This window comes from Phlebotomus argentipes, unplaced genomic scaffold (assembly GCF_947086385.1).
Source record: "Phlebotomus argentipes unplaced genomic scaffold, Phlebotomus argentipes genome assembly scaffold_18, whole genome shotgun sequence".
In the NCBI taxonomy this organism is placed as follows: Eukaryota; Metazoa; Arthropoda; class Insecta; order Diptera; family Psychodidae; genus Phlebotomus; species Phlebotomus argentipes.
Window position 1 is genome coordinate 9872556 of NW_026776177.1, and position 71810 is coordinate 9944365.

At 41.3% G+C, this 71810-nt stretch overlaps 5 protein-coding genes across 8 annotated transcripts in view; 4 read left to right on the forward strand and 1 right to left on the reverse strand.

Annotated features, from left to right (window-relative positions):
• Positions 1-16154: 16154 nt before the first annotated feature.
• LOC132260079 (uncharacterized) lies at positions 16155-46115 on the forward strand. 3 transcript variants are annotated; one of them, XM_059757998.1, is made up of 12 exons: positions 16155-16575; positions 17508-17720; positions 29021-29179; positions 30250-30357; positions 32058-32136; positions 35440-35457; positions 39713-39818; positions 39879-40041; positions 40839-40985; positions 41051-41280; positions 44624-44788; positions 44877-46115. In XM_059757998.1, exons 3-12 carry the CDS (start codon positions 29035-29037, stop codon positions 44946-44948), a joined length of 1233 nt encoding a protein of 410 aa, XP_059613981.1. In that variant the 5' UTR covers positions 16155-16575; positions 17508-17720; positions 29021-29034; the 3' UTR covers positions 44949-46115. The 3 variants fall into 3 exon arrangements, with proteins under 3 accessions (XP_059613981.1, XP_059613980.1, XP_059613982.1); XM_059757997.1 differs by having other exon boundaries at positions 39713-40041; XM_059757999.1 differs by lacking the exons at positions 16155-16575; positions 17508-17720 and having other exon boundaries at positions 29063-29342; positions 39713-40041.
• A 13482-nt stretch (positions 46116-59597) lies between these two features.
• On the reverse strand, positions 59598-60400 carry LOC132260014 (15-hydroxyprostaglandin dehydrogenase [NAD(+)]-like). Of its 2 annotated transcripts, XM_059757913.1 has the most exons (2): positions 59835-60400; positions 59598-59762 (listed from the first exon to the last, which is right to left on the reverse strand). In XM_059757913.1, exons 1-2 carry the CDS (start codon positions 60398-60400, stop codon positions 59630-59632), a joined length of 699 nt encoding a protein of 232 aa, XP_059613896.1. In that variant the 3' UTR covers positions 59598-59629. The 2 variants fall into 2 exon arrangements, with proteins under 2 accessions (XP_059613896.1, XP_059613895.1); XM_059757912.1 differs by having other exon boundaries at positions 59598-60400.
• A 642-nt stretch (positions 60401-61042) lies between these two features.
• On the forward strand, positions 61043-63063 carry LOC132259448 (alcohol dehydrogenase 1-like). The gene is made up of 2 exons (XM_059757086.1): positions 61043-61717; positions 61777-63063. The coding sequence occupies exons 1-2, from the start codon at positions 61074-61076 to the stop codon at positions 61892-61894; spliced, it is 762 nt and encodes a 253-aa protein (XP_059613069.1). The 5' UTR covers positions 61043-61073; the 3' UTR covers positions 61895-63063.
• A 4968-nt stretch (positions 63064-68031) lies between these two features.
• Positions 68032-69288, forward strand: LOC132259799 (uncharacterized). The gene is made up of 3 exons (XM_059757567.1): positions 68032-68172; positions 68235-68507; positions 68566-69288. Exons 1-3 carry the CDS (start codon positions 68042-68044, stop codon positions 69257-69259), a joined length of 1098 nt encoding a protein of 365 aa, XP_059613550.1. The 5' UTR covers positions 68032-68041; the 3' UTR covers positions 69260-69288.
• Positions 69289-71792: 2504 nt separating this feature from the next.
• LOC132259135 (lipase 3-like) overlaps positions 71793-71810 on the forward strand; it is a 1270-nt gene continuing 1252 nt past the window's right edge. The window contains exon 1 of the mRNA XM_059756686.1: positions 71793-71810. This exon is cut by the window's right edge and continues 553 nt beyond it. Within this exon, the coding sequence (XP_059612669.1) occupies positions 71793-71810 (18 nt within the window).

A 71810-nucleotide genomic window follows, 5' to 3' on the forward strand; every position in this document is an offset into this window, starting at 1 on the left:
CTTTCAGGCTGTTGTGCTTTTGATATAATCAAAGCATGCTTTATGACAAATGTGTTTTGAACAGCGTTGCTTCACACATGTTTCTCCTATTTTGTCAAATATTTTGTAAAAATGTATAGAACGTCACAATGGCGAAATTTCCAGGGAGGAGACAATATGCCTTAAATCTGTACACCACTTAATAATACTTCTAAATATGCCTGACACTTGCAGTACTTGAAATTTTTAGACTGTTTGCACAATTAGTAACAATTTACAATACATTTCTTAAGTTTCCATTCAATGTTTCTATAATAATTCATGTAAAACAGGCCATAACCTCAAAATGTCAATAAGATATATTTAAAGACTCCGTTTAGAAGCTTTCTAGACCACAAAATCTTCTGTTATGACTTGCTTATGAACTCAGAATTGTCCAGAAAGTTTTCTAAATAAACATTTTCCAAATCCAAATAAATATTTTTGAGGTTATGTTAGATCTTAGCACAACTTGCCCAGTGTTTCTTGGCATCAAAGGTTCAGAATAGTAGCATTTATTGCATGCAAACGCTTAATTCTTTTAATGACTAGCAATCTTTTGGACTTGAGAATGAGAATTAATGTGCTAGAATGCGAGCTTTTTTCGTTAAATCTGTCCTTGATTCGTTACTTAACCTAGAAAAGCATTATTACGATTGTTTCTGTGTAAAAATCAAAAGAAACCCCAAAGATTGTGTTAATTTTGTCAAGCTTTTGAACACTTCCACTTCTCAAGTACTTCTTCTGAGCTGTACACCACTTCTGATTTCATTATCTTCCTCTTGTAAACCTCCTCGAAACGTGGAGAAAAGGACTCATTGTAAATATTGATACACATATCAGCAAACAGCTCTGCACGAATGAAAATTCTCATCTTCAAGGATGACATGCCAGACATCCTGTGACATTCGGAATCTCCTGGGAGAAGCGCTTGCAAATGTATGGCAAATTTCCCAAATTCAAACACGCACTGCGAAATTCCCCAACGATTTTCGCCCCGATATTAATTGCTTCACATGTCCCACAGACAAGTCACTGATATCCACAAATTGGCAGCTATTGGAAGCTGATAGTGCTTCCATAATCGCATTACCCAAGCATATACATTGAGTGATCTTCCGAAGAATTACCCTCTCTCTTTCCTCCATTTGAAGATGGGACACTTAATCAGATACAAATAACGTGTAATTGACAGTGTTGTATGCGAATGGCTGCGAGTATCAATTCCTCATCCATTCTCCTCATTCCGGATGTGTGACTTGTGCGCCACGGTGCGGTTGTCGCAAGGCGCTCTCTCGCTGTGTTTCATATTTGATCTAATGATGGTGGCCGATGGGATGGGCGAAAAGACATTTGAGGGACATTATGCGGCAATAATGGATGTCCTCAATTCCACCCCCGGACAGGCGAACACATGAATAGACAGATGACACATTCTTGTACAAGTGGCGTTTGCGAAAGGCTTCCCTTCCCGTCTCCGGGTTATTATTTGCCAAAATCAAAATTAAGTGGATAATAATTGATTCCATTACCAGCCAGTGTGCGCCAGAGTGTAAATTGATGTATGTAACATGATAAGAGGATGTGGCGACCGTTGTCAATGAATTTTTATAGGCGCACAGACAACGATCTACGGGATAAGGGTTGTTTTCCTCACCACTCAATCTCACTCATTCTCCTGTCACATTCATCAATGTGTTGTCCAAGAAATAATTCACTCTAAGTGGCTTTGAATGTTCGCAATTCTCCTTCAAATTGCGGAAATGGAATTGAATTTCAATATCAAATTGATGAGAAAATCCGCTCTTCTTGCCACGAGAAGCGCCATAATGAACATCACCGCACACTCTGAAATGGATTTTATTGAAGCCAAATACAATGAGATACATTTTTAAATTCATCCCAACACTTCCTCATTTCCTCAAGATGCCCAAATTTGCAACATAAGTGTTCCCAGTAATGGCTTTTAGCCAAAAGTGGGTTGATAAAGCATCTACAACCATTTTGTCAATCTTCATCGCGCGTTGTCTTCACCAGTAGTTGAACATCTGTGCTTTTGATGTTCAAGAGAATGGCTTTCGCGTAGTGAAAGATGCTCAGTGCAAAGTGGTGCAGAATCGTGATAAAAGAGCCCGACAAAAAATAGACTTTCATGCATTTTCACCACTGCAAGGCATCAAATTCTGCGACTGTGTGGAGATGGGAAGAAAGGAAATGGCAATGATATGAATTTGCACCAAACAGCAGAGAAAGCGATCTTGGTCGCGCAGAGGGGGTGGCTTTTGGGGGGTGAGGGGTGAAAATTGCAGTGAGGCGGTGGCATTTTTGGGGTGCACACGATGAGGAAAAAAAGGGGAGCAAAGAAGGAAAACAAGGATAATGCCATTTATGCAACAGCGCTGATTATATGCAAATTTCCAGCGCTCTATAATTTCTTGGTTGCGCAACTGCAACCCAAGGATGAAGGCAGAGAACACACACACACGGCGAGGGTCTCGCGGATTTCATCGCGCCAAGGATTTAACCGGTGAATAACAGAGATATTCCTTGTGATGCATTCTGCATTATATTAGTGTCACACTTGTACCAAATTTCGCGCGTTCATTTTGCAATTTATGCCACCCACACATCAGTCGTCTTGTGTGATTGTAATCATATTTAACCGTGGAATTCACTTGTCTGTTACAAATTGAGAGACACGGAGATAATCCTTCAAGACGAGGCACGATGATGTCTCCTCTTCCAATGTTATCTGGATGCTCTGGATAATGGGGAGAAATTGCAGATATGCGAGTTCATGGGATGAAAAATACTTCGCACATCAATAGAAGCACTCATAAGAAAATCACACTGTAATTCTGGACAATTTTCCCCCTCAATTCATATTTCCACGTGCATAAGTTTTGCCATGAAATCATAAAAATCAATTTACCACCAACTTTTCTCACTTTTACAGGAATTTCCCCAAAGATTTGCCCTCTTCCACGACTTTTGGTAATGTACTTTGCAGTTTTCCAGCAACATGGAGGCCAAAGTGAGAAAACCAGGAGTGACAAAGAAACTTCCTTGCACATGCAGAAGAGAAAGACTCGCCATTTGGGGCAAAATGCTCCACTCTTTGCATGTAATTTCTCTTTATTTATGAACATGCAGAGTCATAAGAAAATTTGGTTTATTCAAAATGCAAAATAAGCTCAAAAGCTGTGTCTCAAAGCAATAGAATATTTTAGGATGATTATGTATGCTATTTTCTTAGTTATATACCTTCGAAAGGAGTTCGCAGATATTTATTAAGAGCCAAAATTAACGGCTCAAGCGGCGTTCTTTCAAACATAATATTGCTAAGTTATCTAAAGCACCCTGTGTGCTACATTTTGATTAAATCTGCGATTCTTAAAGCATGTGAAAAATGCAGAAACAAATACATGTCTTTATTCTGTTGCCACGAGAGAGTGAGAAAAAATGTGTAGATGAAAAATTGTGGCAAAATTTAACAAAATACAGATTTGTTCAATATTCGCACGCGATAGTAGCAAAATAAATTGTGCATGTTGATACAAATATGACGCTCTTTTGCCATGGTTCCACGCAAAATGCGGCGGAGTGTGTCATGAAATATTCGGGGTGTGGGAATTGCAGGGCGAAAAAAGCACCCCGTATTGGGTGGGCGGCGGGGTGGCTAAATGCCTGACATGGGGTGTTGTGTGTCAAATGATGGCTGATGGCATTCTGGGTGAAAATAATGTTTGTATCATCATGAGCGGATATGATGCCACGAATGCATTAAATTACAATTTTAGCAGCTGTTGCGCCCGATGGGGTTTTTTCGCGCATTTGCTCCGCAGTACTTGTGCTCTTTGGCTCGTCGCTCTTGTGTGGCAAAAAATCACCATGCGAAATCGACCTGTTGTCATATGCAAACGGTCCGTCATGGCCTGTTCTCATGCTCATCCATCCGATGTGGTGACAAATTATTAAAATTTTATCACCCCCACCCACGCTCGTGTGCCTTATTTTGCAATTTCACGCACAATGCCTCGCGTGGAACAAGAGGTGTCGCGGCCAAAATGCGTGGGAAAAAATGGGACGTGCAGAAGGAATGCATCAATGGCGCCCAGTGATAATTTTATTATTTATTCCCATCGCAATTCGGTTCGGGTGAGAGCGTACACACCTCTTTTTTGCCACGCCATCATGCAAGAGTTGTTTTGTGAATGGAGCAAATTTGAATATTTAGATTATGTGGCGGTTTTGTGTTTGAGCAGAGAAAGAGAGAAGAGCGGAGCAAAAGGTGCAAAGAAAGTGAGAACTTGTCCCTCAACACTTCATTAAATATAATAAATTTTTCCCACGCCATTTCATAGCCACGAAACCTCTTTTCCCACCCCCAAAAAACTCTCATTACCATCGCATCCCCCGGAGCACATTTCAGCTCCTTTCCACAGGATTTCACACTGTTTCTCACTCCTTCCGACTCGAAGAATTCTTTGGCGCGATGCTCCCAGTATTTGCTCAAAATACAAGAATTCAACCCCCGCGCGTCGTGGTAATAATTTTTAATTCAGCCCCAGCGAGGCAAAATAAAATAATAATATTTTCTGTGCCTCAGCCAGTGAAGAAAAGTTCGCTTCGCATGACCGAGAAAAAGAAAGCCGCGAGTGGCGAGTAAAATATCCTTCTTCTCCCCGAAGTGTGTTTAATTTCACTTTTATATGGTGAAACTTCACTCAGACATTCACGTCTAACATCAATTTTCACCCACTGAGGGCAATTATTGCCATTATATTTTCATTATCCCATTGAACTACCGCGCGTAGTGCATTTTTTGCCCCTGGTTTTTCCGGCTCCTGATGGAGAATAGAATCTGTCGCCCGGGGAAACTTATCAGCATGTGAGCTCATCATAATTCATTCAATTAGCCTAAATTTTAATTAATTGCCTCCACTTTGCCGTGAATAAAATGCCCAAGAGTTTGCCACAGAATATTCTTTAGACTCTCACACACCTCTGAGCATATTTTGTAATACATTAAATTGAGAAAATTGCGCGAGAAATGCCCTTTTTTCTTCACGCCCCAGAAGCCAAAAAGTGGAGAAGATGGTTTTTGCCATAACAGAAACGCAACTCATGCTCTTCACCCTTGATGGCAGGGCTGTGAACTTTTTGAGAATGTGCCCGCAGATATTTTTGCTTTTTAATGCTCGCCGAGTGGTCTCAACTAATTACAAAAAGTGTTCTGGCATCGTCATAACAATTTCCCTTGAGAGGTCGGTGAAGCAATTTCACCATCGCCAAGACACTCCTTCATTACATTAGCATCCTCTGCAGAATGTTCCACAAACTGTCGATATAATATTGCGCCCTTACAGCCCACGAATAGCCTGTAATTCTCACATTTCGCCCCGCTGCGCAGGAAACTCGAGATGAATGATCATTTTCTGAATAATTAGAAAACATCACCACAAATAGTAATTATGTGAAATTGAGGTGAAGTGGAGTGGGGATATGAAAACAGACTTTTTTCACTGCTATGTAAATTTTTTTTCCGTCATATTTTCACCCGACTTTGTCTTCAAATCACGCAATTTTCGCATAAAACAGACAAAAATGTGAGGATGTTCTGCGTTGGAGGACAAGCAGCTGAAAATTCAATCAAATAGGATGGTATTTTATTAGAAGTTGATTGCCAATTAGCCATAAGGGTGGTTGGGTGGCATTTCAGCGCTGAGACGAGACAGTAAATTGCCAGTTCAGATAGCGAACGGTGTGTGTGTGCGCGCGTCATCAAAAGGAATCCCAAGACATGGTTTCATCGCCATAAATCTCTCGCATTTTAATGATATAGCACAAGACTGTCAATTAGTTATTTACTCTAATTAATTTTCCGTCCTCACAACAATTGCGAGAACATCGAAATTCATCCCCAAAGTGGAGACAATTCCACAATGTGACTGAAAAATCCTCAGAACTACCTAGGACTTCAGAATTAATGGGTTGTTTATGATAAGACTAACTAATCAACTCAGAACTGAAATATAACTAAAAACTAACCGAAATCTAACTCAATTCTAACTAAATTCTGACTCAAATTTAATTGACAGTCTTATAACTCTGATTTTCCGATTTTCTCCTTCTAATTGCATTTATCCATAACGTATTCATAATTAGAAACTTTCTAGTCTAAAATTTAAGGTTATGTTCAATTAAAATCCTCTAAACTTTCAAAATCGCGATTTGCAATGAGTGAAAATGCGCAATTCTACTAATATTCTGTTTTTTACTGCAAAAATGTGTATTTTAAACTTATTCAACGTCTTTAAAAAGTCACATAACCTAGAAAATATGTGTCTAAATGAAGAACTGGATAAGAATTGATTCACAATGCGTATGAAAAATCCTTCACAGTTCTCAAAACTTTTCGAAGAATGTTAAAAGAGGTCAAAATCTGTAATGCTATGTTTAAATTTTTAGTATTTTTATACTGAAAATTAACCAAAATCTAACTGAAAACTATAAATATATAATTTTCTTCTGATAAAATTGTATTTTTGCAATAGAATATCAAAGTTATGAACCAAATATTCTGCAAAATGGAAGCATTCCCACTTCCAGAAACTTCAACTGATCTGTACACCACTTCTGACCATACTATCTCCCCCTTGTACACCCCCAATCTGTGTGCGAACACATGAACGCAGAGGGAAACTTGAGAAATCCACCGGATTGATTTTTTCTCGCGACTAATTCACTTCTTGCACTGGCTCTGCTGGGCGAAATGAGGTGAAGCCGAGTGACTAATGTAAGATATTTTCACGCAATCCAATTAATTGTAAAAGGTACATGTTGGGGCGAAACGTGGCTTTCCCGCGCAACCTGCAGAAGACAATTCGTGCCAGAGCCGTATAAATCACGGACAGAGCTTCTAAACTACTCGCTCAGCGAAGCCATACTCCGCATTTTCTTCACCCTCCCCAGCCCAGCGCCACCCCCAGGCCGCAACATTAACATTTCCTAGTGAGATAACACATTTTGATTGGCGTATTAAATTCACTTTGGCCGAGCGCAGAGTAAGTTGGAAAATCCACCGTATTTTTATCATTCATTAAATAGGATTTACAGCCGGAAGTCCATGTTAAACAGAAAATATCATTGGGAATATGCAAATGTATCCTCAAGCGCCAGATTGTTCCGCCAACTTCGCCAGCCGCGCGCTAAAGTGCTGCACGCTGTGCGAGGAGTTATATATTTTTTAGCCATCGGACATGCACAATTAGAAAGTTGGCACGCCCTCGGGGTTTGGCGCGAAAGGGGTTGGCGCTCAATCAATAAATCTCACACTTTAGCGCCACCATCATCGGCCAAATGGAAGAATATTGTCACGAAAATACCTTCCGGGCATTTTCTTAAATTACCCTTTACATACATACTCCTGTCAAGTGGAGAAGTGTGTTCATATCCTCACGCAGATTGTCCCTCAACTGTCCTAGGGTGGCTGTAAATCCCATCCGGGAGTCCTTTAAGAGTCGCACTTCATGATGTGTGCGAATGAAATGCAAATAAACGGCATAAATAAGTGAAACTATAGCGAATAAATTGCCGACAGTTAAACAGTTTTATTGAAAACAAATTTATTTGCATCATTGGATTATGGCCAGGCCATTCGCAACTTTGGGGCCGTTGGGAGTGTATTAAAACGGAGTGCAGAGCAACATTTACGGCGTAATAATAAAATGATATTCCCGCGATGATATCGCCAGCAGTCAGAAAATCAAATTTCGACTGTTTCACATGCCCACAATTCAATTAGCCTCTGTAGTCCACTATGAATGCAGAATGTTGGCCATGGACTGTGTGTGTTCTTCGTGCAATATTTTTATCATCGCGCATTCGCCGTTTAGCGCCGCTATTTGGCTTCCTCAAATCCATCGTAAATGATCTGCCTGTTAATGCATGTAAAGGATTACCACGAACAGTATTTACCTGCAGTCGTGATAGAATAATACAAGGGATTATCGTCCTTTAGTTCCGCAATTGTATGTTGGCAAATATTCAAGAAAATTTGTACAAAATACTCTGCGAAAGTAGCATAACGAGGAGAATATTATTTCCTCATGTCTAGAGTCTCTGAAACACTTCTTCACTTATTCATTTTCCATGGAAAGAAGGAAAAAAATTGACTGTAGAGAGGAAAAAAGAGATGCTTTTTATAGACATGTTCTCACTTCCAATAAAAGTGTAGCATTTCCTCCCATGACTTTACACATGAATATTGCAGAAAATGTGTCATTTTGGAGTGAAGGGTCTAACAGGGCGAAGATGGCAGGAAATACCTGAGATGATATCACAAATGTAATTTTCCTGAGCGTCTCCACGTGTGAAAGTCTCACACATTTTCCATTCAATTGCCACGACGCCCCGGAAAAATCAAGTTGCAAAGCATTTTTAATGTCTCAAGAGTGTTCACGCGCGCGCGATTCTCTCACGTGTGATCTGTGAAGGGGTGCAAAATCGCACATTTCAATATTCCCACATGATGGAATGCAATACTGTAAATAATTCGTCCAACCAACATGATTGATAACACTCGAGTGCGCTCAGAAGAAATGTGACTTGACGGCGCAGAGTCAGAGGAATGCGGAGGACCTGAAGAATTTCCACGAACCTCTTGCCACCTTCTTTCAACCGACTGAAAATTCGCTCTCCAGCACTTTTGCACGGAGGTACACGAGCAATTTCTTCGAGATTTTCCACTTAGGAATATATTTTATTGCATATATGCACACCCTCACATTCCACTGGCTTCTCAAGATGCAATTCATGCCACTCTTGTGAGGCCAAAAGTGACTCATTTTCACAGCCATAGACACACACTTTCAGGTGCTAAGGGAATGCGGTTGGCCCTTTTAATAACATCCATCGCACAAGAATGGGGCGAAGAAGCTCAATTCATTCGATGGCAAGTCATCAAGTGCGTCCCTTCTCTGCACATTCACTCGCACATTGGCTAACGCAATTAATTTTCGATGAGATAAAGTTGACGTTGCCACAATAAATCATCATATTATGGTGCAGAATGGAAATTGATTTGATATTTAATTACATCAAGCACTTTCCAGTGCGGGCAGAGCGCCAAAAAGCCGCCGATGGGAGCGTCAAAGTGGGTGAGAATATGTGTGATATTAATTACGGCCCTATTTGCCGTCAATCCTAATCACAGCCGTAACTGCTGTCCCGATGATTGCCGCCTATGATCCAGAATCCGATGGATTTGTCATTCTTTTTGGCCCGCGAAAATGCCACATTTCGAGGGTGATTTCGCCACAAGGGGTAGATATTGTTGCCAGAAGTGTTGTACGACTCAGCAGAAGTACTCAAGAAGTGGAAGTGATTCAATATTTGCAATATTTGATACATTTTTTAAAAGGAAGTGTTAATAATTAAAAAGAATATCTACAAAAAACATTAATAACAATTCCAATTTTGATTTCGGATAATGAAAAAGACTCAAATTGTAAAACATAACCTAAAAAATGTGGTTCGGGCTTGTATAATTTTAATTTTAAGAATCTTCTCACCAAATTTTGAGTTAAAATCTTCAATTGCGATTTAGAGTAGTTTTTCACAAAAATATCGCTTCAGATCTATTAAAATTTCTTTTTCTAAGTTCTTCTAAGACCATCAATATTTTTTTTTATTCCAGAAGGGATTAAGAAGTGTTGAAAGTGTCAAGAAGTGGTGTAAAGCTTTAAACCACATTATCCCCGCCTTGTTTCGCCATATAATGAAAAATGTGTAGAATATTTAATTCACCAGATCCTGGTAGTCAAAGTACTCTTTTCATCACCCGTGCGAAATATTTATTTCTCAAGATCATCTGCCATGTCTCAATTCTCAGCGAACATACTTGCGAGCACGTGTCCAATGAGAATTTCTCTAAATCACTCGATAAATGCCCATTCATGTTGAAACTGTTCGCGCGGCCCAGAGAAGCGTGAAAACAAATACAACGCGGAAAGGCGCGCAGTTGAGATACACTTTGTTTATGGCTTTTCACGTAATCCATAAAGCATATAGTGAGGGAATCACAAGGAAAGTGGCTCGCGAGTTTTTATAAGTCAAAATTATCCCAAAATATTTATTACTTATCTTCCCCCGGCGCGCCTCTCGACTCTATCCCAATTTATAATCGCCACTGGGAAAGCGAGCGTGGCGCGAGGATTGGACATAGTTTGTGTGTTTGGTGGGTATTTTTGGAGGCGGATTTATTTATTCAAATTTTCTTGAGAACATTGTGCGGTGTTTCAGAATGAATTTACCTGAAGGAATTGTTGGCACTGTGCCTAGAAATCGGATTCGCGTTGGCTTGCGAAGATGAGTAAGTCACTCTCTGTGTGAGTCTCTGAGACTGTGCGATTCTTTCACGCTATTTTATGCTATTTATACAGTTTCAATCATAATATATCTTTCTCAGGGATTTCACATGCCAGTCTTTTGGGAACAATGGGGCGAAAAGGTGGATGCTCAATTGAATCAATCTTATGCCAGAGGCAAATCGAATAAATTCAATTAAATGTTTAGAATTAAGCCCAGAGAGCAAAGCAATGGTCTCTCAGAGGGAAACGAACGCCGCAACGATGTAAATAAACAGATTGATTTGCCTCACAACAAGTTCAGAGACTCAGAAATGGTTCTTTTTTCTTTTGCGTTGAGGCATTTTAACTATTCCATGTCAAGTATTTCCCTACTTTGGTGCTTTAAGGAAGAGATCAAACACCTTGACTTTGCACAATAAGAGGCTAATCATTTTGTGTTTATTCAAGTTGTGAGCTATTATACTCGTGAGTATTTAAATGTGAACCTCAGAAGCACATTAATTCTCATACTTTTTCCACACAGCACAACTATTCTCAGCTGGGACGAGTGCAGACTCACATTTTCAGCGATGGCAGGTCAGTTCCACGAGGAAGTTGTGAGGAAAGGGCGAAGCAAAAATTGTATCTGGAGTGTAAAGTTGTAACGAGAGAATGTGGTTCTTTCGGAAAATGCATTTCTCTCCGGGCGATAGAAAAGTTCACATGTATAGTCAATGAGGGTGAAATATTGCTGGGTGAGAAATCAATTTTGAGCCAAAGCAATAACATTCAAAAGCTTCCAATATGTATGTATGCGGAAGACGCTATAGAATTCCACAGTTGTGAGCAGTGACTCTGAAGATATAACATTAACATTGCCCCCTGGAAGTGTAGTGATTACTGACCATTTTCACTTTTCCGCATGTCACTTAAAAAATTCTGTGGTACATTTATTAACGCCGGGAAATGCAAAGTTCAACATTAAATGCTCTTCTTTGAACTTAGACTTCAAATTTGAACAAATTATTTCCCAAGTGACACAAAATAACCAGACCGGAAAATGTGACAGTTAGTTTAATATACATTTTCGAGTCGCGGTTTGGTCAAAAATTGGTGGTCAGATGACTGCTGAAGTCGAAAATTCTTATGAATTATCAGTTTGTTTGGCACGATCAAAAGTCTAATTCTTCCGTCACCCCGGAAAAATCCTGCGGAAAATGGGTGGAAAAATTTTCATTTTCCGAGATGGGATGCCAATATCAGGATACAAAAAAATATTCTCTACAAGACGTGCATTTTTGCAGAAGTATCTCACGCGTGAAATGCAGACAAACACGAATGTTTTCGATTTTACGCACTTTGCCATTTATCGAAAATGTATTATATAAAATGGTTCTAAAGCCATATTTCGTTCGATGCGACGTAAAGTGGCGTAGCATAATTCTTCTGCTCCGCGTGCTTAAGCGCCCAGAGTGGTGCCGAACAGAGCCCGAGTGTCAACTTCGGGGGCAATCGTGCTTGCCAGTTCCCGGTCAAAATAGAGTCAAATGACCAACAAATGTATGCCCCATTACACAGAATCGACCAATTTTTGGGCGCCTTTTCGTAGTAGTTCTCGACTTTGGTGTATAAATGCGAAAGGTTGCTAGACGGTCGGATAGCATGCTATTGCAACTCGCCGTGTTGCTTGGGTTATCAGTTTGTTTTCCGCAGTTTCAATAATACATTCTAGCTTAAAACTTTCCTCCTAATATGTCAGTGAACTCTTCTGATTTTTGGTTCTTCTAAATTTGTCGTTTCACATGCGGTGAAAGCATCATTGCACTTTCGGGTCCTCACAAGAGTAATTGAAAGCTAAAAGCACTCTCATTATTTCAATCGAAATCCCTGTCAATTTTGTGTTTGCATGGGAAATCTTTGAATCCGCGGTCAAAACTTGTCCGCTGTGACAAAAGGTTCCACATTTGCGTGGTAAATCATTCAGTGTCGCATTAGCGCGGAATCCGAACAGTGTTCAAAGCTATGCAATATTTACTTCGCAGCTCCTGTAATTTAATTTGCCAGCAATATCTTCGCTCAGATCACTAATAGCTCCATAAACATGCTCATCGTGGAATGTTTAATGTGTGAATCGCGAGGAGCGACAAATGGTGGACCAAATTGCATTTTCCACCATTCATCATCCGACGGCCACTCTTTGGCACATAAAATCGCAGAGAAACAATGCATGGAAATCGATGGGCATTGAATTGACAGTGCGACGTGTTTAATGTGTGGCTGAACATATAATTTCCTAGCCGTGTGACTCTTCGGAAAACGGGTCAAGTTTGCATTATTCCCGGAATGGATTCAATATGCTTCGCGACGCATATTTCTCCTCGGTCAAATCGTCATAATTTTGTCATCCTTGTGCCCGATATTTGCACACTCTCTTGCAATTCAATTTGAATACTTAATGAACTTGTGTGACAATTCACTGCTGTGCTGTTTGGACTGGGGATGCAATATTTCAGCCCAGTGAGGCCATTTTTTGCCACTCCTCCCTCGGCACCCGTATATTTCCTCCTCGGAAGGGTGCAAAGAATAGAGGATTTGGGATATAAATAACGAGCAAAATGGGAATTTGTAATTTTGCAAAATGCATCATGGTGTCTCTCACACATGCATGCTAACTTTCAGTCTTCCCATGATGCCTCACCCACCCCCACGACGCCACCACCCTCAATCCCCTGACGTCCTAATGAGTCATTACAGTTGTGCGGCGGGCGAGGGTGAAAGTCAAAAAGTACCATACAAACGTACACATTACAATGTGGATTATGTGGCATACATTTCCGCGTGTTTTCATTTAAATTTACAGCAGAAACAAACCACCCCGCCGGCATTTTCGCCGCCACCCACTCAAACAATAATAACTTGCAGAAATTTACTGTTTCACTTATTTAAATAATAGCATTTGTGGCATTAATAAATTTATTTGATGGCTAATTTATACCATGTTGTACTTTTACGTATGGCCCAACTCACGCCAGACAGCCTAAAACCCACTTCGCAAGATACGGCTTATGCTAAACATATTAGGCATACGGAAAAAAGAGCGCAGCACAATTTATTTGACAAATCAAGAGTTGAGTGTGAGGGTGAAATTGTGTTTCACGGTTCAACTCATTGCAGTGCATTTTGTTGGTGGTTTTCTGCCAAATGTGGTTTTGTGACTGATAACAAAGCAATTGGCAAAAATGTTTGCATTTACACCAACTAAAAACCCATATGAATTTACTATCAGGAAGTGCCATTTAGATCTAAATATTTTACAAGAGCTCACTTGTCGAGGGTGTGAATGGGAAAGTGTGCATCAGTGCTTAAATGTGTGTGCAGAATGGCTTCATAAATGAATAATTCGGAGGAAAATTATAGCGTCTTGCAGTGTGATGAATATTGATTTGCTCTATAATGTTTGATTTTCCGAGAGTACTTCATTAATGATTCGACTTGAGTGTCGCTAGAAAAAAGGACATCTTTCTATACCGGATGTGAATTTATCGAATTAAGCGCTTGAAAAGGGGAGGAAAATGCATGATAAGGAAGCGATACACAAGAGATTCACTCACATCCGCTCACTTTGCGCTTAATTTCCGTAATGAGAACAGCAAATCGTTTGGTGACAAATTCAATTTGCCGCCACTTGAGAACCCTAAATTCGTCGAGACACTTTGACAATTGACATGTTTACCCAGTCATCGATGGCAAAGTTTTTCCTCCTCGACGGACATGTGTTTGTCTCCCGGGCTGAGAGGCAAACAGATCCTCCCCATTTCCCGAGGCTGCTCATCATGTCTCACTTTGGCACAAGAGCGTCTTTGCTGTGGCGCACAAACTATCGTGACAAAGTTATCGAATGATTGATGATCGTAATGAACGCAAAGTGAGCCCCATCAAGGGGCGCAATGGAAAGTTGTGTATCAACAAGACATGTCACAGACATAGCACAACACTTCCCCTGCCACCGGAAGAACTCGTCCTGGTCCTCTTGCGCCCCACCCCCACCCCATGGGAAGGAAGTTTATTTATTTGAAACTCCCTTCTTTGCGCCATCAAGCAGCAATTTGAATTTTTTATTGTTTGGATAACATGAATCAAGTATTTCTAAGATAAAAAACTTGTCTCCACTTCTGTGTTTGTCTTTCCCCACTTGAAGGCATCACTCTTCCGGGAGTGTTTTTGCTCAATGATTCCCCCACGAAGGGTTGAATGTCACAGAATTTCCCCGACACTCAGGCACACAAGGCAACCCCCTGAGGAAAGTGGTGAGAAGGGGGCGGGCGCCACAAGGCAGTGTCGTGAGGGGTGCGAGGGTGGAAAAAGTTCAACTCTGGCTAATGTACTTCTCAGTCACTGTAAAATTATTCCCCATAATGAGTGGAGGAAAGTTGGTGGTTGGCAACTGATAAAACTCCACACAGCAAACTTCCTTTTCATTTGTGAATTGAAAAGGCGAAAATGTGTTTTTCATCGCGTCAATTTCTGCACACACCGCGCGCGCTCACCCTCGCAATCAAGCGCAAAGAAATTACATCATCTTGTGTGCAAGAAAGTTCACACAACAACATTCCTGAGGTCGGAGAAGTCGGCAAAATATCTCTCGTCGCGCAACTGTGGCTCAATTGGATGGTGACATTCCAGGTGGATAATGTGGGGTGTGGGTGGCGCGCCACCCCTTGAGCCACAGTTGCACTTTGACTGTTTTAATGAGTGGCGCAATGGAAACCTCGGCAAGAGCACGGTGACACCGTGGAGAGGAACTAGTTAGACGCTCTGCACTCACCATCGTCACGGATTTTCCTCCCCCCGGGGCCTCTCCGGCGCTCCGTGTCACCAGAATTTCGGATACGTCCTCCACCATTTGCACATTCGCTCACAACTTTATACTTTCGCCTGCAAATGCCGATGGCAGGGAAATTCCGATGGGAATGCGCTGCATTATTCAAATCCGTAATTCACTGTGATTTTTCGCTATGCAGCTGCACCAGATCAAGTGAGAATCTACTGATAAAGTCTACGCTAGACTCGCAAGCACTTCTGCGGTGGTTGCGGCCGAAAAGAAGAGTCATTCTGAAACGCCGTCAAATTCTGAAGATTTTCCTAATTTATTTTAGCATGTTTAAATTGTAGATGATTTTCTATGACTCTATGCTACCTCTCCTGATCCTGCGTTACATCGTAATCAATCCATCAACTCACTGACTGCATGTTCAGCACTGGGATTACCTGTGATATTTGATAGTTTGCCGGAGGATTTTAATCCCGCCCGCTCCCGTGTCAGAAGGCAGCCACGAGGTCGGCGAAAGATGCAAGACATATTAATTTCAAAGGTGTATCGCTGGATCTTTCATCCCGGCTTTCACTGGAGCAACAATGGGCAGAGTGGAGATGGGCTAAAATGAAAAAGACATGACGCTGTGAATAAATTTTTTATGGGATTTCCCATCATCCGCCCCTCCGCCGAGTGTCACCCCCAGCATTCCGTCAAATGGTAATCCAACCACATCGTGTCCCCACCTCCTTGCCTGCAGGATATGTTGTCTAATCCCGCTATCTGTTGATACTTCCACCTACTCTCGGGCTCACCTCGGCGCCCCGGAGCCTCAGCCCCACCGCTCAGGTCGCAAGCACGGTGGCGGGGATGCGCTGCGCGTGGCGCGGCCGAGCGCCGCCGAGCGCGGCGACGCTTCGGCCAACCAGCGTCGATCTGCTGCCCCACGCGTCGTGGGGAACGGCAGTCTGTGTCTCAGTGTCGCGACGCGAGGACGTGCTCCAGGCCGCGCGAGAGAGTCTCTTCTTCATCGCGTCCGCAGTCGATGTCTGGTGGTCTCTTGCAGGGCTTCTGTCGCCCCCACGGGCCGCCCACATTCACGCCCCCCCGGACGCCCTGTCTTGCTGTGCGGACTGTGTTTAATGGACAAACTTCCACGGTTTCATCACTCCGGGATCTCACGTGAATCCCACAGAGTTTCGCGGATTTCCAGAGCCGTTAAATCTCGTGCTGTCCATTCGCTGAATAATTCACACGCGCGCTAAATTCATTCTCGCCTCTCTGTGCTGTGATTTCCATGGACAACGCCGAGATTTCCCTCGTCGCAGGGAGAAAAAAGCCGCAGTGGTGTAAAAGACTCCGAGACAGAGCTTAAGAGCGGAGGGAAAAAAGGTCAGAAGTAAATTCACATGTGATTGTTGCTTTTCACCATCACTGCGAGAGACATCCCCCACCCCCACTCCCTCTCCCAGAGGGTGGAAATCCCATCTTTCCTCCGCCGAGGAATTGGTGGAGGGCGCAAAGAGAAAAACCCCATACAATAATTTATTGTTGTGTTACTCTCGCCATTCCCATATTGTTACCATTTTCGCCCCTGAGTGTGGCCAGAAAAAAGCCTCCCACTCGCCACTCAAGACTTCCGTCCAACACCATTTGACCGTAACCAGTAAACCGCAAGAGTCTCTCTCTCGCCCCCTGCAAATCCGCATGTGGCGGGAAGTCGAGGGTGAGGTGACCAACGATGTGCATTTATGGGATGACCAGGAGTGGAGGAGGAAGCTCAAGCGAATCCCTCCAATGAACACGGCAAGAGGAAATGAACGGACTAAAGAGCTTCCTAAGACAATTTGCTAAAGAGTAAAAATTCTATTTCTAATTAAAAATGGACAAGAACTATTCTATTTCCACCATAGATGTGATTTGTTGCCCTTTTGGTTTACAAAATGCAACATAACACGTTACTGAATTTATAATAATGCACACACCCTTTATTCTCCCCTCAATAATTGCATTAATCAGCCCCCTCGATGTTATTACACCCTGGCAAATTGATTGACGAGAAGATTGCACAGAATCTCTTTCATCCTGCCAAATATGCTGCCGCACTTTCGGCGATGCCACAACGCGAATAGCATGGAAATAATGCACATGAATACCGAAAACAATTCCCGACGTATTTGGCAATAATGTGATTGGTGTTGCGGCAGTATTATGGGTACGTGGCATAGATGATGTCTTTCTGGGGAGATTAAAATAAATAGTTTATTCATCCGAAGAGGCGGCACACTTTACTCCAATTTTTCCTGCCATTTTCTCTTTTCTAGTGTGCGACCATAGAAATTGCGCCCAGGAGATTCTTCTGCATCACTATTTGATGATTATACCGAAACACATAGGAAGAAAAGACCATCAGAGTGAGTGATTGTGAGTGAATCACACTCTCTGTTCGCCCGGCAAACAACATCTCTGTAGTCGCAACAAATTATTCATTAACGTGCAAGTGGAGGGAAAATTGCACAAGAGAGCGCGGTAAAAAGGTAGGAAAATCTATTTTTAATTATCTACAGATTATTTTGCCTTTCTTCTCACAACTCTCTCGACCTTTCGACATATAAACATATGTATATAAACTTATATTTTCGCTATAAAACGTGCGAGTGTTTTTCTGTGCGTGTAAAAGTCACATTGTGGCGCGTAAAAAAAACTCGCGCCGTTCATTGAGACAAAGAACATTGAGGTGATGAATGTTTTCTTAGAATTTTCCCCCGGTCGAATCGTTGGGTGTTTTCTTTGTCTCTGAATATCAAAATAATTTCTCCGCAAAACCATATGGAAAAAAACACCCCCAGTTTTGGCATTTGCTAATTGAGCTGAAAATTTCCCTGTCAAACAACTTCCATCACCAAAAACTATCATTATATCTGGGCGGAATGTCTCAGAGTGAGAAAGTACAGAAATTATTAAATTTAATTAATATCACCTGCTGAAAGATTTCCACGCTGTCTCGCAAGCCAAACGTCAAAATGTGGCCCCGAAGAAGTTCGTGCGAGTATTTTGAGGTTGAGCTCCATCAAATTCATACCATATGACGGGATCTTTTTACATTTTCTTCTCATTCTTACATTGTGTAAATTAATTAAATTCTCTCTGTGCAAATTTGCCACACAGGTTCATTGTGAAATGTGAGGGCAGGAGTTTAAGGGAGGAATTTATCTCAATTGTGTAGGATTTTTGCTGCGGTTTCGCTGCTATTGCAAAAATTCATACTTTTTCAACCATCATATGAGCATATGAACATTCATAGCATTTTGGTGCAATTCTCAGTCACACAAGAAGTGTTAAAAATGTGTTATATTGGTTTAACACACACCTTTGCTATTCTAAGTCACACATGCATGGCTTAAAAAGGCGATTGTGTTAAACAAAATTCACCAATTGTGTTATTTTCTATTCTAATTAACATGTGTTAAAACATTTTGTACCACCTGAATGTGTAATTTTAACACGACTTCCAGAAGTTGTTTGAATGAATCTGTAAAAAGGCAGAGTCACAGATCGGAAGCTGCAGAATAACTTGCAAAAATTGATGAATCAGTAATTGTGGCTCTAATTTTTAAGCATGAACATCACAAATTTCTTAATTATTTACTTGTATTTTATTAATTTTATCAAATTTCACAATTTTTTTCTCTTACACATTATGAAATCGCCTAGAACTACTCAAAACACTGAGCGAGAATTCGAAGGGCTGTTTTTCCTTATTCAGTTCGACTGTTAAACTTTTACATGTCTAAAGCTTACATTCCTGTGTTTGATTGAGAATAGATCCATTTATTTGAATGTGTGAGCTGAATTTCTGCATCGAAAATCTCTGATCGACATCTGTGTGAACAAAGCTCGCAATAATATCTATTTCACTCCACTATATTTGCTCCAAATTACAATCCATGAGCCAGAGAATGCGTGATGAAAGAATTGTAAATAAATAACACGGCAAACATGAGAATTTGGATGGTATAAAAATAAAGCCGATTAAGAGAATCGGTGGAAATTATGGGAATTTCCGCGATGTGCCGGAGTTTGTGGGTGAAAAAATGGTGGACTAAAAGTTTTCCACTGTGTAAATTTACCTGTGGGTATGCTTTTTCAATATAAAAATTTTATTTCCACTCATTAATCTATTCATATGAGTGCTTTTTCATGGCTCAGCGTCCAAAAACCCAGAAACTTCTCCCCACTGTTTTTTGCCCTCACAGCGAAGCTCAAAAAACGTTAGAACGCATCGCAAGGGCGAACAATAAAAGCACGATGCATTTAAATATCTCCGCAAAATGCAAGCCATACCGTAGTTTTCACCCCTTCTGTGAAGGATGAATTGGATATTGGATGAAAATAATGGAGCCTGAGGGGCTGTTCGCTGCTGATTTTCATGTGTTTCCCGATTGAGTTTCACAACATGCGAAAATTGATGCACTTTTGCGGGTTTGTGGGTTGTTTCTATGAGAGTCTTGAGATTATTCGTGTCCATCTTTGAGTCGCCATTTCCATGATTAGCCCCTGATTTAAGGGTGGGTGAGAGTTCGCCAGTGGTGATTTTGTCTGCATGAAAATGAATTATTTGTGCATTTTAAACTCTCTATGGGAAGTTTTAATCTGTTCGCCGAATTGTAATTATTCAGGGGTGCAGCATAAATTTTGCATAAAGCCCAATGAGAGAGAATTGTGTGACATGGGGTGGCAAGTTCATGGAGTTTTTGTCCGTCCTTCATCCGCAAAAGAGATCACAGAGAGCTAAATGATTTCACAATTGGCGATTTATCAATTCGCCCATCCTCGCTTTTTCCTTTTTTTCTATTCACGGCATCCATACAGATGAATGTGCCACTTTTAAAGGTACTTTCGGGGATACTTTCCACTGCAGCCTGAGCAAATCAATATAATGTTTTAACCACTAAAATGGTTCAATTAATCTCACGGCATTCGCCGAGAGTTTTGTGATGAAACACTCAAGTATTTCTCGCACGAATTTTACTGAAATATTTAGCACACTCTCAACCGAATAACAAGGTGTGTTCAACCAATGACGCTCAGATTTCAACATGATTGAGACTTTATTTATAGATTCCCCAAAATCTTGTGCTGAGGTATGATTTTCTTCGGGGGATAAAATTCTCAGACAGACACACACACGTGAAATCCCACTCAAAACTCCACACCACCAGGCGTCTCCATCCAGTGTGATGGAGGCGCCTGGTGCCTACAATGCATTTTCAGCCACAAATGCAAAAAAAAACTTGAAAATATTGCCGCTAATAATCAATTTATGCACATGTTTTTCCCCCACTCAATTTAATACCGTGAAACAATAACCACAACGGCTTTTTTCACTGATGGTTTTAACATTTGAGACTCTGCAGTGAAAAAGCGTTGTGAGAATTTGGTTGAAAATATAATAATAAAATCGATGAACCCCCCTCAATAATATTATAAATGTTTATTCGCAAATTCACTATGCTGAGAGCGTTTTATTTTCCTCATAACATATCTATTTTATTGGGCTAAAACTGATTGAAACAATTATGCCGACAGCGTCAAACTGAAAGTTTCTGAAGCGGAAAGAAAACTGGCACAGTTTGCGGTATAAATATTTGGGTTTATCACGTGAGACTTCACACAGATTCGCCATTCACACGGCTTTAACTAATTTGGGGGGAATTTTCATAGCGAATGGATGTACATATAGTATAGTGTTTTGTATTTTGTGAGCAGGAAGGAAAGCAGTTGGATTAAGTGCATGAATTTGGACGAAAAAAAAGCAATTGTTATTTGTAAATACACAGAAACAAGCACACAAAATTGAGGGTGGAAATGCATCTTAAATGTATTCTAATCTTATACGATGTTTGTCTGCACACAATCAGCTTCCAATTTCAATTACTAATCATATTTGACTTTCCTCTCCTCGGCTTTTGTGTGTTCATGATTTAATTTCCGTGTGTGCTACACTCACACTGATTGATTGTATCAATTTTCAAGCAAGAAGCAAAATATTCCCAGCCAATAATTAGAAACTCACTATCAATATTTGTTGGCCAAACTCACTTCCAGGACAAAGTCCGTGGAAGTGAGAAGAGCAAACAGTATCTCATGTATTGCAAATGCAATAATCGATGGATGTGTGTGTGTGGGAAATTCAGTGGGTTTGCGCTTCCCAAACTTCCACCGCGCGCTCCTCCTTGGCATTCCTCAGATGTTTGTTTTGAGAACTTAATATTGTGGAGTCTAGCTGCAATTCTCGCAAATTCACTAAATAAACTTCAGTGGATGCGCAACAGGAAGAGCTTCTCGCCGTGCGGAATTGGTGTGTTGGAAGAGCGCACGTCCAAGAATAAAATTTACACAACTTATCTATATATGCTTTTAGGGGGGAGAGGAAAATGTGATTTTCATATGAAATGAGAATTAAATTTTGCCGGTATATCCAAACATTTGTCATTTCTATATGCTGAGAGTACAGTTTGTGTGGCGCACACGAGAGTTTGCCTAATGAAAAAGACATATTATTGCAAATTAATACATCTCCAGGTGTTTGGAGAATACATAGTTACTCAACTAATTTACCTTCCTACCAATTTCTTCATTGTGATCATCACTACATATTTTCATTGCCAACAAATCCCCAGCAAAAGCGCCTCGACACACGCATTCTGGCCTGTGACATTCGGAGAAAATGGCATCCGGTGGAGGACATGAAGTGTGTGCCGGAGTCGAGCGAGTGTGAAGCGTGAAAAGTGGCTGTGAAGTGAATTGCCAAATTGGACAGTGATTTAATGAAGTTCCATTAATTTCTGATACAAATGCCATCTTAATTAGATGAAATTAATTTAATGAATCCATCCACCCTTGCGCACTTTCCTCATGTTGAAAGCTAATCTACAATTATTCAGGATGTATTTAATTATATTTTCCATTCCCCATCAGCTCCTCTCACTCTCCGCCGTGTGTGTGTGTGCGGTGATAAATTTATGGTGGAGTTTGCTCAGCCCAATGTAGGGCGAGTGAATATGTGTGCTGAATTAGTCAATTACCGTACATCCACATTTAATTAACACCGATTAATCGACTGACAAGTGGCACTTAATTCACCATTGATTAGCAGACTATTTCGCATATATTAATGCTGATGCGTCGTCAGCAGAGATGCGTTTACCCAAAGTCGTGTTGCTTGCAAATATAGCCTCGCCATAACGCACTCACGCTCGCCTCCAATAATCCTCCATCTCCGCCGAATCTGACACAATGCCGAGATCAGTTTACATGAGATATGTGTGCATCAGACACGCTACATTGCACAATCATCGGGGGAATTTGTGCACTTTGAGGAAATGGCCACAGGAACGCCAAGGGGTTTAGTGCAGACATTACGGAGGCATATTTGCGGTGAAAAACAGTCAATAGTAGCATTGAGCATCTTGTGATCGTCACGAATGCACCATTTGTGAGTAGGAGAGACTTAAGAGTGTTTAGTTTACTATAAAACGTTGATAAGTGGTAGTAAAACATGACATTTTGATCCCTATCCAAAAATATATATATAGTTTATCGTGCAAATATTGTAGAATAACTGAGGAAAGAGTTATCTGAAGTTTTTCGAACACAAATTCGGGTTTGAAGATTACTTGAATCCCCGGATTATGTTTTACGTTAATAACATAACCTAGAAAAGCAATAAAATAAGCAAAATAATTTAGAAAATGTTTCTATTTCTTGAAACAGAAGCATTTGTAATGCAAATATTTTACCATTTCTACTTCTTATTACTTCCTTAAAAATTGTACACCACTTCCAATCATAATATCTGCCCCTTGGAATCTCTTACACATTATTGATAAGTGATTTTATATACATTTTGTCTAATAAGTCTGCAACAAGGATGAAGACACAATCTTCCTGTATGGGATTTACTTCCTCTCGATCGTCGTAAGTCGAAACTGCTATTGTTGTGTGCATAATCGAATTGGGGCTTCAATAATTTAATTTCCGGGGGAAAAATCGTGAAAATTCAACTCACATTTTCCCATCACGAGAGGGTGAAAAGCTCACCGAGTGGACTTTAATGGGAAAAGTGTGACACTCACAAACTAATAAGTTCTGACGACAACTAATTCGTCTAAATTAATCATACTCTCGTGACGTTGTAACGAAAAGAAGTAATTGATATCGTAAGTTAATTCTGACAGTGATTGATTAAAATCGACATTATGATGTGCCGATGGCAGAAACTAACCGCGGAGGGTGGAAAAATGTTGTGAAGTGAAATTCAAGTCGAGTGCACTTGATGGGGAGAGAGATTGGCGTACATATTTAATGTGACTCGTATATTAAGACCTGCGGTGCCTTTAATACATCCATCTTAAGGATGTAAGTTCGAACAAAACCTCAATTGGAGTTAAGTTAAATTGCATTACACGCTGAATGTAAAATTCATACATTATGCGTCTCAGAAGTTATTCTATTGACATAATTGCGCCATTGCGTATTTTTCGCTCAACTTGTAATTAAAATCGCAATTGGATTAGAAACTCAAGGCAAATTGCAATGTAGAACGGTTGCCTTTTTCACCTTTTGGCCATGCTTTCTCCCTCTCTCGCTCTTGGAGCAACCGAGCAATTTCTAGGGACGGCGAGAGTGGGAAAAGTCTGAAAACTACATTATCATTTTGTGATCATGGCATAAACACACACACACACACCATAAACGAAAATCTGATTTTAACTAGTTGCTCCTTGCAAGAGCTCCAGGTCCTGTGTTTTGTCTGGCTGGGGTTGCGAAAGTGCGGCGGCTCTCGGGTTTGGGGTTGGCAACAAGAAAGGGAATGAGGAGTCACAAAATATTATGAATGTGACGGCAAAGGAACTCCAACACAAGGTGGAATGAAATTGCGTTTTCAATTACTAAATGTGTGCTACATTTCTTGCTGGGTGTGGAGCGCACTGTCGACGTGCGGACCCACAAATAAGACCCTAATTGAGTTGTGGTTGTGACAACAATAATTTGCAGAATTATTTAGCAAGTCACACAATTACGAAAAGGATTGCCATCAGCTAAAAGAAAATTTTAACACTTGCGACACTCTTCAATTGAATCGCACAAGATGGCATTGGCGGAAAAATTAAATTTACACCATTGCGAATTCCCGTGAATTTTGTGATAAATTACAATATATTGTATAGTAATATCATACCTCTCGCGAGGCCTTCGCGGGTGGAAAATGCCCAATTTAAATGCAATGAATTGCGAAATTCCGGCGCAAAGAAATTTGCCAAGTGTGCCGTATTGCTTCACCGCTGCGTAAACAGAATGTATTTTTTCACAGAATTTCATTTGCATTAAGACAGAGAGAGAGCCAATAAAACAATATTGGCAGTGCCATTGCGGCGAGGTTTCGTGCTCTTTCGCGCATTTGCACTGAAGGGAAAATTGAGGGTGTTTTGGGGGTGGCGAAATGTTTAAAACATCAGGACTTTTCATTATCATAGAAAGCTACATTTATCACCTCTCACTTCATTCAATTCTCGCCGCCCTTCTTGTCGCTCTTCATCCGTCAGGAAATCTCTCACGTGGATTGGACTTGAGAGGCTCCAATTTCCAGTCCATAATAGATTTTTAATTTCTCATTTGAATAGGAGAAGTAATTGCATCGTCAAATTGCCCTGCATTTCAGACACGTTTTCGGGTGTGGAAAAGTTAGCGGAAAAAATACACAAGTTTGGGCCCAGAGACGATAAACTTTTGAACTTGTTTGTCTCTTATGGGGAATAAAAGGGGTGGAAGTGGCCTCTCGAATTGTATACGGCAAAATAGGAGATTACATGGAGTTCATCTCGCTCTCACTTCCCAGTAAACTAGGATGAAAACATCAAGTTTGAGTATCCTGACCGTGTTAAAGTTTAAAATTTATGGAGTCAGACAGTGTCTCGACTTGGTGAACCATCTCGTGTGCACCCTTGGCGATCTGGGGGCGAAAGCGAGGGGTGAAAAAAATGCAGAAGAGGTCCGATTGGAGTGAAGCAACAATTTAATAGAAATTGCAAACAAATTTCCTGAATAGTCCATGGGCGGAAAAAGGAACTTTCGTCCGCTTCTCAATTTTTCCTCCCAAGCAATTGTTCACTCACCGAAGACTTTGCAGTGCGAGAAAGACAAACTTTCACAGTATTATTGTACTTTGCCGGCACTTGTTCATCCTGGAGACTTTTTACCGCCACCTCTTCAGTATACATCCTGCATCCTCTCTCCGCCATCCCCATCAATAATGGTGAATTGTGTAGCATTTAAAAATGTACATGGAAAAATGCTCGATAGAAGTTTTGCACATTGAATCACCAAGGGATGAAAGCCTCAGCGATGAAGTGCCACGGCGGAAGGGAAAATGCAATAAAAGGTGCGCGCGGGGAAAATCTCACACAATTTGCTGTGCAGTTTGCCAGACGAGAGAGACAGAGAGAGAGAGGGAGAGAGCTATGAAATTCCAAAAAGTGTATTATTTACTTTTAACATCACAAACGAATGCTTTTTCTGCCATTGAATATACTCCAGAATATTATACATAAGAGCGAAAGCACGTTCTCCTCGTGGTATTTCTCTTTTAACTGTAATATAGAGGAAAAACACCCCTTCAGCCGCCGCCCCCCTTTTGTCACTCTTTCGCCGTCTCACTTCACGAGGGTTTTGGATTCTCTCCACTTTGCCCAACTTGCCACTGTGACGAGCTTTATAAATTTTTCATATATTTGGAGCTTTTTGCCGCGATGAGTGGAAAGTCCTCGCATGAAAGAGTGCTCAGCGCAGGAAAGTCATAAAGAAATTAAAATATATGCACTTGAATTACTATATTCCACTTTGTCGTTGTCAACCATAAAACTGACGAAATAATAGTTGTACTTGGCTTCTTTTTCATCCCCCTTGAAGAGGTTCAACAGCTGCAAGACATACATGAAACATACATAATAATCTCTTGGAGAAAGTTCATACAATATCATAAAGTTTCTCGCTCACACAATATATTGTAAAAGATTTTTAAAAGGTAAAGTAACTACTTGATTTTTAACACTTCAAATTTTGACTAATCTCGTGAAATGGATTCTCTTCTGCCAATCTTCAATAACTGGACTAACTTTTCCGGCTCAAGAGAAAGTTGTGTTTAATGCTCTAAAACTCGCGTAAATTCATTATCCCAAATTCTCTCTCTGAAGCACCTTTTCTCAACTCGTGACCACATTAAAGCGGCTCGAATGGCGACGAAGAATGTACTGTACATGGCCAAAGATGGGATAGGAATTTCCAGTCGACATTTTTGTGCGCGATGATGTAAATTTTCCAGCGTGTTTTAGTCACCATCAGTCGAATTTTTGTCCTCAGCATTCGTCCTCCAGCAGCGTGTGAAATATTCACGATGGTGTGGCAGGGTTGGAAAAGTGTGGGGTTGAGCTTTGAGTGTCATGTATGAACAATAATTACATTCGCTGAGCTTTCATGCGCTTTTTGTCTTCTCCGTGCGCCGCGCATGAGAATGAATCCAGCTGATTTATGGCACTTCCAATTCATCGCACTTCCTCCACACTTGGCTAAATCCTTTGCTTCGGTCTCTCGTGGAAACATGAGAGAATTTCTATTGACTTTTTCACGCGCGCACACACCTGCTCGAGCTCATTTTGGGTGAAAATCTACTGGGGGCATTATTTAAACATGATTCAACCTGAATGCCGTGGGAGAAGCTTAGGAGTCACACGTGGAGGAATTCAATGGAGAACTTTCACGGATTTTGTGGGCAGTTTCGTGCAACGAGATTACAATCGAGCCTTGATGATTTTTTAACTTTTAATTGACTGTAATCTGTTGCATTTGCGAACCTCTGAGGTTCTCTAATTAAAAGAAATCACGTGAGAATTGGTTTATGGTAGCTTTTGGAAATATAATTCCTGGGGGTTTTATATTTACGCCAATTTTAAATTTTATGTCCAATAAAAAATAATGACCTAAAAGTTTTCCCTCATTAATTGCCTAAACATTCAATTGTGTATTTCTATGCTAGTGAATCAACAAAACCGCCAATTTCGGAGTTCTGAATTGCGCAAATGCGAAGCATGAAAAAGAATGCTGTAGATAAACTCTTCCGCTTTTCCAGTACTTATTGCACAATTTCTCTGCGAAAAAGTCTGCATTCAAACATCCTCATCATTGTGGTAACTTTGAATGTTCGCACACCCTCCAAGTTACGGCTGAGCAACTCACCATATATACATGAGTATGCATATAATATTGCGAGTAGTCATAAATCTGCATACCAACTATTCCACTGGCATTAACACTATTAAATTGTATAAACTTTGTTAACACGTAGGGTGAGAAATTATCTTTAGCGTTTTGCCAAGGGTGCGGGATTGCAAATGAGTGAGTTGGAAAGATTCGCGAAATATAGCATTCAGACATTTCACACAGTTGCACCGCGCTGAATTGTAATATTCTCCCCATTTCTGCCCTCGCGCGCCACCCACAATATGGAAATCCACTGACAATGGATGAAATAATGAAGTTCCCGCGCACCAAAATGTTATTCAATTTCCATCCAGTTTACCCACCGAATTAGTGCATAATCTCAGCCACAGTGGCAGAAACTTTTCACTCCTGCCTTGGGCTTTTCTGCTGCCACTTTCTCACACCGAACACGGAAGAGCATCGGCGGTGTTTTGTGAATTTGACCAATGACTCGATTTACAGGAGAGCAAATTTATTAGGCACATCCGAATAATTAAATCAGGCCCATTTGAAGAATATGGCCTCTTCACCCCTCACGTGATTTCATGGTGTATCACTCCCCGGGGGTCCAGGAGACTCTCTCTCTCTCCCTTTCCCTCCCCGTCTGAACCCCACCGTGTGGGTGGTGAGCAGGAGCCCGGAAAATGATGCATCCCAATCTCGCCTGATGGCATCCCCGTCTGTGCTGCGGGGTTGGGCGACCCACATGAGACTGCCGGTGCTCCATGAGACCTGGATGAAGTAAATATGAGCCCATAAACGTGACATGTCTCACGGCAATGACGAGGAATTAATTACCCGAGACTATTCCCTCGCCCAGCCGATTCTGTCTGCCTTCGCCCAAGTATGGGTTCAGCCCATTTTGGATGATGTCACTGTCACGGATTATTATGTATAAATGTCTCTCTCATATTTTGCCGCCTTGACATCGCAGGTCACACAGAGACTCATGACGCATTCGCACTCTCATGGCAGGAATTACCACCGCACCACGACACTGGGGGGTTGTTTGTCTTCTCGTAATTCCTGGTAATACTTCGGGGACAAGAACTCCGTTCCGACGTGCCGAAGGAATGCCCCGCAAATGCATATCTCAGGGCACAACAATTAGGGGCTCCTCGAGAGGAGAATTCCGACGTCAGCCAGAAGTCATGGGGAGAGCCAAATTGCCACATTTAGACGACAAGGAGCCGTGATGGACGGGCCTGTTCATCACCCATGAAATAAACATCTGATCCGAAATCAAGAATCCCAAACTTAACCTTCTCGGCTTCATTGACAATTGGGAGTCTTTTCGAAATCCACAGTTTGTGTGTCTCAAAAGTAAGAGCATAAATATTGCTGTCATCTGTGCTTTGTCACGGCCAAATTCTGCTCTGCAAACACATTATGTCGTCAGCGGTATTATGCAGACTTACGGTGTGACTGAAATGTGTGAAACTCTAGTTGGCTATAAATAATGATATAAGTTAAAATGTTGTGAAATTAACAGCTGCGAATGTTTCCCTTTGAATTGCAGAGAACCCAGTCAAGATGAAGATGTCCAAATTGTCCAATCAGACCAACTCACAGGATCCGCAGGCGGTAAATTCTCGCATTTTCGTGGGGAATCTCAACACATTTCAGTGCTCGAAAACGGACGTTGAGCGAATGTTTCAGCGATACGGTCGACTAGCCGGTAAGTGGAAAGCTTTTATTAGCCATGCCCTCTTTCACCCCACACGGGAATATCACTTCCAAATGGCTGGTGTGAGCTGAGAGAAGAGGAGCGAGCCGAAACTGGGGACGTGAAGGGCCCCATCCGCCCCCATTTTGGAGAAGTCGAAGGAAGGCATGTTGAGGTACAAAGTGGCGATGAAGTGTAAGATACTTGCATCGATTTTTCCACTTAACATACTTTTAAGTCTTCCACCCACGCCCACACACTCTGGGCTTCCTGGATGTGAGGCTAGCCTCGTATATCGCCCATTTATGCCGGCATTGACGCTGTGGCATGGTGTTTCCGAGGGTCATAAAACCCCGCATAAAACACTTCTCACATGCAAAATATACAAATGTTTTCATATCTTTTTCGGAAATATTCACCGCGCGCGGCAAAGGCGTACGGAGGCGCCTTGCGGCCCCTCGCACACAATTTTCCACTATCACGAAAGCACGCGGGGCCGCGGCGGAGCGATGAGGGAGGAGGGGGTTGGTTTTCACGGTGAAGGAGCCTCAAATGGAGAGGAAGAAAGGGATTAAGGTGGAAAATTTCTTGTACATTGGTGAAGAGTCGAGGAATATACGGCATAATAAATTGTTTGAATAATTTGGTGCACGAAATATTTTATTCTAACGTCAATTTGGACGTTATTGTATTTCCATATTTGAGCCATTTTTTCTTCTCCTCAATATTCTTCTTTGCATATTTTCTGAATTTTTAATGCATATTCACAGTCTATAAATTATTTGGGGTAAGAAAAAGTTTGACGAAAAGCATCGCGCCGAGCTTTCTGCAGCGCTTTGGAGTGCATTAGTTGCACGAAGAGGATTTACAGAGAAAAGCACACGGAATGGGTTAAAAATGTAAATTTTGTATTTGTGAGCTCGACTTATCGGCTCATAAAATATCGGGAATATTGCTCGCTTTATTAACTCCATGCTTGGCAAAGTACAAACAAATTAACCAATCGTCATTTATGAAAAACCGTCTTCTCATTGTCTTTAGTGATGTTTAACTGATTCTTCTGCTCATGTTCTGTTTCGCAGGAATCTCCATGCACAAGGGTTACGCTTTCGTCCAATTTACAAATCCCTTCGATGCCAGAAATGCCTGCCATGGAGAGGATGGTCGTACCGTACTTAGCCAGACTTTAGGTAAATTATGCTCTACATAATGTACAATATTTGCTGGGAAGAAAAGTATGGAGGTCGAGGTTTGGGCCGAAAGAGATTACAGCCAACAATGAATTTACTGATAAAACTGCCCCGGATGAGAGGTTCAATACATAATACAAGGGGGCAAATAGGATGGGGATAAAGCACGTGGAATATGCTGGGGTGCTATATTAGTTAATATAACATTTGAGACACACACACAGAGCGCTGTGGGGCGAGGTCAAAATGGAAATTGCCGGCGATACTTATTTATGATAATTATTCCTATTATGTTGCATAATGTAAACAATGTGGCAAGAGCTCTAAAACACCTAAATTTACACCCCCGAAACCATGGAGAGAGCACACATAAAAAGCTCAGCGTACGTGCGATTCAACTCTTCCTCTGGGCGGACTCGGAAAAACATTTAACATTTCAACACTGGCGGCAGAGAGTGCGCGAATCTTGGTGGCAAGAGGGAGAGAATCATCAGAGTCTCAGAGCCGCGAATGTTGAGGGGGAATTTCAATATATTTTCCGGGGGGACTTGAGCGATTTCGGATGGGCTCAGAAGAATCTCACAAGGAGATAATGTTCTCCTTGCGGAACTTGCATTGCCGACCCCGAGGACCCATAACTCCTCAAGATTCCCGCAGTTAATGCAAGACTTGTGTTGCGGCCGTCTTATCCGTGCCAAACACCAAAATCCTTCTGCACAGAGTGAAAAGGGTCTGGATTTGCCACCGTCGATACAATCTTTGGCGCGGCAAAAATAAGTCTCAGGCAGGCGCGAGTTTTCCATCTCCAGAGAGATCATGTGTGTGTTTCTTCACGATTTCCTCTCCTGTCGACTTTTTGGCCACTCGCTGCGAGTGTGGGCGTTCGGAGCCGGAGAAGAAGAGGTGACAGTGAGTAAATGACTAAAATAGCGCGGATTGGCATCAGAGTGAATGGGAAGAAATGTGAGATTTCTCTCCAAAATCCCCACAAAATCATACACTGTCCATCTTTAATCTAGTGAAAAAGCATTTCATGCGAATGCTCAGCTCGACAATCATCCGGATTATTACTTATGACAAATTCTTGGGTATGTGAGCGCGAACACCCGAATTGAGTGTTTTCGTGTGCATTATTCACGTGGCTGTTTATAGATCAAAATGACGAGGCACAGAAATATTTTTAGGTGAGATAGACAATTTGGCAGCATGGCTATTTTCCCAAAATATAATGCAACAAAGCTCTCGCTCTCTCGTGTTTTTCTGCACACTCAGCGATGGCATCTTAAGTATTTCGTGAGGAGAGGCGCGCGCGGGATGAAAAACCATCGACTGACGCGTGAAACGAACAAGTTAATTTACTCAATCGCCTGAGCCCATTTGGCCAATTTTCCCTCCTTTCTTCGCCATTTACTTAATTTGTGTGAAGAGGAGAGAAAAAAAAATTTGGCGGTCAGTCGGAAAAACCCCGCGTCGACTCATTTATAATCCACACTGAAGGACGGATTGACAGACGCTGGAGGTTACATGCAGACTGCAGTCATCCGCAGAGGGAGTTGGTGTCAAATACAAATATTAATGAAGCCTCCGCTCGGGACCTCCGGGGAATCCCTTGGCGGAAAGTCGAGGGCGTTCCTCTGGGACCTCCTAACCCAGCCTATTTATTCATGATACACACATTAATATTGCCACCTTCCTTGCAGATGTTAACATGGTTGCAGAGCCAAAGCCACATCAGATAGGCAGGAAGCGACAGAACGTCACCAAAACCGGAAATGATTGGTGAGTGCTGATGGAGAAAGTATATTATTGCATATCATTTAAATGGCCCACACCATCAACATCACACACAATCTGCATGGCCAAATAATGTCACTTCTTTTCCCAGGCAGCTTCGGGTTCAGTAGGAATGCAATTAAACGAGCTGAAATTGGAAAATTCATTCAGAACACAGAGAGAGAGAGAGTGTAGAATGACTTTAGCTCTCTGGCTCACTGAATTGTCAGTTACTGTGACAATTGATACTAATTTTTCGTGTGATAGCGAATGTCGGGCCACGAAAGACATTCTAATGGAATTGCGTGGTCGCTAATTCCATTGAAATTTCACTCCATTGCATCCGAATTCATACAATCGCACAATCACTCTGGACACAGAGTGGAAATAGCTAACATTACTAGAAGATATCAAGTGCTAAAGATCTTTATTTCTCACACAATCAATTGTTTAGGTGAATCTGTGTTCTCAATTCTTTAGCTTTCTTTTTAAACGTCAAGGGGAAAGTCACTCGCGAATTCAGACTATTAATTTTGTGATTATTCAATCTATGTTTTGATAATGCCAAAAATATTAAAATATTTGGTTATTTTTACCAAATATTGCCGCTAGAGGGCAGTTATTTAAATTTTAAAGTATGTTGGAGTTCCGATTGTATTTTCTCCTTATTTTAGGTGTTCGAATCCAGATTGTGACAAATTTTGTGACTTTTTTGATATTTAAATATTTTTTTTATTAAATATTTTGAAAATATTTGAATTTATTTCAATTTTTTTAAAATTCAATAAAATACTTTGTCAAAAATATTAAATCTTCTAATTTTTTGCAATTTTACTTGCATAATAATAATTTTGATTTTTTTAATTCAATTTTTAATGTTTGAAAATAAAAATCAATATTTTAAATATTTGATTTCATTATAATCAATATTTTCCAACAAGATCTTTATGTTCTAAACGCATTGCTTTTGACCTATTAATGAGCTGAAGATCTTCAGGGTTCAGGATTTGGTTAAGAAATCAGACGCCCAATCAAATGAGTGTTAATTCAAGTACTTCATCCTTTGCTTTGGACGGATTTGAAGATAATTTGTTGCTCCTTTTGAACACTGAGCCGCCGAAGGGCGGAATTGTTTGCTGAACGAGTGCGGGAGTGACAAAAAGTCTGGCAGTCAACTGAACAGAGCTCTTTTGTCTCCACATTTTGGAGCATTTCCTCTGCGGGGCTGCACTGCTGCCTCGCTCACATGTTATTCTGGGATTCGGTTGGTTGAATTTTGGGGATGGTTCGTTGGCAAATATTTACTCAGGGATTTGTTCCCGCCATACAGTGAATGGATCTGAAAATATTTGCTTAAATCTGTTATTTTGCGTGTTCTTTCTCCACCCCAAACCATACTTCTAGCCGTGCCATGTTGAATCCTGTGCCGTCTTTTTTCTCTCTCCTCTTCAACACATCCATTAAACTTTATCGCTTCTTGTACTCCTCAAATCAATCAATTGCTACATAATTCAGGCGAGGCAACTTCTTGATATTTTGTTTTCTCGCCACTTTTGAGCAGCGGAATCTCATAATTTTTCAGTTCCTCACACACTTGTACATCACACGAGCTCACTTTTTGCGTGATTGATGTCTGAGAGTTTCGAGTCTTCGCCAAATTCCACCCATCACACGCATCAGCCACAATTTATTAGTGACTCAGACGGATCGTCACTCACCGGCTTCACGAGAGTGTGGCGTGATAGGGAAAGACGTGAAAAATTGATACCAAAGTTAGTGGAAAGCGCACGAAAGGCCCACATATTTTCCCAGACAAATCTTTAATGTCCTGCTGTGTTACTCAATTTTCTACTTAGCTGACAATCAACTGTGAATGGGTCACGACCTTATATCTGGGTGAATTTGCCATCTTTTTCCCAAGTGTGGCCGCTTCGCGCCAGTGTGAAAGTGGTGGCAGAGCATATAAAAGGCGAGGAATGTAAAAATATGCGTTGCAAATGGCCCCGAAAGCACTAACTAGAGCTTCATAAAATAAATTTAACTTAATGGTCATTCAAAGGGACATTCTCACATCGCACGTCATTTAAACCCTTTTATGGGTGGCGGAGGAGAAGGAGAAGAAGATTGTGATGTTGCGCTCTGTATTAAATTCATCCCATCGTCAAAATCCATTTATAGAGACTGCGAGACACAATATAAAGCGCGTTGCGATGTCAGGCGAAATTGATTTCGGTTGAGGGATCCCAAAGTATCCATTTCTGACGGCATATGTTCTTGTTTTATTCGCTCCTTAACGTCTTACTCTTTCTCTCCTCCATTTCAACCCAGTCGCGATGGGATAAAATGTGTCCAAAAAGGGATGGATTTTCCTTGGAAATCACAGAGAGAGAGAGAATTTCACACCAGATTCATCGGATGCGAAAGGCGGTAAAAATAATTACCAAATGCACAGCGACGGATTTTTCTCAGTCACACCCCAAAATCATCAATAGAGTTATCTCGTGGCGTGAAAGGCGAGATGGTATTTAGTGAATCAATAAACTATCCCCAGAAATGATGGTGCACAAAACTTAATTTCACAGCCAAAGAAACCTTTCTCACAATTTATGGGGTGGCGTGAAATACATTTTCCACCTCATGAATGCCGTGTAATTTTCTTTGCTTGTTGTAAGTCTGCAAGCGGAAAAGTTGTGGTGAAAAATTCTCTCCCAGCATAGAGAGGAAATCAATTGAATTTGCGGACGAGAGAAAGGATAAAGTGTTATTTATTGGATTTTTCTTAATGTTGAGTTTGACACTGTTAATGCGGGTTTTGTCAGAATGGCAGGACTGTTAATATTTCAGTGTGTATAGTTTTTAATCACACTAAGGCCAGAGAGTGTCTGTGACACATAAAGATAAGGGAATTTATAGAAATGTGAGAAATTCGACGTTGTAAGAAAGCAATTGTGCAGACAGAAAAAAAGTGCTGCCAAACAGCACGATTAAGCCATGTTGTACACAATAGAAAGCAAATGTTATAGAGTTTTACGAGATCCATAACATTTTTAATTGCCACCCCTATATTTTCTTGGGCATTAAAGGCCTTTAAAACTCCTCTGCAGCCTCGGGAAAATGAATGAGTGACTTTAAATTGGAAATCATGCAGAGACATTACACTTTTATTTGACAGTAAATCTGGCTAATAAATTTTAACACCAATGTTCCCACACACAAATTAACCCTTTCATCGCACTTATCATGTTTTATTCATGGCTGAAAATTATTAATTAATATTTTTCTCTCCTCTTTCTTCTTCTGTCCGTGCAGGGACTACTACTATGACAGGTGAGTCACGAGTGTCTTTTCCCACCACTGAGGTTTTTCCAGCCAGCACAGAGAGAGAGATAGAGAGGGAGGATGTGGTATTAAAGTCGAGGAAATATATGTTGGGGTGAAATTAGGTGTAAACAGAGACAGAGAGGAGAAAATTCATTAATTTGTGCGTGATGCATAAAAAATAAATTACGAGAGAGTGAAAATCTGCTATGAATATTCATGTCACCCTCGTGATCATCACACTTGCCCACGCCCAGCCTTCAAAATGAATCTTCTCTCACTTTTTGCCCTTTTTCCACGCCACCCCCGACCCTCTGTCGGCCACGGTGGGACCGAAAAAGTTAACCATCTCCGGGATCAGCGGCGAAATCAGCTTCCCCGGGATTTCAGGCACCGCCATAAGCCGCACAACACGCTTTCCTCCCTCAATATCCACTGTAGATTATATTTCACTTGTTAGCATATAAAACGTCCTCTTCTGTTCATTTCATTTATTAGCGGTATTTAACGAAGGTGCTAATGGCCATCACGATGTGCAAATAGGGAGGATGAGGAGCACAACTGTGGATAAATGTGAGGGGAAAAATCCTCTCAAGAGACCATTAACACACGACACAGCCATCGTAAGTGGTTATGTAAATATTTTCCAGGGGCTGCAGACTAATGATAAAACATCCAAACACACAGCCAACCGTCATTTCGCAAGATTTATATACACGAGATGCACATTTCCACGGGGAAAAGTGCCTTCAAACGCCTCTGATTTCCTTCCACGTCAAGTCAACTACTTAAGCTTTCCCCAGCAAATCCCGGGTTATTTGCAGCCAGGCGAGTTCATTTTTGCATTGTACGTTCCTTTAGAATAACAATTGAAGAGGTTTTTCGGAAAAACCTGGAACAAAACAGTGAATGAATGTAAGAAAATGCTACAAGCATGATTGAAATTCCGCCTTTTGTCTGCAAGCAATTGTCTTAGATTTGTAAGAGTCCCTGGAAGATATTCTCCCGCTTTATCCATCTGTAATCTATTAGCATTACACAGAAGCGTCAGTGTAATGGGAAAAGTGTCAATTTAAGGTGTGCGGAAAGTGTTGACAATCTGCTCGCATCCGCCAGCATAAAATATTGCTCAGGGTGTATTAAAATTTGATTAAATCTCATTTGGCATTGGGAAATGGAATTAACCTGACAGTTTACTTAGGACCATCCTTCTTGTCGCTGTGTGGAAATTGTTATGGTGCTATTGAGTAAATTCTGCGGTAGTAAAGTACAATACGGTAGATGAATCATGATCACGTTCGCGTGTTCTGCACATAGTTTAATACACCGATTTAATAGTTTCACGATTTGTTTACACGGGAGTTTGGTGTATACACGCCTTTCAGGACACCCACCCCCCGACATTCCGCCCCACCGAATCCCCCTCGATACAGTATGCTAAAGCCATGTGATTGTACACCGAAAATATGCGCTCCGAACGAACGCCGGAGAAGCGGCAGAAGACTCAGCGCGCGCGGGCTTCCTTTTTCCACGGGGTTTTCCCACCCTCTGCGCCTTCTTTCTTATAGTTTTCAACTCTCGAGCACACCAAATGGGTTTTGTAATAATAAATTTGTTTGCATATTAAAAATAGAAAATGTTTCATTTACATTGTGCCCCCACGAAGGGATTATACAAAATTCACTCCAATCCATTAGGGGTGTGTGTGTGCGCCAGCAAGAAAATGTGGATGTACAATGTCGAGGATGGCGAATTGTGGGTGGGAAGCTTACTCACCCCCCGAAACCAAGCTGAAGCTCAGCGAGAGAGAGAGAAAGAGAGCATTTTATTGTAACAAACACGATGGAAAACACGAAATTGTATAAATGTTCTCCTCATAGCATTTAATTGGAAAAGTTTTTACTTTTTAACTAAAAGACTGAGAAAGATTATCGTTCAACTTTATACTTTCTGTTTGGTCGATTTTCATTTCATTACAGCCAGAATTTAACTCTGTAATATTCCTCTGAGGACATAATGTATGTTGAGAAAAAGGTCCGTTTGTTTCTTGCGCTTTGTTTGCACAATAGGGAAAAATAATAGTTTTATGCTCGGATGTTTGGTCGGCTTGTGGAAATTGAAATTTTCAAGACTCTTTAGTCTCTTGTAGGCACTAAAATGTAGTTATGTTTTTAATAATAAGGTGTTCTTAAAGACTCCTAGAGAGAAATTTCTCTCGAGAGAAATTTGTCAGTTAAAATCAAAGCTCAGAAGGAGATGAAATTCGAGCTTTTCTCAAAAGTTTTACATCCACATAGAGAGTAATTCCATTTCATGACATTCATAAACACAGCAAGAGCCATAACAACCGATTCCCCATAAGAAATAAAGCCGCTATTATGTCCTCATAATGTAAACGACATGACTGAAAAAAGACGTAAACAGTGTGACGGAAAAAGAAATAATAATTATTTATTCAAATTAACTCTTTCTCAAACTCAAACCAAAAGTTTTCTTCATTATACGGAAATTTTCCACCCTGTGTGTATACCATTTAGTGAATTTTAATTGACTCACCGCTGAGACGAAATGCCAGTGGCTTGGCCGCGATGGAAGGGAGCGCGATGAAAATCACTTTGTCATCCAATTTCCACGCGAAAGACAGACGTGGAAAAAAGCATTTTTGCTGCGAAATTCAAATTTGTCACGAGACATTTTAATATGCATGGAATGAGCCTTAAGCGACCGTGTCAATTTTCGTATTTTGCACAACTTTCCACTGGAGGAGTCGCAGAGATGAGGGACCGCCAGAGAGAGGACCGCGGACGCAACCTGTCTGGCGAGGACTTGAAAGTCTCCTTTTTTTCTCGTCTTCCACACTTTATGCAAAAATCCACTTCCGTTTACACTCTCTTTGCCACCCCATTGGATCAGGGCGAAACTTCCGGCCGCCGCTGCGGCCCCTCGGCGTGCGGCGCTGTGTGCCATCGTGATCGGGGTGGATGACGAAAGAAGGTGGTGGTGAAAGTTGTGAAACCCCTATTTAATATTTATGAGTCCAACTTGCCATAATCATTTGGCCTCTCTCACACTTCCCCAGGCCGCCACTGTGGCGTACAAAATGCCAAGTTAGTCAAACAATATCATTATGTAAATAAACGGAAATAAATTTTCCATTATACAACCTAACGGTAAAATATGTTATGCAGCTAATTACAGAAACAGAAGCTCTCTCTCACCCCATAGACACTGCGAGGGGGTTTTCGGGAAGCTTTGAAAATTCACTCGGGCCACAATTTTCTATCGCACCGAAGCGGCCTCGGCATTAAATTAAAACTTTATCCATTTTCCTGATGAATTTCACTTAATTTCCCTTCAATACACGCACGTCTTTTGGCCCTAGACGAGGGTGAGAGCCCTTAATGCTTAACCAAGTAATGCACTTATCTCTGGTGTGTTCGCGTTCCAAAGTTGTACTCATAATTATAAAATTATACTTACTAGAGAAAATGCTGTGATATTTTTTAGCATACTTGCTGCATAACTCTATTCAACCCTGCAAATAATTACAGTAAAGTAAAGCGACGGACGTACAAAATATGTTATGCTTATTGATTTAATAATAAACAGCTCTTAACTCTACTTGTGTGACCAATCGTCCAAATTATTCATCCACATACTCGATGAAATCGTTTAAAAATAAGTACATAACTTCAAGCACACCGATAAATGCTCCAAATCCTCTAAATGATCATGTGATGAGCCAATGCCACTAACAACCTACGCGAGGGCAGGAAATGGTTAGCAGGAATGAGTCTATAGTTTTCAAATTAGATTATGATTCATGTCATGAGAGATTCTTAAATTCTCACCACTCGTGAGGATGGAAAATTCCTCCTGATTAAAGGGATGATGCCTCATTACACAGACTCATTCGTAAAGTGTCCGCATCAGACGTGAAGAGAGATGGCGAGCGCTCCCTCATTACTCCCGGAAGACGCTCTGGTGTCGGGGTTAAAAAATGACCCACAATGTCGACACAGTGTGACAATTGGGTGATCCATGCTGCACAATCGTCCTGTTATTCACCCTCATTAGAGGATGGTGGCCTTTGTCCTCGCCTCCACTTCCGGCTGTCGTGCGCACGTCATAGCCAGATGATGTCATTATGGCGGATTTTATCAGGGAGTTTGGCGATTTTTTCCGTGTCTCGCGCCAAGAGTTCTCAACCACACATGTCATCCAGAGTCCGCAGATTAAACGGCATCGTCTTCTCTTTTCGCAGCTACTGTGCATCAACGCTCCTGCCCACAAATGCACCGCGCCCGATAAAGCGCCAACGATTAATGGGACCACAGCAGCAGCAGCAACTGCAGCAGAATCGCCTGACAGTGAGTGTCCAGCAAGTAAATGGTAAAGTGAATCTATTGAGTATTCAGCCGTCGCCACAGAATCAGCAACAGCAGATGATTCTGCCGACAAGTCCACTCCCCAACGGTAGCCATAATCATGCAAATGGGCACAATGGCGACGCAGTGGTGAATGGGAGCGGAGATGCCCATGCCTCGCAGCATCTCAGCAGTCAGCAATTGTTCGAAACATTCAAGGTCTACAGTGAGTATCGGATGACATTGTACACAACTCAAGCCCACACAGCACCCCGAACACCCCAAACCCCCCAAACCATGCGAAGAATCCGTTGGAGAATTGCGGGCAATCGTGTTGCGAATAACTCTACAAATCAATCCTCTGCTCTCCAAAAATCTCTCCTAAAGCTTCCGCAGATTACGGGGTTAATCACATAAAGCATATTGTTCTCCCCAACTTCAGAGCGTAACGTCTCTCAAGCTCGTCCTGAAATTCCTCCCCCGCACTTTAGTTTTATGAAGTTGCTAAATTGGGAGAATTTTCACACAATTTCCGGATTGGATTGAGAGATTGCTAAAGAGTTTCACTTAATGGTGCCGCCGCTGTGAACATCCCCCGTTCCGACAGCTACACAATTTCCACTTTGTTCCCTCAACCCCATGAACTTTCAACCCCCGCCACACAATGTTTCCCCACATTTGCTAATCACACAATCTTAACCAGTATCTCATATTATTCCACTCATATTTAATTTACATTATGTTGTACACAAAGATGTATTTATTTATTGAATGATCTCATTTCAACCCCCCCAAAACTCGCATGTTAACAATTTTAGAGGCACACAAACTTAATGACTCCGCATCCGAAAGTTTTCTCCGCAAAATGCGGGACAACACACGAACGGGGGCTGAATTGTGAATTGGATTGTTGAGTTTCGGGGGTTTTTTGGCATATGAACGAACATCCTCTGCACAAACAAGATGTTGAGGGTGTGGAGCGAGTCACTCATGCAAGTAATTAACTATTTTGTGTCATCAAAGGCAATCCCGACACACTCATCTGTGGCAACTGCCGGGAGAGTTTCAGCAATCTCAGTGATTTGTTGGACCACAAGAGGACCTACTGCAAACTCAGATTCACATGCAAATGCCACCAGATATCGTCGGACAGGAATTTCAGCAGCCATCGTGAGTGGCTCCACACTCTAAATACCCCTGACCACAATGTCAATAGGATGCTTTCTTTGATGCAGAGAATCCGCTGCCCACAGCACGCCTGCTCTGCGTCGTGTGCAAGGATCCCTTCTCCAATCCCTGGGACTTGATGGTGCACGCTCAGACAGCCCACATGATCAACATCTACGAGCTGGGTCACGACGCTGGACCGCCGGCCGCCGCGACCAGCGAGGCAGCCGAGGCAGGAGCGTCCAAGGAAGACGTCCCGGCCAGCAAGGATTCACCCGAAGTCGCCGAGGAGAAGGAGGTTGGTCAGATTGTTGGGAACATTGATTGGCAGTCTTATTTTCAGTATTTCAGCTTGTTGCATATCCTCGATATACAGTAGCGACAATTAGTTTACGACACCTAAGAAATTTTGTGCCAAGAAATGATCAGAATTTTATGATCTTTCAAATGACGTTGAGATTATGACAATATCTCAATTCGGGGCTGAAATATTGCAAAATGCAAAGAGATCTGCGTTCAAGAACTGCGAAAATTAAATTAGAACACTGTATATTTTGCTCTAAATCTATGTTATAACCTTAATACTGGCTGGGATGACCACATTAAATCATGAGTTTGGAATGTCTGGAAGACATTCACATCATAGGACGCCTTGATTTGGACTTGTAAACTTGCTTTGTGTATATTTTTAGCTGCCGTTTAACGCTTTTGTACCATTTTTTTCATTTCTACCGCACAATTTAAATCTTGTTCACGGAATTTTTAAGAAGTGTAGAAGAAGAGTTTAAATTGATCGTTCAAGAACAATTATGTAAGCGTGAAAATTACAGCATTTTGCTCTCTATAAAGTGTGATTTTTAGTCTATTTCTTATTTTATTGTCCAGAAAGTCAGTAATTTATTATTAACATAAATGTTAATATTTAAATGAAGAGCTTTGCAGCTTCGGTTCATTCTAATTAACCACAATATTTTATATGCTTCACACTTTTTCTTTACTCTCAAATGATCCTGTCGATTAGCTTTTGGTTACTTTACGCGCTTTGAACTGGCTTCAAAGTCAAAGCCGAAGATTTTGATCACCGCATTTTGCAAATTCCAACACCCGAACATACCTTACACACCTTCACATTGTAAACATACGCAGATTACAGACATTATGGCTGGTCTGGCGATGAGCGTGAAATATTAACGTGCATCTGCATTCCGGGGGAAACCTAATCAACGTGAGCATCAAGTCCTGAGTGATAATCCTGGGGAAGTGGAAAGTGCACAGAGAGTGAAAAAAGTGCAAAAAGCAAATCATACCTTTTTAATTAAGAGATATTGCATTCAGGAGAGCGGCGGGAATTCGCCGTCCGGGGTCAGGGGCGGGAAAAAATCATCACACCCCAACGTGTTGCTCAGGGTGGGTGGTGCAATTTTAAATAAGCCAGGCGTCACATCGAGAGTGAACATCTCTCGGGCTGCAATATTTCGAAAAGCTTTTCACCCTTTGAACTTTTATTCACTTACCATCCAGTGTGAACGTGGGCGGAGAAGCGCCCGCGTTGGCGCGGTGAAAATGATGCCTTTCAACAAATTTATGTCAATGTTACCCTCAGTCGGCTAAAATGTGCTCACGTCTATCTCTTTGGCTCATGGATTCATCATTCGTGATCTGGCTTAGGGAAGTCACTGGAGTGGCGGCGAGAGTGAATGAGATATGGTGTGAGAATGTGTGCAATAGATGTCAGACTTTGTCTATCAAATGTCAGGCTAAATAGGAAAATGCCAACCGAAAGAGTGGTGAAAACATTCATCCATTTCCTGAATATTACGGCGAATGTATCTGACTCCTCTTTTGCCACTTTTCCTCACTTGGCGCGCAAAATGTGAAGGAATGCCTGGGCGAAGGTGGCAAATGGTGCTGCGATGGGTGAAAAGCTGCAAGTTGAGCTTGGCAAAGGAAGAATCATCGTCTCAGATGAGATTATATTCGACCATCTTCGCCTCCCATGGACTTTTTACCCGTCTGACTGCTAAATCTAAAACTAAAGGCCACTCTGAGCACGATCTGACATCTAGCCTTTGAGCACGATGTGCAAAAATTTCGCCATTACGCGATTGGAATGTCGTAAAATTACAACGACACACAGTCAATAGGATTTGGGGTCCTCGAAGCCACTCGAGAATATGAAATATCTGAATTATGTGCTTTTGGCACTTTCACTCTCTCTCTCTCTCTCGCTTCCTCTTCCCAACCTCCACCCCCCAAAAATGGTCCTGCGAGGCGAAGTGGATGAAAGAGGAAATCATTGAAATTAATCAAAGACACCCCTTTCAATATCGCCTCGAGTCAACTTTGCTTATCTATTAATCTTCATTTCCCACCCAGAAATAAGGTGTGCCAAATTCAATATAACCAACTCCATGACTCTCCACTTCTTTCACTTCCAAAGTCTATTTAATGGCACTTCCTGTGTTTATAATACACAGGGTGTATTAATAAAATAAATCTTCGTGCCGATAAGTTGTTTGCCAGCCATCGCCGCCCAGCAAGCCTGCCAACAACTGGGAGGACAAAAGGCGCTGGGAGGGGAAGAGATTGGACTCAGCCGTAATAGTCAGGAGATAAATTGGGGATCAATTTATGATGACTTTAATTACTTGTGATTCCTGCCTTCTCAAGTGCTTCTGCAGATATCAAAAAACCCGCTTCACTCCTAATTCAACTCCATCTGCATGTCGATGTTTTATTCCATCTGTTGGAAATAAAAGACGTGGCTTTGTCTTTGGACGGATGTTTGAATCCAGCCAAAAGATGCGCCTCAAGTTGCTTGAGAGATTCACAAGCAATCGTTAAGAAAAGCATTGGAAATAGAGTCAAATTCTGCCTTTCAAGGAATCAAAAGCTCTGTATTGTGACCCAATTTCACTATTAATTTCCCCAGCACTTTTTCCCCTCACTTTAACTTCTCCCTTTTATGCAAAAAATATCAACATTATGGGGGAAAAATTGCTGCATTTGAAGTTGTATGATTAGTGGAGAGTCTATCCTCACCCTCTTGTATGAGGCTAAACTTTCTTAGCAGTTGATTATGCTAATTAAATCCCAGGAGCGCCCTTCGCCATCCCCAGATTTGTACGCACCTCTCCCACCATTATCCGCCCCGAGAGGAGAAACCCCAGTCGGAGGGTCTTTGGCTTGTAGCTCCTCTAATTCAATGCAAGCAAAATAAAGTCTAAAGATTAGTTCTCGAAGCGGAAATTGAGTAGCTCAGAGCTGTAGGTTTTGTGGGCATCTGGCAGAAGGGATGTTTGTTCATTAGACTAAGTGAAGTTGTCGTGGCGATGTGTTAAATTCAATTATTGACGCCATCGATTGCTATCGGGTTCGAAGTGTGAAAATTAAAATTGAATTTCACCTCTCTGTGTACATCTCCATCCCGCATCGCAGTGTGGCCGCCCGAAATTTTAATGATGATTGATGATTTTTCTCCCACCCCCCGAATTGGGCGCCAAAATGTTTCCGTCCGACTACATTTTAGTTTGCGCCGAGGTGGATTTTCGGCGGGGTGGAAAAAATTTAAATGGGTTTAATTATGGTCTGGGGCCATTTCACAGAGGAGTTGAAACCCTTTTCTCATTCATGCCTATCAGGACGCCGATCCGGCAAATCCATCATCGACGGATGTTAATTTATACGAGGAGACTGCCTCATCATCATCGCCCCCCTCGCCGGCCGCCGAGGAGGCCGCCGTGAAGCTGAACGGCTCCGCCGCGCCCCAGAAGGACTGCCGCGAAGGCTCGGCGTCTCCCAGGATCGTGAGTATTCCGGGGGATGGGGGATCCCAATCAAATTAGTCCGGGCAAGATTGGTATCTGAAATTGCTGAAACTTGTCTCTCGGGCAGGAAACACCGGCCAACACGCCGCACTCAAAGAATCCCACCACTCTTGAGCTTGTCACCCCGACGACGCTGTAAATTGCAGAGTGGCGAGAAAACACCCCCTCAGCGTCACTGCGATGTATCTTTAAGGCATGACATAAGAGATATATACTCAATATTCTAAATTGCTATTCATCACCTCGAAGGAGAAAACATTGTGGATCTAATTGTGTACATATCATTGCAACTATTGCTGTAGACATGGAGATTGTGAGATATATATTTACCGGTTTAGAGCTGACAAAATAGCATATATATACACACACAGCCCCCAAAAGTACATCGGGAAATTTATACACCTTCGACTGGCCGCCAGCCGCCTTTTGCGCCCACGTGATGAAGAATGGCAGGTGAGCGGGATAAATTATTCGCATCAAAATTGAATTTTCATGCAAATATGGAATGGGCGAAGTGCAGAAGAAAGAGACCAATGAAAAAATCTCTATTGATTTAAAAATTTTTCCCACGAGATTATTCTGCTCTCTCCTTCACTGTGTAAATTTACCCCAGTCTTAATACCCTGCTTAGGGAGTTCTGCTGAGAATTCACACAGGATAAATTCTCAATTATAATCCCAGTAGAAAGCTAAAAATCATCTCAAAAGTTCTTCTCTGACGACAGCCGGAGAGAGAAAAAAAAACCCACGAAGAGGAAAAAATCTCTCACATTGTATGATATTTAAGAAGATTTAGGAATTATTTTCGAGATATTTGTATCTTAACCATAGAAACAGTCGGAAAAAAAGTGTCGAAAGAGTAAATCTGTAGGAGTTGAATTTTTGTGAAATTACACGCAATTAAAGTGCAGTTATGTATAAAAAAAAGAAATGAAATTCAGAAGAAATGGAAAATGAAAACATTAACAAGTGATTTTAGTACTTTTGTAAAATCTTTAATAGTCATCTCATCACACGAACATCACAACTAAAAACACGACGATGCGAGAGAAAAATTTAAACCATCATGCAAGGTATTATTTTATGGATAAATAATAATAATACAAGAAAGAGAAAAATATATACAGTAAAAAAAATCCGCTATTAATGACAAAGTAAATCCATTGAATTTGTGAACTCTCACGGATACAATTGAGATTTATGCAGATATATATATATATATAAACTATATAAATTATTATATTGTTCCATAAACAAAATTATTTATCAATTTTTCAAATAAATGTCCTCCATATTTACAGAAGTGATCAATCGTCGCTCAGTATTTCAATAGAAATTTGCATGTTTCGAACAATTTGCCGACAAGGTAAGTGCTTAAATAAATTTACTGAATTTTCATTTATTCAAATACGGATGAGTGTGAATTTTCGACAGTTTTCCACCATTTTGTGGCGCTTGACAATTTATTAAATAATTGCATTTTAAGTGGTTCCTTAACAAAATTCACCCGTCAAATCTTTATCCGTACTTCTCGGAATTGCTAAATACAAGCGACATGGAATGGACTTGGGTTTGGCGAGTCAGTGCCAATTATTCAATGTGTGAGAGTCCATGGGAAATTTTTCACAGTCACAAAATGAAGCTATAAATGAATTAACAACAGCTGATCAATTTTTGTATTTCAGCTGAATGTCTGGCAAATCACATTTCCCTTTTAATTTCAAACAAATTTCCGCCCCATAACAATTTTCTACAGGGCATGAAGCAATTTTTAGAGCAGCATAGCTTCTCAAATGACTCAATTCGGGGCCCTCAAATCGACTCGCATGCTCTGAATGGATTATTTTTGGTAAAATGGAGCGCTTCCATTCAGAGAGAATTACGATATGGAATCAATCACGAGATTAGAGGAAATAAAATACCATCCCCGGAGGTGGATTTTATTTATTGGCGCGATATGGGGAGGAAAAAACAACAAGGTGTGTCTCAGGGGTGGATTGCCTTCGCTCACACCCTCGTCGATTTGTGGCCATGATATAGTAATCGCCAGTCTGGCGTTTTCCCCTTATTATCACATATTTTCCTCATCAACTCTTTCCTCTGCCGCCGACTTTGCGTCAGTCAACGCCAAAGTGTGGCATTTGGAACCCAAAAAAAACCGACAATTTTCCCGCACATTCTCTTCAATAACTTACATTGATTACCTTGTAATATTTTTACTACATCGCGACGCATTGAATGTGTGTGTCTCACATTTTATCATATATCTCAATAATACGGAAATGAGACGCATTTAGCACGCCTTCGTCAATAAGCAACTGAGAACACGAATCACGAAAGAAATTTCTGAGAGCGAAAGTCTGTGGGCAACAAGGTGGGCAACGCCCATCAAGAGGAAGAGCATTAATGAGGATGGCAAGATTTCATGGGAGAAGAAAAGAGACTCGAAAAGTTATCACTTTTGCGCGACTCTCACATGGCGAAGGAGGAGGAAATATTAATGAAATTAAGCTCTATATATATGCCATGTGAAAATGAAATGAGCTGGAAAGGCGAAACTACCGTCGCGTGACTTGTCTCTTTTTGTATTTGACTGCCAGAAAAAGCCCCATAAGTTCATCCTAAAAGCACCATTGCAAGTCAGGTCACTTTGCTATCGCTGGGCGTAGTGAAAAACACCGCATGTGAAATATTTTACGGCACATCCCCACCTTGTAAGGAAATTCCTTTCTTTCCAGTGCCATTCATTCCCTCTGCCAGCCGAGTGTGGGATTTTTCCGTAAATCCCCGAGAGAAATGCAAATCAATGGAGAATAATCGTTTCCTGCATCCACAAATCAATCCCACAACATGGATAAAAGTACACTTTATTCTATTCTGGAGGGAAAAGCGCGAGGCTCTCGCAGACAAACACTTGACTTCCTCTCTTTGCGAGAGGGTTGCTATTTAAGAACGATCGAAAATTTCCCCCTGATTGTTTTTTTCTCCATTAGGTAAGTTTCAAGGTCTGCAAGACCTAAGCTCACAATGCAGAAATTTATACAGAGAGGGAATCCTAAAGCAGGAAATCCGCCAACACTGTGCGCTATTCACTCTCTGGAGTCGTGGTGTGAGGAATAGAATTGACGCCGAGTGTGAGTGTGTTCTATGGGTTTTAAGGGCTCCACGGGCAATGAAGGAAATGCTAAATAATTAACTATTCACATACAACACACTGACTTTCATCGGACTCATCTTCCACTCCTGGCGTCTCTCGAGCGCTATTCATTCCGCCGCATAAAGTACACGGCGAGACAGGTGAATGGATGCCACGAGGGGCGCCCGGGGGTGTGAGGGCGAGGAGATACAAACTGAGGATCTACACGCCACACACATTACGTATATTAGCAAGTCAACGATTTCCACTCTCTCCCACGGCGATGTTCTGCCACATTCTGACTTGTTGTTTGTACTATATTTATGCGGGGTACAAGAAAAATATTCCGCCACCCTGAGCTTCCCTCGCAAGGCATCGCAGTATTGACCCGACAAGCCACAGGAGGTTTTCTATGTTGCGAGAGGAAAAAAAGCTCGCACGGCAGTGCGAAGGCGCGAAGAGTGCGCGGCGACGAAGTTGCGGAGAGTTCAACTTTGCGAACATCGCATCCCCTCAAGACCCACCCATTTTACATTCAATTAAAGGCAATAGAAGCTAGATTACTTCTATGATAGCCGCGCTCTGTGCCAATGAATTAGACCAGGATATATACCTATATATTCTCCCGCTACCCACGAAGCTCGCGTCGCTTCTCAAACCACAAGGAATTCTCCCATGAGAAAATCTGCAAATAAACTTCTTTGGCGTGTGGGTGATGAAAAGCACGGAGGGCGGAAAAGGACCACCGACGGAAAATATTTGTTTACCATTTAACCACTGAGGAGTGTACGAGAAATTGAAGTAAAAAAAAAGCCTCATGTTTTCTTTTTCTTCCTACAATTCGCAGAGAAAATACTTGTGAAAATATTAAAATAAAGAGAGACAGAGGAAAAGTTATACAGAGCCGATGAAGGGCAGGTTTATATGGAAATGAGATGCTCTCAGGAGCAGATAAGATGAAGAAAAAAAAATGTGTGATATCATCCATCCAGCATCTTTTTCAACTAATTCACATGGAAAAATAAAAGATCAAAAGATTCCTCTCCAATGTCCCCTGCGGAAAAATTTGTTTCTCAATTCACTTGGCTCATCTCATAAGAGACTTCATTCTCTGTGTTATTCATTTGGCGTCTTTCAGAAATCTTCATTATGCTTGAGTTTTTTGAAATACTGAATTCCTTTGAAATGTCTCAAGTTGCAAGAGCGCAGCTGAGATGCTTTCAATCAATAGCTTGAACGCGTATTGCACGGCATAATATCTAAGTAAGTAACACTACTAATTCTGTATTAGAATCAGTAAATAAACTGATATTTTAAACTGGGAAACACTGACATAATATTTCTCAATGAAATCGCAACGTTAAATGCCAACGAGTAGGGAAAATTTTCGAATGAGGAAGTTTTATTCTTCCTATTGGACGATATCATTGATCAAAATGTGAAGGGAAGCCGCAGAGAATGCAAATATATTTATTAAAATTTCCTTCGCGTATTTGCTTTTCCATCTCATGGCAAAAAGCATTCGATGATGGTATCATTTCTACGGTCGCGCATTTTGCTCCCGAATGCCATGAAACATTCCCAATGGAGGAAAATTGCACTTGACATTTGGTGCAACATGCATCTGTGAGTGTTCTCTGTGGGTGGGAAGAGAAGGATTTATTTGAAAGCTCTTCGTGGGGCTCCTTTTGCTCCGATGGCAGAATATTCCCTCTCTTTTGGCTATTGAAAATTTCCTTTGCGTGATAAGTCATCGGGCATTCACACCGTCACTCTCTTCACTCAGGCGGAAAATTTATCATGTATGGAAAGTGGATGAGGGCTGCGAGAGTGATGTGTCAATGAATATGACTGGACAGCAAATATTTTATTTAGTGAGCGACATACATTCCAACTAATACGCCTTACATCATCCATTAAATTAGGGTGTGACGTTAATTACACTTAAAGTCCCTCAGCGAAAGTGTGACTGGCTCGTGAAGGAGTCCTTTTAGATTAGCCATTAAGTATTTATAATTCGAATAGCACAGCACAACTACCCTCGCTCCCAAGTGGATGTGACAGAACCAATATTTGTGATTTATGAGGCTACCATCGCTGTAATCGTGATGATTTTCAATTATTTATATTGAAATATGAAATTCATAGTTGGAGGTGGGAATTGTGCTTTCATTGCCAAGACACTTGGCCGCTGCGGTGTTAATGTTAAGAGCTTATTAATTGAAGAACTCACCATCGCTATCAGTCTTCTAACCACTCCTCTCACACCTTCGCCAAGAATGAAAACTGGCGGCAGCTTATGTATGTCAAGAATTTGATCGACGGATAAATTTCGCATCTGCGAGGGAAGCTTATAAATTTACTATTACACGGACTTTTAAGGGTGGCTGGCGCAATCTCTCCTGTGCATTTTCCACCCTCAATATCTCACTCAATTTCAACCTCGAAAAATTCACTATACATCTCCCAGAATATACACTCACCCAACCGCTTTTATGATGAATCGTCCGTCAATTCTCGTGTGCGGAGTGTACATGAAGTCTCTGGTTGTTAATAAGAAAACACACACATATATAGAGTCGAGGATGATGTGGAGGAGGAGAAGAATCATCAAGACAATTTATCTTAATTACAGGACCATTAAAGAGAGAAAACAATTTTTTCTGCTGATAGAGTGAAAAAATTATTATCAAAAGAACTTCACAATGACTGATTTGCACTCGTGATAATTGAACGCGTCACTTCGCAGTGTATTATTATTTAACTTCATCACTTTCTCTGGCAGTGTATTAGGTCAGGATTTAAACAGTCGTTTTCTTTTTTCCTAGCGAAATTTCAAGTATTGTTCGCGGTGGTAATTTGTTTTCCCCACACACACAGGGATGAATGACGAGGAATTCCACAAAAGCCTCATGTTTCGCTCGTATAATCAGGGAAATGCTATTGACTTGGGGGCTGTAAATTCCCGCAAAGTCGATTGAGTGTGGCAGATGTTGTTAGTTCTCTTTATTATTGCATTTATTTATTAAAATAGAGAAGACCAGGAGGCGAAGAGGAATGGCGGAGCATAAAGTGGGCAGAAGATAGCATGCCCAAGAGTGTGGAAACATCCCCAAGGAGTTGTTTTCTTTTGCTCACTCTCCACCACTCATGATGTACGGGCAGAGCCACTTACAGCTGTATCACTATTCCATTCAATCTGCTGCTGAAATTGCTTACAATTTCAGGGTGTTTAATTAAAACTCCCGCTCAGTTTTTATCATTCTTATATCTTCTTTTGTCGTTATTGTGTCTTGTACAAAAATATTTCTTCCTCCTCTTCATTCCCACTGTCATTGTCCATGAAAAACTGAAATGGGAGATCCAGAGAGGACACAAAGAGTGGGTGGACGAGAATGCAAAATCAATTTTAATTAATTTCCTGGACGCGGGATAAAATCAATGAGGACATTCTCAGGATAATTTTATAAAATGATACTCCAATTTGGACTCAGTCTCTCCACTATAATGAAATTGCTTAAATTCCGGCGACAAGGGAAAATGTGTTGGAAAACTTCTGCCCTCTCTCTCACTCTCTCTCGTCTATGTATAATTCCAAATGGAGTGCACTCATTTCCAATTGTAGCGAATGAGAGTGTATGAAAAAATGCCGAAGAGAATGTGCACAGAATTCTGCCACATGGCGCAAACTTATTGTTTCTACAATTTGCAATATTTCAAAAAGTACATTACAACCGGAGAAAACACCACGAGGGACTGGAAGCTCTGAGACTCCGCGGAGGAAGAGAAGATTGCAGCCGAAATGACGCCCAGCAAAGGAAAGCAATAATACTCAAAGGACATCGAATGCACTCCAAACCACCGTGCAATTGTGCGATCGGGGAATTTTTCTGTATTTTGTGGTTGGAAAAAATGCTAAAATTCCTTATCGCCACTTTATCTTCCATCTGGATGTGCACGAATTTATGGAAATTTTAGTGTGAGAGCTTTTCACGCTGAAAGTATCTCACCCCTCAGCAGAGAGCGCTCGTCAAGTGGCTCGTTGGGGAGGGAATTTCAATTCAATTTACCATTAAATTAAACATGTTATTACATTACAGTTAACACGAAAGGTAAAAATTCAGGAGTCTCCGCAGAATGGAACATTTCAGCATGTTGGCTGTGCAGAGAGTGGGGATAAGAAAGGTGAGAAGCTCAAAGTTTCCATTTTGTTGAAGTGGACACTCTCTTATGTGTTACAAATTTAAATACACTGCCTTCGCACCATAATAGCCAAGAGGTGGGCTAACTCCACTCAATGTAGTGCACGGAGAGATTATTTTGATATGCGGTGAGGAATGAGAAATGCCGGTCTGTGGGTGGGCGTCTGTGGATTGAGAAAACAGATTTTCACAAGTAAATTTCCACAAATTCCAATTTAGAGCTTTATTATATAGGGAAAAGGTGAGCTCGGACAATGGCTGGCGCATGGATGAGTTCGCCACGGTGTGTAGCATTTCTTGTAACGACGTTGAGCAGTCGGTTGGGCGAGAATAGGGGGGAAAGGTCAAATTAAAGTGGTCTCCTGTCTAATGTTGTAAATACACACACTCTGGATGCTGTACAATTCCCGACTGGGAAGTGTGAGGAAATGATGAGCAGCCCAGGAAAGATTCTCAATCCATTCCCACCCACTTTTCATTTCCCTCTCATATCTTGCCAAGCCGTACCGGAAACAATTCGTTTGGGAGATGAACTCACACACACACGCACTGGGAGAATTTGGGGGTATTTTGCGAGAATAAGATTATATCGAAATCCACACGATAAATTTACCCTGAGAGAGAGAGTATATCTGTGAAGAATTTAATCCTTAAACTCCACCATTCTTTCTCTGGCGGTGTTCTGAAAGCCATCAAACTATCTTTTGTACCACACAACCCGAATCACCTTTCGTCTCAATCGCCATGCCATGAAAATCAAGTCTGGAAGCCGGTTGGGATTTTCCGGGGGAAAGTGATTGACATAAAAATTTATGGGCTCATTTAACCTATTCCACCTTAAACATAAATTTGTCGATTTTCATATTAACCCACATCTCCCGATAGCATAATACCTTTCAAAAGGATAAATCTTGCCCGGAATCGCTTGAGTGGAGAGCAGCTTTTATTGGATTGTATTGGCGGCTATCAATAAAAGCACATGTATAATAATGTTTAGCGATTTATCCTCAACAAGCCACTCTTGCCAGAAAATGCTTGGGTCAATGTGGAGGGAAATTCATTGTGTTCCCTGCCATGGAGATTTTTTCATCCCAATATGCTCTCCTCTTGTGCACTTTTCCTCACTTATTCACCGTCCGGAAGCAAAGGGCAGGTTTCTGGCGGTTCCACATTGAATAGAAGCACCTCTTGGATTTTTTACCCGTAATTAGGGTCATCTATCTTTGCGCGCTGTTCGCGAATCTCCTCAAGGAGCGGAGCTTTTCACACTCAGCCACGAGCTACAATATGACTGGGCGAAAGAGCCTGTGGCTCGTGTTAATGTTCATGGTGACAATGAGGAGACTTTTATCACACGATGGATGAGAGCCTGGACGCGCGATATGGCGACGAAACAGCCACGGTTTCACCGTTAAATTGGGGTTTGTGGGGCATCGCGCTGGGTTTAATCTCTCACCCAGCCGAAAACTCATTTCCACCCCATCCATTTTCTTGCCACGATGTTTTTCCCCGTCGCAGCTTTTCCTTTCACTCGTCGTCCAAACACAAACAACCCTGATGGAATATAAATTTCCTTTCGGCGAGTGCGTGACTTCAAAAAATATAATTTCTTCAGTTCCACCCACTTCTTCACTGGCGCCCATTATGATATTTCAAAAAGCTCTCTCGCAGTGTGAATAACTTTTCCATTTCTGCCATGGAGAGGCGAAAAGCTGCAATGGATGGTGAAGTGAGAGAATAAAAAGGAGAAACATTTTTCTGTCACAATTTTTTAATTAAATTTTCATTTTCATGTCTGCATTTTGTCGCTGTCGTTAATCTAGCACTTGATATAAGAGAGCAAAAATAAACATTTTCCGCTCTTTTCGCCATCATCGTCACTTCTCCACTTTACCATCTTCTGGTTTTTGCGGAGCGCGCGACTGTTTCGGCGGCGGACTTCAAAGGACATGGCAAAGAGGAGCGAATTCGTGAATTATACTGGAGGAAATTAGTAGAATTGATGCATATCTCAGTGAGGATTAGCCATGCAAGTGTTGTTTAAACATAACATCTAACTGAAATTTCCTTGATGATCATATGAAGATTCTTTTTATCGCACAAACAGTATAAGTTTCCTCAGGAGTGGGAGAAGAATAAAACAGCGCAATGTTCGGCATTGTGGGGTTCTTGAAATCCCTGCCGGTGAATTCCTTCGGGACACCTTTGGGGAATACAGAGAGTGTAAATTTTTCAGAAACAGCACACAGAGAACTCTCCTTGCAACCCCCGCGCGAAACTGAATTTAAGTGTTAGCGCGGATAAAGCAAGCGGCAAATGGCACGCAAATAGATTGCCGTAAGCCATTTTTCCTGTACTTTCGCGAACACATAAAATTCCAAACACCCCAGTGAAATTGATTTGCTCCTTTTTCCCCCAACCTTCTTTGATTGTGTGATTGTTCCACCTCTTTTCGCCATTCTCATTGCATCTATTTGTGCTCTCGCTGGCAAAACATGCCACTTCTCCAATCAATTCTGCATGGAATTGAATTGATTTGTGTATGTGAGGTGGAAATCGCACGGCGCGAAGAGCATGAAAAACACCATTAACTTTATTCAATTAATGGTGTGCGTGGTTGTGGGTGGACAATTGAATTTAGGCAATATAGCGTGTATATCTGTTGACCATTTTGCCATCTCAATTGAATTTTCGCGGCAATTGGTGATTTTGGTGTGTGTGAAAATGAAATGGCGTGCAATTCACAGGTGCACACAAAAACACCGCATTTAATTTAGCGCACAAGAGGAGGGACGTGGAAGTGGATACAATTCAGAGATTTCCACGCGTCTTTTGTTGCCAAATCTCAATGCACGCGAGCAGAGGCAATGCATTGCAATTGATTTAATCCTTTTACTCCGCCAGTCAACAAAGTTCCCGGGCGATGGCGAGTTGATTTAAGGGTGGCACGGAATGCTAAAAATTTCTGTGTTAACAAGTGAAATTTATATGGTTTCTCGTTCACAACAAGATTCTAAATTACCACCCAAGTCTGCAAAGTCCCAAATCTTTAGAGAGAATTTTTTCCCTGTAATTGTTCTATTTACCGTGTCTCGGCGCTTCAGATATTTTACTTTTCCCACACGCTGGCCACGCTGTCTTGCCGGAGAGGAAGTCAATAAATAAGAGTTAGCCGGAGCAAGAATTTAATGTTGTGTAAGGCTCTGGTTTAAGTTAATTGGAGTTCAAAGTTTATAAGTTATCGTGGTGGGAAGCCAAAAGGCGTGGATGAGGGCGGACTTTCTTCACTGCTGCAGTCAAGTAGTTTCCTCCGAGGGCGCTTGATACTGCACAGAGAGACTTTCCAAAGGGTGCACATTGGGAAGTTAATTAAGAAGGAAATCAGCATCATAACTTCATTTGACTTTGCTCCTCTCTCTCGCTCTCTGTCTGTCTTTTTTCCCCAAATTGCGCGCCTTCTTTTGCGAACATCCCACAGTCTGGAAAATTCCCTCCGAAGGCGAGTTTATGACACGGTTATTTCGCACTCTGTTTGGAAATTTATTTGATGGGCTTCCAGGTAGAGCTAAATCGGTTCATTCATTGTCCAAATGACAGCAAAAGAGCTCCACAGCTTACCAAAAACATTTATAGTGAATTTTTGCTACATTTCAGTTAAATTCCACATGGTTGCATTCATGAGGATTTTCAGCGACGAAAGCTGATTGATTTTTCTGCGCACTTGATGCATCGAATTATTTCAATGCAACACACAGAGTTAATTAAATTGACTATTAAGCATGTGAATAGAGCAAAAAAGCCTCATTCAATCGCAGCTCATCCATATTATTTGATCCCGAGAATATCAGTGTTTATCCATCCAATTGATTCTGTACATTTCAGCAATGCTTTTTATTACATTCAACCAAACATCACACGATTGAGCACAAAATTAGATGTACAGAATCATCCGTCCATATTTTATTCATTATTATGTATTATTGTAAATTAATATTCCAAACATGAAATATTTATGCACACATATTTTGATTTGAGTTTTTGTTAGATTTCATCTCTGAAAGCTTTGATAGTTTATTAGCCGGGCTTTATGGAATGTTGTGTGCATCGAAGTGGAGCCAAATTAAAATAAAATGGGATCTGGATGAGCCAAGGGGAAAGCTTCATTTGATGTGAAACATTCTTTTTCATTCTGATCCTAATTCTTGTACTGATTCCGACTTGATTACTATTGTAAATCCTTTTTAAACAATTGCACGAGGCGCCAGAGAAGTCGACACATGCAGAACCTCATCATATCCATGCCCTTGGCAAGCTGAAGCTTAAGTGGCTGCTGAAGATCTACAAGGAAACGCTGAGGAGTGCGAAGAATACAAGTGTGCATAGTAATTTTTTCACATCCTCCAGATTTTAATTCTTCGCCTGGATAGAGCGCTATGTTTAAAATTCTATGAATTTTAAATCGCATCCTCACCTCAGACTCACTTTGTCAGCCGCAAGCTCAAGTGTTGGGAAGGGTATCAGAAATTGCAAATGCTTTGTGGCGTGAAGGGAAAACAACAATTTCTTGCTACTTAAGCATTCAAGTCACAGGCTTTGCGGCATTTTTCAATACTCATCTTCATCACGAGTCCGTCGTGTGTGTGCGCCGTAATCTGATGCTTTCAATTTTAATAGTTATGACACGAAAAAGCTCTCGCTATTGAGAAAAATCTCACCCACTTTTTCGGTGAGTGCGCGCATTCCGAATCATTTTATATGGCGGAGCCTTTTCTAGCTATTCTGCATTAATTTCTAACTTAAATTCCCCCCCAACCGAAGGCATTGATCTGCCCAATTGATTTTCCAATGAGCTCCAGATCCCGATTCACATACCTGTGAATGTGGGTCAGACAGATTCTTCGCACAAAATCACACTGCCACCAAAATATTCAGTGCCCCACCGCCATTCTTTGCTCCCTTTAGCATATGGGTAAGTTTATAATGTGGAAAACGATGAATGATTTATACTTTGACTGTAACTCAATAATTTATATATGGATATCCAATTTTTCCTCCACTCCATGCAAAACTCTCGACAATCTTTTTTGCCATTTTTCCTTTCATCGCACCTTCACTTTGGCGCATAACAGAATTTTACGTAAAAATTGCCCACCTTTATGGAATAAAATACAGAAGAAAAAAAAGGTGGAGAGAGTCAGGTAGTTTGCGGGAAAATCTCCTTTTTGCATACTTTGTATTCAATGTAAATTCACTCAAGAGAGTGAAAACGAGCATAAGAAATGCCGAATTATTGGAACCATTGAAACCCACTTCATTCCACAATGAAGGTCTCTTTGGGCATGTGAAACAAATTGTAGGATTTTGCAAATTGTCCAAGAGTGAGTTGAGATTTTAGTGTTTCAGGGTTTAGCTAAGAATTCAAATATATGAAGGGATTTTTGATCGTATAGTGAAACTGCGAATTGCTTTTGTAAGTTAAAATATCAGTTAAGACGATTAAATTCACACAAAATCTTCCCTTCACTCACAATTGAGAAGTAAATCGATTGGCGACAATATCATGGTGGAATATCATTTGTGTGATTTGCGAAGAGGAGGAAAATAAATTGTACGGAGAATCAATTGCAAATTGGCTGTGTGGATTTTTCCTATCGATCTCTCAAGTGGACTCTTGGAAGTGACTCAAGAGTGAGTAGTTTGGAAAGAATTGTTCCTCCCACGATGAAATTGTTAGTAACTCACTTCCGAATCGCATCTCTCAAAGTTATCCAACCTGCTGATTTTCAGATGTACAATGGCAAGAAGGAACTTTAGATGGGGAATCCGAAATAGGATTAGGGACAGCGAAATGTTGTGGATTTCATTTTACCTTATATATTTTTTGCCTCAAACTTCTGGAATTGTCAATCCTTTTGTGTGTGCGACACAAAGTGGGCTCTTTGAGAGACGGTCCAGAAGATGAAAAGTCACTTTAATCTCGGGGCTTTTTCAACGCTTGTTTTCTCAGACAGAAAATATTCATTATTTCCTCTGTCGAGATTTATGGCGAAACGAGAGGAGTGTGTACTTTTTTGCGAATGGGCAAATGTTCCCATTTGCATATGCCATTGATTTTTCCTTCTCCATCCACTCGTCGACTTGTGGGGCGGGGGGAAATAGTTGAAAAGATTGTTAAGAGAGTGCAGAGGGATTTAATATAAGATTTCTCTCCATTTCCCATTCGTCTCGTCCAAATAAATTGACGTCTCAATGGGATCAAATCAATTGAGATTCCTGCATTTATTAGGGTGAAATATTTCTCGATATAATGCTCTATATACACATAAGGGAGAATATACTTCGATGTGATAGAAATACCTTCATTTTCCCTCGTGCAGGGCTGAGCAAATAGCTATGGTGAATCTTCAGGGATTCTTTCTGCCCACCTCTTCCGCACCTCGCATCTGACGCAGGAATGCAGCGCAATGCAATTTGATGCGAGTTAAAGCTCCTCCATTGCCACTTAATAAGGCGCGTAATTTAATTTTTCCTGCGCGTGTAGAAAAGTCAAGGGGGATAATTGAAATTAATTCCAGCAGCGCGCTCATTTTCCATCCTCCTCGGCGTCACTGGGGAGTTTTTTTCGCAATCAACACATCTTCAGGCGCACGGAATGTGGTCTGGGAAGCTCTCGCTGTGTCATGGATTGTGCTTCTCACCCCTTGGCAAATTTACGCTGTAATATTATTCACTTAATAACCGTGTGTTGGCTTTTGTGCTGCTAAACTGCGGGTTGTTTGTGGTTTTTCCTTCTCGCGGATACAGACTCCGCGCGCCCTCCTGGCGGGCACTGCTTCGCCGACAAAGCCACCGGAGAGGTTGAGACATGATGAATGCTGGCAATGTTCTCGTTAATATTAATAATGATTATATACAATATTGCTGAGTGTTGCGCGCGGTGCTTTTTGGCACCTTCTTAGTGTCAAAATTAATTCCTCTCACATGAAAATCTCAAGTATAATTTAATAGCTGAAACACTTTACAGGTAATTCAGACAAATTTCTAATGAATTTGCAACGTGCTTTTTGCCACCGCAGTTTGTGGCAAGCCATCAGACAACTTTTCATGCTATCGCTCTTTATGGGAAAATTTCATGCCATCCGCTACACCCAAAGTTCACCGGAAAGAAGGCAAATATTTTGTAAATTCCATTAAGAGACATTCTTCTGAATGAATCTCACAACTTGTTGATCGCAAAAGTGACTTCAAATACCTACAAAATCTTCCTCAATAATTATCTTGTGCAATTTTGGGAGTCAATTTGCTAAGAACCAATTTACAAAGTCGACTTCGAAGGCATTAAAAGATAATCTAAGAAAATGACTCAGATCACCCAAGGCTTAATAAGATACGATAAGAATTATATGATAAAAAAAAATGGTTATTTGCAATATTTTATTTAATTTCTGTTCTATAAACAATCTATTACTTCTACCAAAAGTTGTTAAAATTGTATTTCGGGCAATGTAACTTCGATCGTTTTTCCATTTTCAACCATCCAAACACTTCCGCTTTTGCCGTTTTGCATGATTTGCACTGACGCTTTTCCAACTTCTGCTGGGCTTTGATCTGGAAAACTTTTTTTCAACATATCTAGCTTTGCTTCGCTCGACATGAAGGAGAATTCAGGCTTAATGACTTTATCGTACATTTGTGATTGAGTTCCAGCTGGACAAAGAACGAAGAATTTGATGCCCAAATATTCGCGTTCGTGAGCCAAAGCCCTCGTGAAAGCAGAAACGCCGTGCTTCGTTGCGCAGTAAGTTGGCATAACACTCACTGGTGTTATGCCAGCAACAGACGAAATGTTGAGGATCATCCCGCCTTTTCCGTTGCCTTTATCCTTCCTCATGTGCTCAAGAGCAATGAGAGTTGATCCAATAACGCCGCAAAGATTCACTTCCACAACCTTTCTGTAGATCTTCTCATCGAAAGTTCCAGCGCAATTCACCACGATGTCCAGACTCTTGATTTCCTTCACGAACTCTGCGTAGCACTTTTCCAGCTGCTCATGAGAACTCACGTCCACTTGGAAGTATTTCACGGACGCCGAAGGGAATTTTTGCCTCCATTCGGTGACAACTTTGGGCTCTGCTGCGCTAAGATCGAGGGCCGCAAGATGCTTCACTCCGCTCTTGAGGAGCTCCTCGCAAATGGCCCCACCAATCGCGCCAGTTCCGCCTGTCACCAACGCACTTTGACCGAGAATAGACATTTTACCGACTTCTTCGACTCGCAGTTCAATTCTGACTGTGAAATTCTTTGGAATTCCCGCGAATGTAAGCCGTTGCAATGAGATTTCACTAGTTAGTTTATTTTTGTACATACAGATAACTTATCGCAGAGCGAAATGCATATCTCACAATAGAACTGATAAGTTGTAAGCTCTTATAATCTATAATTTCTTGGTAATAGCCTTTTACCTTCCCTGAAATTTATACTTATTAAAACTCATCGGAATCTTCCATAAACGCAGAAAAATTGACGTTGTAACAATTACAGACATCACAATCTGTTGATAATGGTGAAAACACAGCATTTGTAATTTGTAATTTGTCCGCGATCATCTCTTTCTTCCCCTCGCGTTTCGTGTATTTTCTTTCCTACTCGCACAGTGGCTGTCTCGACATGTCAGAGTCGGACGCTGACAGAGTAGGAAAGAAAATACACGAAACGCGAGGGGAAGAAAGAGATGATCGCGGACAAATTACAAATTACAAATGCTGTGTTTTCACCATAAGTATGTTTAGAAAGTACTTGTGATAATAAAAAAAATGATAACCGAGGATTATGTGAATGTCAAAGTCATTTAATCTTGGACTATACAGCTATTCATCTGCGTGATTGTACTTAGTTTGCTTCAAGAAGTTGCGCAGTGAAGTGGAGAAATGTCTTTTGCTCCAAAAAGTGCTCTGGTTACCGGTGGAAGTGGAGGCATTGGATCTGCAATCGTTGAGGAACTCCTCAAAAATGGGATTAAGATTCTCGCCGTTCTGGATATCAGTCCAGAGGAACCATCCATTGTCCAGGAGTGGAGGAAGAAATTCCCCGGAGTCACTGTGAAGTATTATCGAGTGGATGTGACTTCGCAGGAGGAATTGGAGAAATGCTATGCAGAATTCGTGAAAGAGGCCAAGAACTTGGACGTTGTGGTGAATTGCGCGGGGATCTTCAATGAGAACATCGCCAAAAGAGTGGTGGATGTGAATTTGGGTGGAGTTATTCTGTCAACCATCGTCGCTATTGAGCATATGAGAGCGAACGGGAAAGGCAAAGGTGGAGTTATTCTCAATATTGCCTCAATTGCTGGTCTTGAGCCATTCGGCATGGCGCCGACTTATTGTGCCACGAAACACGGCGTTATTGCCTTCACTCGAGCCATGGATCACAAGCGTGACTTTCTGGGCATCAGATTCCTCAGCCTCTGTCCGGGAACCACTGACACGGATTTGTACAATAATTGCTTCAAATTGGCATTCATGCCGACAAAAGGGCTGGAAGACACTGTCAGAAGTCTTCTCGTTTTGCAGACGTAACACATTGAAACACAGTTCTCAGAATCTTTGGATGATATTGTCATTTCTCTTACAGTTGCGAGGACGTTGGCAAAGCGGCGCTGAAGTACATTCAGGAGGGAAAGTCCGGAAGTGTGTGGGTTATCGATAGTGGCAAAATCATGGAATGTCCTGTTAAAGACATCAGACTTTAAGTCTTCACAGTCAGCCTTAAAAGTGTTTCAGGGGATTAATACATCATCGATACATTTGTCATCATTGTCTCTCCGAAGTACAATAAAAGCACAACTATTAGGTTGGCGGAAGGAAGAAGCAAACATATAACAGGCAATAAAAGCTTCAAGCTTTTTCTCACTGAACTTTTCACTCACTTGAATTGTGCCACCTTCTCATGTTGCGCTCACGCTCAAGTGTTTTTGCTGGCGGTGTGTTTTGTGTTGGAAACAAGACCACAATAATGTTGGGTGTAATATATAGTTGCAGCCTCATAAACTATGATTGATTATGAACTTGTGCCGTTGACACTTTTGAAAAATGACCAACAGCAACCAGAGGGCAAATATTTGTTGAATTCTGGGCGAATATGCCATGGAGAGATGAGTTTTTGGGGCCATGGGAGAATGGCATCGCACAATGTTGATGATAGTGTTTGAGAGAGTGAAAAATTTTCATACATACAAAACACACACGCATTTCGAGGACGCGTGCAAAAAATTAGCCCCAAAATTCACCATCGCGATGCCATAATGACAGATTTGAAGCACACAATAATGCGGGGGTAATTAAAATTTTTCCAGCCCTCTTCACACACACACGCACGCCCAAAATGCACTGTAATCAAACATATTGCATTAAAACACATTATTACCATTCACCCTGAGTCACCATCATTGCAAATAACCGCGCACACTAAAATGCGAAAATTTAAAGAGTAAAGAGGACGTCAGTGGATATAAATGACAGGGCCTGTGTAGCTTTTATTATTTTCAGTTTTAATTAAATTTCTACTCCATGTTATAATCAAGTATCAATATACTGACAATAATTGCAAAACTCATTCCCAATTTCAAACTCAATTGCATTTATTAACAAATATTCATCCGCTTTCAGCGCTGTATTTTTCATACTCCGCACACAATCCACTTATGTGCACACATACATAATACATATGTATGTCCTGAGGAGGAGTAAAATATATAGTTTATGGCTTGTGGCGGAGGCTAAATTATGAAGAAGAAGAAGAAGATAGAGGATGAAATTGTGAAACAGTAAAAGTGGCCAATAAAACGAAATATTCATCATCATTGAAATTGCCATCAAATTTTATTGCCTGCGACAAATGTTGGAGAATTTTGCATGTGTTTCCCAGAGTGAGAAGAAAAAAATGTCTTTCAATATTCACCCCCACTCCCCCTCATCACCTATGATCTCATGAAAATGCTCCTCTTCGTCGCACATCGCTGTCTTCTGCTCCGTGCAATATTTTATAGTGTCTCTGTCGTTTATCAATAACACGCTTCATAACATATCCACAAAATGATCATCTTCCATTCCTCGGGCGCATTTCTCACATTCCCAGGCAGCTCCTTGCGCGGGTGTGCGAAGGGGAATTTGGGGACAGCGCCGAGCGAAAGGGCCAAAAGGGACTTGCACCTTCATTCATTCGCACGTTACAATAATATAGTGATGTCATAATTCAAAAGTTTATCACTCAAATGTACAAAAAACATACGTGATGTGTATGAAATACAACATTTTATCTCTCTGTCTTCTCTCTGCCCTTCCAACATATCTTTTTGAACTTTCATCTCTCAACACTCACCCAATTTGACGATGCGAGAAAGGAGAATTCACCAGAAAGGGTCAATCAAGAAGATTTTCCAAGTACTGAGGAAAGTGTGTTTTTGAAAAACAGAGATAAAAGTTTATAGGAGATTCTAGGATCATTCGTTATTTGGTAGCGAAAGAGGAAAATTCCTTTTAATCATGGATTTTATTATTATTATGTCTTCTGAACTTCCGAATATTTACCAAATTCTGTTTAATTGTTGGTCACATATCCTTGCAAATAAAATAAGTTCTTATCTATCTAACTAGTGTTTGAGATACTTGCTGAGAAACACTGCCTTTCTCCGCAATGACAGACCCTTTTGGGCAGTGCGAAACGAATTGCTCTGCGAAGCTCTCTTTCGCTTGCTCACAAATATTATATGGAATTGTGATGTATTCAAAGTGACTCTCATCACCATTCTTATTCCTATCCATGGTATCCCAATAAATAATATTTGAGTGTGAACGAGCGGAGGGTGAAATCATGGTATCAGTTGGAGAGCAAAGGAGATATCAAGTGGATAACTGGCAGATCCCTTTGAGAGCTCACACTGGCTGTTCGGCGTGCCCAATGAAGAGATAAAGTTGTTTGCATTTTTGCCCCATTTTTATTTCTGCTGCATCGCAAATGGCATCATTTTTTGGCACAGCACCAAACGACCACCACAGAGGAATTCCTCCCAATGCAGGCGCGGGTGAGAAAGGTCTTATTGATTCGACAGGGAAGGAGAGGGACTCATAAATAAGATAAAAAATAATGCAGCGACCCTCGTCGTCATATTTTACACATCATAAATAAATTTCTCGTATAAATGTATCGCGCTCAGTGAAATAAATATTGCATAGACAGTGAGAGAAATCTGCAAAATGAATGTGTGTTGCTTTAACATAAGATTGCGCGCCTTTCTTTCTGTTTTGGGCGCGCACAATGTTGAAAAATGCTCCAACGCTGCGAGACTACCAGACAGAATACTTACATGAAATGAAAATTTAAATTATAGATTGCAATTTCATGGCATGGAAACACAAAATACACCCCAAATTGCACACAATTTTATCTCACAATGGTGTGCTGAAGAGAAATGAGAGGCGATATTTTGCTTGTGTGTATCATTTTTAGAAAATATCCGCCCAGACAGACATTGGAGATACATAATTTCTCTGGCACAATTCAATTTTCTCCCCATAGAATTCCAATATGTAATGCAATAACATTTTTTTATTCTTGCTATTTTTATAAAAATCCGATTGTCCTTCGGAGATGCTTTACACAACAGAAACTCCCACTTTCTGAGAAAACGTATAAATTGATTTGCTGACAATTGATACATGATTTGATATTTTTCTATTAATTTTCCCTGTGATATCAGTGGACAGAGGAAGTGAATTGATATTGAACTCTTCCTCTAGCTCCTCATAAAAGGCTGAGTGGCATGAATTTGTAGTATTAAAGTGGATTGCAGCATGAAATTCAATTAATCCGATATGGAAAGGAGTCTTTTCCTAAATTTGCCACCATTGGTTTTCCTTCGCAGCCATTTCCACTGTCTCATCATCACTGAAAAGAGCGGAAGAGAGAGAGAGAGAGGCAGAGCTGTTCCAGTTCAATTGAAACATAGGCTATACAATTGTAGATACAGCATACGGAGCAATTGCACTCGTGCAGTGTAAATGCTTTTTTCCTGTAAAGTGATTTAAATCCGAGCGATTTGTAGCTGAAAATCGACCAGAGGTTTTATAATGGTCATAAATACTTGATTCTCCCGCCTGAAAAGTGGTGAAGTTGGCCACAGCCGAAGGGATGTTGGCTGCGAGGTGGAAAAAAGATGGCCCGATAGTGGCCAGACAAAACTATCGCAATGAGCACGAAATGGCCCAATGAGAGGAGCTTCCAAGTGTGCCGAATTGAAACATCCTCGGACAAAGGTGTTTATGGCTTGTTTAGAATTTCCCATGGCTTGAAGCTCCCCCTCGGACGCGGCCAGATGCCGAGATTTACGACCGTGTGGAATGGGATTGTGCTGTGCAACACAAATCTAAATTTAAAGTTCTCCACCTCCGCCCAACTCTCTCTGGACACTCGCTTTTTTCCGCCTGTCCCGCAATTCCCATGGCCTCGCCCGGCTTGTGAATTTTCCAGCAGCACTGGGAATTTTCAAGATATATCACCACAGATTTTTCGCCTAAGCACAGAGACAGTGAGCGTCCATTTCACAGCTCATAATGGAGATGCGACAGGGCAGTTGATATCACAGCAATTCTCCTCTTTTCCGACTTCATCAGCTCATGAAAGGACAATGTGATGCTCCTGCTAACTCCGAAAAAGTGTGATCAACTTGAGACATTAACACAATCCTCTGCTAACATTCTAAATATTAATTGTCTATCTAATTTCGTGCAGCTTTCCTTCTTGTCATATGCTTAGCGTCTTATATTTAGCGGATTTTGAGGGCGAATTCATGCTTTTCCTCTCTACGATTTACATATATCAAAGGCATATTGAGAGTACAGAGACGAGGCAAAAGGTGAGCTCTTAATTAATTTCCAGGGAATTTTCTGTGAAACGTGAAGCAAAGTGCATTCTCAATTAACCAATTTTCAACGTTTCCGCGCTGAAAGTGGAACACCAAAGAAATTTTATTTGCTCCTGTGTTCAAACTGCAGTTGACGCTCTGGGAAATTTCATTGATTCCTCATCTTGAGTCCAGTGCCATGAAATTTCCCTACAACGAGAAATTAGTGGAAAATTCACATTAATTGATTTGCACTTTTGCAAACTTCCCACCTTTCGCTCTATAATGTGATTGCGTGAGAATTTTGTCAATAAGGGCGATAAAGTTTGCCGAAAAAATTCTGTCATGGCATCTTTGCACACACCAGAGAGTGGATAAAGTAGAATATTTTGTTCACTTGCACCCGTTGGCCCTGGATTTTCGCTGCATCTGTTGAGATTGTAGTTTGACAAGGAGAATCCGAGCGAGAAGCGTCATAAAACTGATTCACTCGAAGGCGAGAGTGGGCTTGACAAAAACAGGGGGAAGAATGAGAAAATCCCTTCATCCACTTTCATCTGCCAGGGTATTTTTGCCCGCGGCGTGAAAGGTTCTGAGGTTCCCTCCACAATTTCTCACCCCGCGCAGAGAAAAAGCTCACATTCTGGGACAATGGCGACATGGGATAAAAAGAGGTTTAGAGCCAAGGAGAGAAGTTTCCGCGAGATACTCTCAACTCCGGTGGCAAAGTCAGCAAAACCTATGGATTACGATGGTGTCTGCCCAATGCGAGGAGCTGCTGGGGAGCATATGAGCATCAGCCCAACACTTTCACCCACGAGCAAAGGAGATGCAAAAGTTGTTCCATCCTCTCCGCCTGCTTGTGTACTTTGTCGTCTCCTCCAGAGATCGTGAAAATGCTTTATCAAGTGTGTAATGGTGTCGTAGCTCAAAGCCATTGAAGAGTGGAAAATGTTGCAAATACACTGAAGATAACTTTCACGTTAGGCAATTTAACTTTTTTAATGACTATCATTTTATTTTCACTCTCTGCATCCATGAGAATCCATTGGAAATTTTCCACCAATGCCTTCTGGCTAAAATCTAAAACCCACCCACACTCTAAAATGCTTCCCTCTTGAGTTTCCCCCTTGAGAAGGGTGTGTGTGTGTGGCGGTGGGAAAAACTCCATCCTTTGAGGAAGTCTCTCTCCCTTTTCTCCTCCACACCGAAAATGTATCTCAATTTTCCCGCCTTACCAAGTGATTGCCATCAATTTCTGGCAAATTTTTACACCATTTCATTCCATTTATACATGCCATTTCGTCTCCATACACTTTGAAAGATGTCCCAGACAATTTCAGCGCTCTCTCGCATCAAAAGTGTCCCATTGCCTTTTTTGGGAACGGAAAACAACACAGGAAGAAGAGCCAAAGTGCTGCGGATAAAGGGAATATAAGCTCGACCTCGTCCCTCAAAAGCACCGGACGAGCATCTGAAATGGCGTGTGAACAACTTTATGTCTCACACTTTTCACATCTAATAGCTCTATTTTTGCATACAATATAAGGATAGTTTTTCCCTCCTCCCCTTAAACTGTGTGTCTTTTATAACGAGTTATGAAAAAGCGTAAGAAGAAGCTTAAAGCATTTAAAGTCCATCGACGTAATAATCATACTTCAGATGACAACAAATTATCATTCGACCATTAATGGGCCTTATCTCAAGTGAAGTAAAATCTTATCAGTGCGTGATAAAGATATTGCTGAAATTATGTTCATTTCTGATCATCTTCTCTAATATTAATAAAATAGAAAACATACAACGACATACAAATGATATTCCAAATACCAGCAAGATTTTCAACGCTCTTTACGTAAGCTGTTCACCTCCAAATTCACTATTATACACAACTAGATAAAGTAGGTTATAAATTCACAGCTTATCTAACAGACATAATGACTGTGGAGACTAATATTGACTTTGTAATTGTGAGAACTCTTCAGTGCAGTGTGAGACATGGAACTGGCAAGTTTGGAAGACTACAAAGAAAGGGCTTGGAAGTTGCTTCCGAAAAGCCCTCTGGACTACTATAAAAGCGGAGCTGGTAATGAGTATTCTCTGCGTCTCAACGAATCTGCATTTGATAAGTGAGTTGCCACAGTGCGTAGAAGCTGTGGAGAAGGAATTTCATTAGTGTGCTTCATTGCAGAATCCGGATTAGACCGACTTTCATGAAAGATGTCTCCAAGAGAACAACAAGAACCAGCGTTATGGGTCTCGACTTAGACACGCCAATTGCAATTGCGCCCACAGCAATGCAAAGAATGGCTCATCCGGATGGCGAAGTGGCCAATGCCAGGGCTGCAGCTTCATCTGGAGTGCTCTTCACGCTCAGCACCATCGCGACGTCATCAATTGAGGAAGTCGCTGCGGCCACGCCGGAGAGCAATAAGTGGTTTCAGCTGTACATCTACAGGGACAGGTTAACTCAATTGCTGAGATCTTTGTTCAAATCGCCTAATCTCTGTGTCTGCTTTTAGGGAGCTCACGCAGAGCCTCGTGAGACGAGCTGAGAAAGGTGGTTTTAAGGCTATCGTCTTGACAGTCGACGCTCCACTCTTTGGACTGCGCCGATCCGACATCCGGAACAAATTCAGCCTGCCGAGTCATCTGCAACTGGCCAATTTTGTCGGCGAGAAGGCGACAGGAGTGCGACATTCTAAGGAAGGATCCGGGCTCATGGAGTACGTCAACAAGCAATTTGACGATTCCATTACTTGGGAGGATCTCAAGTGGCTGGTGAAGTTCACCAAGCTTCCGGTCATTGCCAAGGGAATTCTAACAGCCGAGGACGCTCTCAGCGCAGTCCGATGCGGCTGTCAGGGCATCATTGTGTCGAATCACGGGGCAAGACAGATCGATGGTGTGCCGGCGTCGATTGAGGCTCTGCCTGAAGTCGTGGCCGCCGTGGGAGACCGCGTGACCGTGATGATGGACGGCGGAATTCGACAAGGAACGGATGTCTTCAAGGCTTTGGCTCTGGGCGCGAAGTTGGTGTTCGTGGGAAGACCTGCAATTTGGGGATTGGCAGTCGATGGACAGACAGGCGTTGAGAACATCCTGAAGATTCTTAAGAAAGAACTGGACATTTGCATGGCTATAGCCGGATGCGCGACTGTGCCTGAAATTACAAAGAGATATGTTGTTCATGAGAGTTTCTACAGCAAATTATAAAAATTACCAAGCTTGATGTATCAGTTGAACCGGAGTTTTTGACATAAAACACAATTTTTTAGGTCAGAGTGTTGCCAATGCAAGTTGTCACAATGGTCCTTGTTTCACACTGAAACTGCGTCCAATTACCACACTTTCCTGCTGACTTACCTTCCCGTCTGCCATACAAGTGTGGCACATTCAGATTGAAGCATTGTCCAATGATGCTACATTCTCTCCGCCACAAGTGACGACCAGAACTGGTGGAGTATTAATTAAAAGTTGCAAGCACACATCATCAAATTTTACTCGCTAAAATCATAATGTTTTACAATTAATAGTTTTCACAACACTCTCAGCATCTATTTACACTGTTGCGGAAAACTTTCACAATATGACATTTTATTTGTTGCCCAAATGCACATTTTCCAACCACTCTCGACTCACACACAACTTCCAGTTGACTCCGGTAGATGTGCTGGTTGCGCTGAACCATTCAATGAACAAATCTCCTCTCTGGTACTGGCTTATGTGTTGTTCTCATGCCACGGAAAATATGCAAATAATCAACATTAAATATACTCTGGTGGGATATTGTGGAATTTTGCGCATTCACTTTATCCCCAACACTTCTTTTCCCATCTCCGCACATCCCAATGCTCGGGATGTTTTTGCTCTTCTCCTCAGTCGAGTAGCATTGGAAAAACAGCAGCAAAGTTATTCATTGCAATTGCATATAAATAGAAGAGTCAGTAATTCAACTAGTGAGCCTTATCACAAATCAGTTGATAAAACTCTGGGATGAACCGAATGGCAAAATTCTGTGTTTGTATGCGAAATTAATCTCTTCATTCCACAGTCATTTGTGGGTGAGAATGAGAGCGATAAGGCGAGCGAAAGAATCTAATGCTGAGAGGGGGGAAAATTAAAACGCATTAAAATAAGAAACCATAACCCCTCTTGAGAGCCCCATTGCGCCCTTCCCGTGGCTGAAAGGTGGCAGAGAAATGACAAGAAAATCAACAAATTCACCCCCATAAACATTTCCTCTTCGTGCCAAAGTGTCTTGAATGCCATCTCTTCAAATTGGGTGTGAGGCGAGAGAGTGTGAAAAGTCATCCTTTTTGCACCAGCCAGAAAACCTTTAATTACATCACCAGGAATGTGGCTAAGATGTGCCCAGGAAAGATGCTCGAAATGGTGCCATAATAAGTTCCCTTGGTGAGGAAGAAATGTACTGAAAATTCACATACAAGAGGCGCATTTATTGGTGGGAAAAGGGAGAGAGAGAGAGAATGAGATGAAAATGACATACCATGAGTCGTGTTTTGTGGTCCAATTTCTGGTACGAATAATATTTTAATTAGAAACGCCGCACCCTCGAAAGAATTGCTAAATTCAACGTGAAATTTTCAACCTCATCCCCAACACGCAGTTCATACATAGATATGACTCTGTTAACAAAGTGAAGGAGGAATATTTCCACACGGGAATTTCCACTGAAGAGTCACAGAAGAATTTCAATACGAAATTACACCAAGGATAATGACTCCCTCGAGCGCTAATGTTTGCCAAAAATGAATTCTCCATCCACAGTGCCAGAGATTACGTGTCATACATGCAATTCAATGCGAAAGCTTTTCTATTAAAAGCTTTCATCGCTGTAAAATTTCCCTGGTTGAGCAAAGCACTGTGCGCGTAGATAAATGGAAAAGATAGGGGAGAGGCGCTCACCATTCGGAGGGAGGAGAAGAGATTGATAAAAACCCTATCACCACTTGAGCTCGGCCTAAGTCCACTCCGTCTGTGATCGTGCAAGATGTCTAACTTGACAAAATAGACAAGAATGGATTCAGGGAGGCTGAATATGACGAAAATGGTATTTTTATGGTTCTTAAATTTCCTATTTGTTAATTTTGGAACGCCAAAATATGTCAAGCTCATAAAAGCGTATGCACAATGTAATCAATTGGAGTTGTTCAATTATATTCTTCAAGTCTAGACGCGTCTTTTACTCGCCGTCATTCCTTCCGCTTCATTATCTTTGTGTATAAAAATGCGGAAAACTTAATAGCTTAAATTGTTTTTATGACAAAACTGACAAAAGAACATGCAAAAATTCTCGCTATCGGTCACGCCGAAAAGTCAAAGTAAGTATTTAGATATATTCCAAGGGAGAGATAATATTTTGCTGCATTCTGTTTACCGCTCCGCTTCACTTTCACAATTTGTCACAATATCACAATATCTCCCCCTTTATGCATTCATTTCTGTGCGATAAGATGCGAATATATAAGGACCACTTGGCGAATTCGCAGTTCAAAGTGAAATTTTGGATAAAGTGGTGAAGTGAAATCCTATTCACAATGTTACGTATTTTGGGTGTTTTGCTATTTGTGGCTGCTGTGGTGTTCAGTCAAGATCCTCCAGCTCAGTCTTCAGCCCATTTGCAAGATGGCCAAGACCTGAATTCTCTCTCTGCGGTCAGTGTGCATAAGTTGAATGTGCATTTTGGGACAGTGTCAAATGTGAATATTTCATTCGTTAGACGGAAATGATTGAATGGTATGAA

Excerpts from the sequence above, each read along its gene's own strand:
- LOC132260079 (XM_059757997.1), top strand. The coding sequence starts at position 29,035 with ATGAAGATGTCCAAATTGTCCAATCAGACCAACTCACAGGATCCGCAG. Across the intron at positions 29,180-30,249 it reads GCGATACGGTCGACTAGCCG|GAATCTCCATGCACAAGGGT; the intron begins GTAAGTGGAAAG and ends TCTGTTTCGCAG. Across the intron at positions 40,042-40,838 it reads CGAAACATTCAAGGTCTACA|GCAATCCCGACACACTCATC; the intron begins GTGAGTATCGGA and ends GTGTCATCAAAG.
- LOC132260014 (XM_059757912.1), bottom strand. The coding sequence starts at position 60,400 with ATGTCTATTCTCGGTCAAAGTGCGTTGGTGACAGGCGGAACTGGCGCG.
- LOC132259448 (XM_059757086.1), top strand. The coding sequence starts at position 61,074 with ATGTCTTTTGCTCCAAAAAGTGCTCTGGTTACCGGTGGAAGTGGAGGC. Across the intron at positions 61,718-61,776 it reads AGTCTTCTCGTTTTGCAGAC|TTGCGAGGACGTTGGCAAAG; the intron begins GTAACACATTGA and ends TTTCTCTTACAG.
- LOC132259799 (XM_059757567.1), top strand. The coding sequence starts at position 68,042 with ATGGAACTGGCAAGTTTGGAAGACTACAAAGAAAGGGCTTGGAAGTTG. Across the intron at positions 68,173-68,234 it reads AACGAATCTGCATTTGATAA|AATCCGGATTAGACCGACTT; the intron begins GTGAGTTGCCAC and ends GCTTCATTGCAG. Across the intron at positions 68,508-68,565 it reads CTGTACATCTACAGGGACAG|GGAGCTCACGCAGAGCCTCG; the intron begins GTTAACTCAATT and ends GTCTGCTTTTAG.